The sequence below is a fragment of the Carya illinoinensis genome, chromosome 1, assembly GCF_018687715.1.
Source record: "Carya illinoinensis cultivar Pawnee chromosome 1, C.illinoinensisPawnee_v1, whole genome shotgun sequence".
Lineage (NCBI taxonomy): Eukaryota > Viridiplantae > Streptophyta > Magnoliopsida > Fagales > Juglandaceae > Carya > Carya illinoinensis.
The window spans coordinates 35,426,067-35,498,155 of NC_056752.1; the positions used below are offsets into that span (position 1 = coordinate 35,426,067).

General features: G+C 36.8%; 1 protein-coding gene across 3 annotated transcripts; it reads right to left on the minus strand.

Moving 5' to 3' along the window:
* Positions 1–11,065: 11,065 nt before the first annotated feature.
* LOC122316214 (transcriptional corepressor LEUNIG_HOMOLOG-like) lies at positions 11,066–35,321 on the minus strand. Of its 3 annotated transcripts, none has more exons than XM_043132759.1 (19): positions 35,164–35,321; positions 34,988–35,076; positions 34,790–34,847; positions 34,564–34,661; positions 34,236–34,345; positions 33,848–34,131; positions 33,701–33,755; positions 33,394–33,505; positions 18,774–18,823; positions 18,413–18,676; positions 16,370–16,441; positions 15,972–16,202; positions 15,217–15,358; positions 15,028–15,137; positions 12,967–13,116; positions 12,442–12,597; positions 12,221–12,337; positions 11,878–12,075; positions 11,066–11,639 (listed from the first exon to the last, which is right to left on the minus strand). In XM_043132759.1, the coding sequence occupies exons 3-19, from the start codon at positions 34,819–34,821 to the stop codon at positions 11,496–11,498; spliced, it is 2,325 nt and encodes a 774-aa protein (XP_042988693.1). In that variant the 5' UTR covers positions 34,822–34,847; positions 34,988–35,076; positions 35,164–35,321; the 3' UTR covers positions 11,066–11,495. The 3 variants fall into 3 exon arrangements, with proteins under 3 accessions (XP_042988693.1, XP_042988684.1, XP_042988687.1); XM_043132750.1 differs by having other exon boundaries at positions 33,680–33,755; XM_043132753.1 differs by lacking the exon at positions 35,164–35,321 and having other exon boundaries at positions 33,680–33,755; positions 34,988–35,146.
* Positions 35,322–72,089: the final 36,768 nt, after the last annotated feature.

The window sequence follows — 72,089 nt, forward strand, 5'->3', positions numbered from 1 at the left end:
TCAAACCTAATCTTTTACTTTTTGTATATGACAAAAGGAGCACACTTTACTTTTCAAAATTTTCAAACAAAATCATCTACCTTTTGTATAAGTCTAAAAAAGTATCAATCACTTTTGAAAATATTCAAATAAAACATGCACATGTGAAAGATGACAATCAATCATCTTTAATATTTTCAAAATTCAATCTTTTAATCAAGGTATGTACATGTAAAAGATGACAATCAATCATCTTTCAAAATTTTCAAATTTAATTTTCAAAAAAATTCATGCATATGTGGAAAATGTATTTTAATGCTTTATGATAAAATATTAATTTTAAGCATTAATCCTAATTTCGAATTTTGAAGAGATTTACAACATTACTCTATAACTTTAATGTGAACTTGTTCCCTTCTTCCTCATGCTTGTTTTCTTAATGTGCTTGACTCCATTGTGTAGACAACTTGAGCTTGAGACTTCTTTATTCTTTGAATTCATTTGTTATCATCAAAATTCATGTGTAGATATATAATTATACAAAGCTTGAAACCTTGGGTTCAACACTTGGTAATGCCTGATTGTTTGAAGGTCAGGGTCACCTCTTCCTAACCAAGGCCAACGCCATCTCCCCTAATGAAGCCTTCCTTTGAGTCTACTCAAAGGTTTCGCGGAATCGCTCTCCCCATACTACTATGGACATGCCTTCTCCTGCGGCGAAGAGGGGGGGCTATGGGCACAGGTGTTAGAGCCTCCCCTATGGCTAACCAACCTTAGGGTACCTCGCCTCCTACCCCCCAGTCGTTTGCCAACACACGTGTCTTTTCCAAGTCTTGACAATGTCGAGGGCTTGATGGGTCAAGCCCTTTTTGACTTGGCGACCACTTTTGATTTTGATCTTCTTTCTCAATAGCTTGATTCAACGTCTATCCCGACCTTCAAATTCCCCATATTCGAAGCTTTTGATTTGCCAAGGGAAAGTGGCGAGGTCAAAGTGGATGTGGACTCCACCTTTCCGTTGAGCCTTGCCTACCAGGCGGCCCACGAGGGAATTCAGGGCAGTGTGGTGTCTAGGGCGGCGATGCTTCTATTATAGAAGAAATTGAAGAAGAGAGTGAGGCAAAAAGTTCAACTCCCCACCCTTTGCCTACTACTATCTCGGGGAGAGAGACTCCTTAGCTTGACTTGGGGACTGGCGGCGACTAGGTTTCTATCCCCTCTCGTTTTCTCTCCTCATTTGGGAATGACATTGAATCCTCTCTCCTAGAGGAGGGTGTTTCTCTTGGTGGTCTCGCAAGTAAGGACATCAGTTTAGGGGATTTTGAACTTGCTTACACCGACGCTGTTTTCCTGATGGGAGATTGGAGTGGCATCTCTTGAGGCTTTCTCCGTTGGTCTCCAATATGATCTTGAGGCCAAGGATGATGGGGAGATGCTAGGAGGTGCTTCCACCTCATTTGGTCTTGCTAGGGATGAAGTTGTCAACAGCATGGCTAATCGGCTAAGGAATTTCCTCTCTAGGGTATCTTTGATTCTTCTTTTCTCTTATTCTTCTTCTTTTAAACTTTCTTTGGTTTTAACTTTGTAAGGTGTCGACAATTTGGTGGCTTGGATCATGGTGGATCACACTGACTTGGAGGATGAAGTTCTCTTTAGGCGTGTCTTTTCTTTCTATGCCAAAAGGGAATTTAAGAAATGGAAGGTTGAGAGGGAAAAGTTGGAGATCCTACTCAAGCAAGCAACTGGTTTCGTGCAATCACTAGTAGGCGACTTGGACATTCTTCGCGATGTGGTTTTCCACCTTCGAGATGAACTCCGTTACGCTAGGGAGGTGAAGGCCTGAGACAACTACTCATTGGGACTGCTGGAGTTAGAGAGTGACTTCGCTAGAGCTCAGCTTTCCCTTGCCCGAGGGGAGTTAGAGTCAGAGTGGGGTTGTGCTAATTCCATCTGCCAAGAGTTGTCTAGTTCCCAGTGACATTGCTATGAACTCGGGGAGGCGTTGACAGCTTCAGAGGAAAGCAAGCGGCAAGTTAACCTTGACCTTTTTAAGGTGCGCGATGCTTTATAGGAGCTGACCAAATGAAGCACTTCTTCACTAGGATACTCGACTGAAGGAAAAGACCCAACAGGTGAAGACGTTGGAGTCTTACTAGGCGACTATGAGGGAGTAACTTGTCCACCTTCAACCTCAGTTGGCGTCGGCACATGGTGTCAGGGATCGTGCTTTTGATTATAGACATGGGGGTGGCATGTTGCGGCTTAGATCATAGTTGTTGGCCAATCCCCGTACTGATTTGAGGCTTTTAGACTTGGAGATATTTAAATCTGATGCAGTCAGTTTGTTGACACCTTTGGTCGAGACACCATGTTCGATGCCTTTAACAGTCCTCGTCCACCTCCATTGTCTGGTGGTCCTATCACTTAGCCTTTTGTAATAGTTGTCTTCCACTGCTACACTTGTAATAGCTTTTTGTAAATAATATGAACACTTATGTACTTGTGCATGTTGGAAACACTTAGCCGGTTTTGACTTTTTATCATGTTACACTTTTCTTTGATTTCACGAGGCTCTTTCTTTTTACTATGTGAGTGTCTTGTTTTTGTACTTTTCATTGTTGTCTTCTATGCCCTTTCCTTTTGAACCATGAGTCTTTGTACTCGACGTTAGTATTTAAGGATCATGTGGTCTGTTGACCTCTGCACCATTTTTCCTTGGCACTATGAGTCTTTGTACTCGTTATTGGTGTTTAAGGGTCCTATGATCTGTTGACCTCCGCATCCTTTTTCCTTTGCATCGTGAGTATTTGGACTAGTCAATGGTGTTTAAGGGTCATGTGGCTTGTTGACCTTCATACCCTTTTTCCTTGGGTGAGTCGGCACTAGCCCAGAACGTAAGCTTTATTTACTACGAAACATAATCAAGAATTCAATAGTAAAGATCTAACAAATCAAGAAATTAACATAATCAAGGGTAAAACTTCTTCAGGTGTTCTGCATTCCATGGGTGTTGCAGTTCTTTGCCTTGGCTATCCTTCAAGCGGTACGACCCAGGCTTGTGTTCGGCCACTACCACATATGGTCCTTCCTATCAGGGTCTGAGTTTGCCCTCTTCTTTTGTGGTGACCCCACTTTCTCTTAGCACTAGGTCTCCTATCTTGAGTGTCTTGGGTTTGACTCTTTTGTTGAAATAATGTTATGCCTTTTTCTTGTCGAGTATCATTATGATTTTAGCCTCCTCTCTCTCTTCCTCTAGAAGGTCGAGTACTCTTCCATAGCTTCTTTATTCTTGGGTGCTGAAAAATGGCGGGTCGATAACTTGGTAAACCAACTTTAACGGGGGTACTGCTTCACTCCCGTATGCCAAGGTGAATGGGGTCTCTCTTGTAGGGGTCTTTACTATGGTCTTGTAGGCCCACAATACTCCTAGTAGCTCCTCTGCCCATTACCATTTCTTGTCTGTAAATTTTTTCTTTAGGATTCCTAACAATGCATTGTTCATAGCCTTTGCCTGTCCATTCACCTGTGGGTGTCCAAGGGATGAATATTTGACTTGTATCTTTAACTCGGCACGCTACTTCTTGTATCTTTACTGTGCTTCTTGCGGTGAGATGTATCGTAATGGGGGGCAACAAAACACCTCTTATAAAGGATCCCATCCACCTTTACAAATTTTGCTGACCTTCTTCTTACCTTTCTTGCCCCCTCTTTCCCCTTGGGGAGTTCACCTGCTTCCAGGTACTTGATGATGTTGCCAGCCCACTTGGGCCCATTGTCGCCTACCATGTAGACTTTTAGTCCTAGTACTGAGACTTCTATTACTCTTCTCTCGACTTCCTAAGGGAGGAGGGAGTCCTCCATCCCCAAGGCTGCAGGTGCCAGCCTATTTGTCACAATGTTGTTTTCTCTAGGCACTTGTGCTATGCTAAAATTGGAAAATAGGTTACACACCTCCTAGACTCGGCTAAGGTATTTCTTAATTTTTCTCCTTTTGTGGTATATGTTCCCAACACTTGGTTGACTATCAGTTGCGAGTCCGACTTCACTTTTACCTTAGTCAGCCCCAATGCTTCGGCCACTGAGAGTCCTGCTACAAGTGCCTCATATTCTGCTTCATTGTTGGTGGTTTTGAACGTAAGCTTTGCCATGTAGCGATGCTTCTGTCCTTCGTTGTTGATTATGTGGATTCCTACTCCTTCGCCAGCATGACAAGAGGAGCCATCCACAAAAAAGGATCCACAGTTTTCTTGTCGGGGTGGCGACCATTTCTGGTGGGACACCTGAGAATTCTGCAACAAAGTCCGCAAGTACTCGATGTCGAACTCCTTAAGCTCGATTGACCACTCGACTAATCTCCCCGAGTTGTCTGGTCTTTGCAATACCCTTGCTAGCCGGCTTTCTGTGAGTATTTTGATTGAGTGGGCCTGGAAATATGGGTACAACCTCCTGGCTGCTATCACCAAGGCAAATGCCAACATTTCTACTCATGAATATCTGACTTTTGCTCCCCTTAAAGCGCGAATTGTAATACATTGGTAGGTGCGCCACCCCTTCTTCCTTGACAAGGACAGCTAAAACAACATGGGGGGATATCGCTAGATATGTATAAAGCGTGTCTCCTTCTATAAGATGCCCCAAGAGTGACAGATTGGTCAAATGCTGCTTCAGTTTTTGAAAAGCTTCGTCACACTTTGCATTTCAAGGGTGCACACCTTCTATAATACCCTAAAGAAGGGGAAGCATTTGTCTTTAGATCTTGATACGAACATGTTCAAGGCTGCTACTCTTTCGGTCAGTCGTTGCGTGTCATTTAGATTTTTTGGTAGCTTCATTTTAATGATTGCTTCAATTTTTTCAGGAGAGGCTTCAATTCCTCCTTCCGATGATGCACCTAATGAACTTATCTGGTCCTACTCCAAACGCACACTTTGATGGGTTCTAGAGATGTAACCGGTTCGGTTCGATTCGATTTTTCTGGTATATTATATAATATATATATAAAATATATTATATTATATTATATAATAATATAGTGATAATATATTGTAGTATATTATAATTTTATTATAGTCCATAGTGATATATTATAATATATAATATAGTGATATATTATAGTATTTTATAATATATAGTGATATATGATTTTAAAATTTAATATTATATTTATTAATAATTTATCATATAATAAAAAATTATTTTATATATAATTATATATATTATATATAAAATGATATATAATATAAAAAATCATATAATGTCAATATAAAAAATTAATATATATATAAACCAGTTCGGTCCAGTGTTAGAAAAAGAAAAATTCAAATTGGGCCGATTTCAATTGGTTTTGAAAAAAATGAAACTAGTACCAGACCAAACCCACCGGTTCGGTTCGGCCTAGTCTAGTTTACTAGTTCACCCACTTTTTTCACCCTTATTGGGTTCAACTTCATTTTGTACTGCTAGTGCCATGAATGCGTCTCTTAGGTTGGCCAGATATTGGGTGGGATCTTTACTTTTGACTAATAGGTCATCCATATAAACTTCCATAATCTGTCCTATTTGGTTTTTAAACATCCGATTGACTAGTCTCTGAGGTTTCCTTTGCATTCTTCAGGCCAAATGGCATGATTTGGTAACAATACAACCCGCAGTCTATGATGAATGACGTTTTCTCTTTTTCTGCTGGGTGCTTCTAGATTTGGTTATAACTTGAATAGGCATCTATGAAACTCAACATCTTGTGTCCCGCAGTGGCGTCTATGATGACATGGTAAGGGGAAGCTATCTTTTGGGAAAGTTTTGTTTAAATCAGTGAAGTCCATGCATATTCTCCACTTTCTATTTGGTTTTTTTACTAGGACACGTTGGATAGCTATTTAGGATAATGAGCTTCCCTGATGAAACTTGAGGTGAGCAGGCATTTTACTTCCTTGGCAATGCCTATATATTTCTCTGTGCTAAATGATCTTCTCTTTCGACGTAGCTTCTTGTGCATGGTATCCATGCACAGTTGGTGTTCGATAATGTTGTTGTCCCTAAGTATATCTTTGTGATTCTATGCGAATACATCCTAGTGCTCTACTAATAGTTGCTTTAGGGCCTCTCAATTTTTTGGGGGCAATTTGAGTTCCAATCTGCATTGTTGCATTGGGGCGATCTAGGTATAATGTTAAGATCTACAAGGGCTCATTCGCCTTTACTTACTGTAAGTTTTGTTTATATCTTACCTTTGCGCCATTGTCCAAAAGGGTTGTAGGGGTGGGGGTAATGTAGCCTGGTCGTCCTCTTGGGTGGCTTCGTCATTGTCACCTGCGATAGTACATATTTCTCCCCCTTTACTCCTCAATTTTTGCACAAAAACATTTCTGTGCTAGGTCTTGCTTGTCTCATGCTTCTCCCACTCCTCCTTCTGTCCCACTCCTCCTTCAGTTGGGAACTTCATCTTAAGGTGGTATGTGGATATAACCGTCTTGAGATTGTTCAGTGTTGGTCACCCTAGTATAACATTATACAAGGAGGCCGCCTTCACGACCAAAACAATTGGTCATGGTAGTTGCAGTGTGCATCCCTTTTCTCACTGTGACTGGAAGGGTAATGGCGCCCACTGGTTGGATCAAATCTCTAAAGAAGCCCTTTAGTGATGTCGGAGATTCAGCTTAGTGGCATCTATACCCATCTTCATGAAAGCCTGTTAAAATGGTATGTCTGTTGAGCTCTCATTGTCGATGAGGATGCGATTGGTAGTGTAATTAACGATCATGAGGGTTACTACTAATGCATCATCATGAGGGTACAACACTCCTTCACAATCTTCTTCCCCCAAAAGAGATGGCTACTAAGGCGTCAAGTTTTTGGTGCTTGGGCGACCTGTTCACTACATAAATTTCTTCATATCTTGCCCTTCGGGCGTGTGCTCTCTTGCAAGACAAGGATGTGCTGCATCCAGCAAATTTGCCTACTATTATCTTGATTTCACCTGGGGGTTGCCCTATCCCTATCATTATTTTGAGGCGCTTTGTTCCTATCATTATTATGGGCATCTTCCCTCGATGGGCGTTGCCTATTTGGGTTGTTGCTTCTATGTAGGTTTTGTCCTCTCTCAAATTGTCGTTTGAACTTTGCTCACTCCATGACCATTCATTCAAACTCTCCAGTGCCCGCTAGTTCAGTGACCATTTTCTTCATGGTGGTGTAGTTCTCTGTCCAGTGAGTCCGTTTGATGATATTTGTAGTAGCGCCTACCGTTTCTGGTCTGGCAGTGCTCTCTTTCTGATTCTTCCTTTTCGTGTACATTCAAATTATTGTGGATGAGTCGGGTGTTAAGCTCTTTTCACCTTGCGCCCCTCCTATCTTGGTGATTCAGTACAACTTTCCTATCCCCCAAACTACTTTTGCGTTCCGCCTTTGGCTCCCATTTCCTTGGTTCTACAAGAGCCTGTAATGTATTTTCAATTTTTGATTAAGTCATCTTCCCGATCCATAAACTCTCTTAGGGTAGAGGGGGTCTTTCTAGCCAACTCAATCATTAATGGGTTGTGTGGCCAAATCCCGCCTAATAAGGTGGCTAGAGTAATCTTCTCGTCTTGATCATCTGTCATCAACTTCTCTTTATTAAAATGAGCGAGATATGTCTTCAAGCTCTCCTTTTCCCTTTGCTTGACGGTTAAGAGGTATGCTGCTGGGTGCCTACGCTTCTACTGGGCATAAATTATGTAAAGAACTGTCTGGCTAGTTCTTCAAAGCTATGGATGGATCTCAACTGGAGTGTTCCAAATCATTATTTCGCCATTCCCTTCAGGGTCAGGGGAAAAGATCTGTAGACAATTTCTCATGGAAAATCATGGAGTGTGTGATATGCACCTTGGAGTTCTCCAAGTGATTTATTAGGTCCTTGGACCCATCATATATCTCTATCTATGATATTTTAAACTTTGGCTGGAGTGACAAGGCCATTACTTCCATGCTATAAGGCAAATCCGTGCGACTTAGTAGTTGTTCCACCGAGTAAGATCTTCCCATCTTCTTTGCCATATCTTCGTATTTGTCGGTGACATTACGTAGCTTGTAATGCATCTTCTTCTTTTCCACATCCTCCGTGTTCACTCCCCCATTGCTATGTGCTTCTCCTTCTCCCTATTCGCTATGGTTGTGCATGATATTGCAGCACTTTAGTTCTTCGTTCTCTTTCCTTAGATTTTTCATGGTGTCTAACGCCATCTTCAGTTTTTCTTTCGTCACTACTAATTGTGTTTCCATGTTTGTGGGCATTGCTTCTGGTCCACGAGCCGCTTGAGAACGTATCATAGTTGGCATGAGGACACCACGTTGAAGTCCAATGAAAAATTGAAATCATAGATTACAGAATCCCACAGACGACGCCACTATAAAGGATGTGTCCCACCACCAGTTGCGATCGTTAGCTAGCAAATCGTTATATAGATGACATGGTGTATGGTATTCCTATGACATCTCTGATGCCTAAGTTAGCAATAGTTGAGGGATAATAATTAAAAAATGCTAAATCAGATGATTTGAGAGTTACTTATTGCCCTTATATATAGGCATGGAGAATATTGGATGAGTACCATAAATTGATTAGCTTTGCACAATGTTTAGCTATTAGAAGGATTATCCCTGATGTATCGAAATTATCTAATCACCACATTATCCATATCTCCGCTCTAATAAATAGGGTAGCTAGGTCCTGCATTAGACCATGCAACTTCTTTGAATAGTTATCCTGCATGTATGATGGGCCTTGGGCCCCTAGTTTGGGCTAGACCAATATTAACTCCTCCAATTGGAATTTTTGAAAGTGATGAAGCCATCAAAATTTGTAGTATTCTTTTGAGTAGAAGGGAGGCCTAGGATAAAGCAATATGGGGTTACACTAGAGAGGGAAAATTTGTTGTAAGAAGTGTTTATCATTTAGGGATTATTAAGGAAAAGGAAAAGTAGGGAGAATCATCCAATTCAATTACACATAAAGCTATTTGAGAGAAGATTTGGAAGTTAAATGTCACAGGTTCAACAAAACAGTTTATGTGGAGGTCTTTAAAGTTTACTCTTCCAATTGAGCAGAGTTTGTTCAAGAAGAAAATTGTGAAAGATGAGATATGTTCAATTTGTTGTAGGGATGAAGAAACAGTTCAACATGTTTTATTATCATGTCCTACCGCCAGTGATGTATAGATAGAAAAACAAAGTCCAATTCAAAAGTGGAGTAGTTGTGATATGGAGTCTATTGAATTGTGAGAGAGGCTGCGGAAAATTTTTCAAAAGGAGAAATTAGAGGAGTTAGCAGTTATATCAAAAGGTTTGTGAAATAAAAGGACCAAAGTCGTATTTGAGAACAAGTTTGAAAGTCCCAATAATGTAATCTAAGTTACAATTTCCAATCTAGAAGAATTTCGCGAGGCACAAAAGATGAATAATGGGGAAAATGAGAGTGAAGGAATGAACAGGAACAAAAAGGTTACTAAATGGCTTCCACCAAAAGATGCATTTACACAATTAATTTTGATGCAGCTTTAGATGTTGCAAATCAAAAACTAGGCATTGGACTAATTGCAAGAACTTGTAAGGGAGAGATTTTGTTTTCATTCTGAATAGGAAAAACATTTATGGGACAACCTATTCTTGTTTAATGTTATGCTCTTTGGAGGGTTATTGAATTATGTAGACATCTAGATGTTAAAGAAGTCATTTTGGAAGGTGATACAAAAGTCTGATCCATGCTAATAAAGATAGTATGCATGAATGGGGAAGCTGATGGAAGAAATAAAGTATAATGCATGAATGGGGAAGCTAATGGAGGATATGAAGTATAATTTCTCCTTGAGAGCAGACTAGCAAGCTCAATTCATATACCGGGAAGGAAATCATGTAGCTCATTGCCTAGCACATAAGGCTTTACATATGGATGGTGAGCAAATATGGGTAGAAGAAGTACCAAACGATATTTATTCTATTGTATCTCGAGACATGACATCTATGAACTGATTCTTTGATTACAGGTGAGTGAAATGAAGTTTTCTAAGCTCAAAAAAGAAAAGAAAAGAAAAGAAAAGAAAATTCTTAATTTTATAAATAATACATCTTAAATTATTAATATTATTCATCGTGATAGCAGCCTGGAGATTTTAAAATTATAAGAGAGTAATATCATTTTTGGTTTTGAATTTTGTAATCTATCAATTTTAATTAGGGAAATGCTAAGTGAACAGGAAAAGAATCGGTGCATTTCGTCTATTTTTTTTTTATTAATTTTTTAAAATAGATGGTTCATTTTCGTGAAAAGGTCCTTTTAATTGACACGTTGAATTTTCTTATAAATAATTGAGCTATAAAATTATTTAATATATATTCTATCAGTTAATATAATTAAAAAATATAAAATTAAGTATGAACAATACAATTTTACCACCTGCACATTAAATACATACGAGGTAACAAGATATATCATTTTTTTTTTTTCTTATATTGAAACTTAGGAGAAGTTTGGAAACATTTTTCATCCCATCCCACCCATTTCATTCCATCTTAATTTTTTTTTCAAATATCATTCAAACATAAACAACTTCAAACAAATCATTACAATTTTTTCAAATAATCATTACTTTCCTAACTTTTCAAATAAAAAATAAAAAAAAATCAAATTTTTTCAAATCCTAAAATAAAAATTATATTAAAAAGTTATATTCCAACAATATTTTAATTTTATAATATTTTTTATTAAATTTTTTCTCTCTTATTTCTCACAACCCAATAAATATTTATCATAAATTATTTCACTATTATTCATAAAATTTTCATATCTCATTGACCAATGCATGCCCATTACTTTTAATTGGATAGAAATGAAGTTAAAAAAATATAAAATAAAAGGAAAAGCTCCCTAAACCGATACACGCACGTGATGTGGATGTTTGCAGACTCACTGATCCCAATTATCCGAGCCAAATGCGTAATCACTTATGTCATCAAGCTATTGACTATGCCATGTGCAATTGTATGTACGTTGTGCCTAAGATGATTGGAATTTGGGGGATATAAATATTCATCCTGCCATCTAGAAGCTTACTCGTTAAACAGAACTACAGAAGTACATATTCTCAGAAATTTCACCTAAAATAAAATAATAGTAGCTCAAACCTATTGTTATAACAGCCACAAAGATCCCAAATCCTTGCATGATAAGAACTCTTAAATTTCCAGCATATTTTGTATGATATACATCTTTGGCTGTCAACAATTGGATTACGGCCAAACCAGCACGAGATCAAGGGAAAACTACACTCCCTTTATTATATTGAGAAAAAAAAGTGAAAAATGCAACCTAAATTAAAAGGAAAAATAACAAAATAAATACATGGGGTGGATTTACTTTCCTTTGCTTTTTTCTGTTTTTTTTTTTTTTTTAATATTTTATAAGTTGGGACTTCTGCTGCAGTTAAGAATGAGAGGGCCTAGTAGACTTGATGCTGGGAGATTTGTATACACACATGGCAATTACCTTATTTCCAAATCTTAACAGATTTGTCATGACTGGCGGATGCAACCATCCCTGTTACTGGTGACTGCGCCAAGGCTGATATCACACCCTCGTGAGCCTGAATTGTCATACATTTATTCACAGCCAAGTTCCAGAGCTCCAGAGACTGCAACCAACCCATATGTAATAACATTAGCAACATTTAATGAAAATCAGTTGAGTCTCATCTGTTGACAATTTAGCTTCAGAGAATTGCCAGGTTTTAAGAAACTTGAAACATTCAGTCGATTGATAACAAACAAATGATCATTTGTTTATTTTTATTATTTCATCCAAGCACTGGGGAGGAAAAGTAGAAGGCAATTGATAATACTGATATGAGACAATAACAAAGCAAATATCACCTGGTAGCCTCCAATGACCAAGAGAGTTGAGTAGCTTGGGTGGAAAACACAAGAATGGAACATGTTTCCACTGGAACTGAGCTCGTGAATGCACTCTCCAGATGCTAATGACCACACCCTAACAGACTCATGACTGACAGATGCCAAATAATCTCCAGTTGTGTCCCAACAAACGGAGTGCACTTCTGTTGAGTGCCCCTGAAGTTTGAAAGACAGGGCTTTATAAATAGTAATTGCAGATTAGATTGAGCGATACAATTCTAAAATGATTTTATTACACGTGGGAAAGAGGAGTTCCAATAGCTTCCTTCAACTTTTCCTGAATTGGACAGTGATATTATACCTGCAACGAGTGTGTCTGCCTATCAGCCTCAACATCAAAGATGGACACAACATTCTCTGCAGCTGCAGCCAGAAGCTGTCCAATTCTTGGCTGAAATCTCACCTGTGTCGAACCTCCCTGGTCATTTAACTACAGTGGATCAGAACACAATAAACAAAATCCAACAAAGCCTCAAAATTTAATGAAGAAAAGAAAAATAACAATTAAGTCCCAAAACTAGCCTTGGAAATATGGGTGGAAGGATACTGATTAATTTTCCAGAAACGAATTTCACTGTTGGCATCGCAAGAGCAGAATAGGTCATTCTTCTTAGGGTGGAAATCAAGGGATGTTACATGTGATGTGTGCCCTGCATAGGCCTGTAGGCAATAATTCGGCTGCAAGAAGAAACTAAATTAAGTGCTTATGGTAAATACACCAAAATGTTCATCAATAGTAAAATGATACAAGATGAATAAAGTCAATCAATTTGAACAGCAACAGTTATGTAACTATCCATCTGAGACGAAAGCGCAGAAGTACAAAATTTAAGAACCAAAAAACCCCGTGATCCATCATAAGCCCAGTTGATCCATGCAATTTACTGTGTAGAAGCTTAAAGCTGTCATGACTGCAAATAGAATTTGCTTTGGCTGAATGTATTTTACTTGTAGGTCGTAGTAATGATACTTGGTATTAACAACAACTAATTTTCCCAAATTCCCAAACAAGTGTTAAATGAAAAAGCAATGGATTGAGGAATTTACTTTTGCAGCATCCCAAAGTCGCACAGTTGTGTCAAATGAGGATGTTGCCAGCTGAGTCGAATTTGGTCTGAAGCGAACATCAGTAATTATCAAAGTGTGATCTTCTGTGGTGCTATCAGTCTGTAGCGTCTCCATGTTCCAGAGAACAACCTACTAAAAAGAAAAAATGATAAGCATACATCTCTCTCTCTCTCTCTCTCTCTCTGTGTTTTTGTTGGGGGTGGGGGTGAAATCATATAAAATCTTGTTGCCATAACATAAGTTCTGTGTGAGATCTCAGAAGACTCACAAACTAAAAATTAACATACACACTTGCCAGGAGGCAAATTGGCAAACTAAAAATTCATAAAGGATCACATTAAATTTCTGGTGCAGTTGCTGAAAACATAAAAAGCGAGATATCATGGAAATAATGTCAAATCAGATAAAATCCAGTACGCAAACACCCGAAGTTCTAAATACAGAGGTTTCGGCTTCAGGCACATCTATTAAAATATTCAAACCATGGTAGAGACGTTTCTAGATACAAAAGTTAAAAATTCAGTCTCGTTATCTTCTACAATACAATCAAGATAAAGGCTGTTAAGACTACTAAATAATAACAGAAAAAGGTTTTAGATAACTATGCCTCAGTTATAAAGGCACATCAAAACAAACTCCTAGTATTTCACCATATCTTATCAGGATGATGATACAGTGATGGCCCAAATATTCTAATTTATAATAGTTTAGCCTTTCATATATCAATCTTTTTTTGGTGATGGAGAATCCCAGAGACCATGCAAAACAAAATGTCTTTTACTCGGTTAAACCCCGGACCCGTGTAACGCACCCCCATCACATGGATCAGGTAAATCCTCCACTATTCACCGATGGGACATGGCTCCTAGAAATTGTTCGCACCCAAGAGTTTGAACCTTAGACCTAAAGAGAGCATAACACTAAAACCAAGGCTCTAATGACTTGAGCCAAACCCTAGGGCTTGCCTATCATATATCAATCTTTCTGGGCACTTTCACAAATGTTCTGCCTTTACCCCCATGCTTTTGAGCAATTACACGTGTGTAGGAGATTAAAACTTGTCCACAAAAATAAAACTTTAAATCATATCCAATTTACATGTAAATTGCTCTCTCACCTCCTAATTTTCTCTGGTTGGGCTATATATAATAAATAAAACAATGAAATTTATAGAGTCATACTTAAAATCCTTATAGACAACTAACACTGTCTCTGAGGCCAACAGCAAATAAGAGAAAAGTACAAAAAGTGTCCAATTAAACAAAAAATGTAAAACAAAAATGAAGAGAAGGGTAGAAGATGACTTGGATTCAGAGATGAGATGAAATGAGATGACATGGTTTGAGAGATGAAAGTTGAATAAAATATTGTTAAAATATTATTTTTTAATATTATTATTATTATTTTGGGATTTGAAAATGTTGAATTGTTTATTATATTTTGTGTGGGAATTTGGGAAAGTTATAATGATGAGATGAGATGAGTTGAGATGGTTTTCGAATCCAAATGATAGAGTGCTTTGTTCCCAATTGCAGCAATTTTCAACTGTTGTTTTTTTCTTTTACTTAAAGGTAAAATATTTGATCATCTTGTTGAAGCACCTTTTTTTTTTTTTTACTAACATTTAATTGGGATTTTTTCTTCAAAATACACAGTTTATGATATTACTTGATTCCAATTTAGGTGTCAATATGTTGAACTTCATCATGAATTTTCTCTGGTAACATTGCTCAATATGTGCATGATATTATTGAGGCATTGCTGAAGGGCGGTTAAATAAATTGAGGCGAGAAAAGACACTGACAAACACAGGGCACTAAATACAATGATACTGTGACGTCAACAAGAACCAGAACACTAGTCATAAGATTTTTTAGCTTTAATCAGTACTGTGGGAGTATTAATTGATCTACAATTACTATATTAAAAGATTGTAAACAAAATAATCAGCACATGTAGAAACAGTAATTAATATTTCCTCTAATTTGGTATCTTCAAAAACTCCAAATCTATTTCTTAGGCTGCTACAATGCATTATACCTTCTTGTCATGCCCAGCACTGGCCAATAACTTGCCGTCCGAAGAAAAATGACAGCAAACAACTTTGCTGTTGCTTTTACGTATAGAACTGACTTCATTGAAGGAAAAACCTAATATGGAGAGAACATATTGTCAGTTGCAGTCAATTTAAACACTCATCATTGCTCAAACCATTAGACCATAGTTTACCTTTTGAAGTTTCTGCAGCATGTTCAGAAGTGTTCTGTTTCAATGCACCAAACAAATCCCTTCCATCTCCATCATCAGGAGAGAGAAAGGATTCCACATTATCTTCTAAAGAGCCAACATCTCCAAAATGATCCATGTCTTCCTACAATTCAAGACAAAGTCATCAACGGGTCAAGACTTATCATGTGCTGTTTCTGGCTAAACACTGAACACAGGCAGATACTTCTGAACATAAACAAATAATGGGTGCAACATATACCCATGCAAGTGTAGAACCTTAAGCAGGGATCTTCAAGAGTCCTTTATATAAGACATGATTGATTTGACCAGCATGAATACATATGGAACAAGCTAGCAATGCAGTGCATTCTGGATGGATGCTATATTTTTCTTTCTTGGAATAGAGTATTTCACATTCTGAAATGTCATTCCAAACCACAGATCCTAGATGATTTATAAGCTTATCATTAGAATATGTCACTTTAGGGGAGTGCAAGATCCACCACAGAATGGGCCCCACCATAATCAAATAATTTGTGCCATTACATTTTAAAAATATTGCTGGCACTTAATCCTTGATATACAATCTCAAACTAGCCAACACATTATGGTAAGCTTAAATGGCTAAATCATCTCCCTGGAGTAAAATTTGATATCTGAGGTGGAACATATTAGCTTAACTTGAAAACAACGTGCGCATTAAAAAAAACTTCACATTAGATATGCAGGTTACAACATCTCAAAAGTTTATATACCAGCTGGTTTGTGGATGATGCAAGCCCACCTGCCCCATCTGCACCAAACATCATTAAGCCCTTTGACACACTACCAACATTCTGCAGATTACCAGCCATGGCAACTCCATCACCAGGAGTATGCGTAGATGGAGTTGATGGCTGAGAGTTTGGTGAAGGACCGAGTGTATTTCCTGTGCCAGTACTGTTAGCAGCTCCGGAAGATGAAGGCCCTTTCCTTTTGCGGGTGCTCTATTACAATAACAAACAACCAAGTTACCAACTTGCAATAAATAACCAAAAAATACCATTATGAAACGATTGTACCTCCAACTCAAATAAGTTTTTGAAGACAGCAAAATGATATAGGTAGCAGAAGAATAAAAGTCTTTATAGGATTATGTATTAGTGAGCAAAACCTGTTGCACTTGCTGTGGATGCAAAGGGTCCTGTTGTTGAGAAGAACTCTGCTGGATTTGTGGCATGTTTATCTGCTCAGAAACGCCAAAGGCTCAGATAAAGTTACAAGACAGCTCATTGGCTACCCTTAAACAACAATAAAAAAATTGAAAAATACGTATCATTTTTGGTCAGCCCAATTGTTTTAAGTTTCACAAATAGACTTAATAGTTCAAGCTCATCATATCCTAAATGAATTAGATTATTCACATAGGTAGGATGATTGGTGGAACTGGTACATAGAACAGCAATCTAGTATTGAAAAACTAGTTGGTGCATACTATGTGAACTCTTCAAACAGAAATCTCCTCAACAATCAGAAATCTGACACTGATGAGAATTGTTGGCATCATATTTTAGTCAGATTTAGAGCATCTATACACGTAAAACTCATATCATCCTGTGTCAACACACCAAGGAGGAGGGAAATGCAATTGATTGTGTTAAGATCAGAACTAAGAACTAAAATTTGTTCTTTCTATATATTTCTATCCTTGTTTATGGAGAGCATGTGGGGATGTGTGGCAGCAGCAACGGAGAAACTTAAACATTGCAATCCAATGCAGTATGGTCAACCTGAACTTCCACTCATAAGATTCAAGTCCCAAGGAATTTGGGACTAAGAAAAGAAAAATAACGGAGCATAAGAAATAGCTTGTTCTATTTTCAGGGCTACAGTGACGAATGAACTGGATAAAAATTGTATTGACTTGAGATGAATGAGCACGATGCAGAACTCAAAGAACCATCAAAAGTGCAAAACTAAAGAGGTGGTTATAAAACTGGTCTAATTTCAAGGCTGGGGTAAATTTAAAAACCTCAAGCCTTGATTTGGTGGTAAGATTCTAATGCGGGTCCTATATGAGAGTTAAATTAGCTTCTAGTTATCTTCTATTTAGTTGGATACCGATTAGTGGCGGGTTTGGGACCCTTTTATTTTTCTTCTATTTAAAAATAATGTTAATCAGATTAGTTTTTTTCAAAGGTCAAGGTTGTGTGTGGTTTAGACACATTTGATATGCAAAATACACCCCCGGAATGGCATAGTTATTCCACATATTCCTGTAGAACAACCATGCCATAGTTTGGTTGGGTTTTACGATGTTCCACAAAAATGAGAAATAACTATTCCTCTTAAAAGATGTTCCTCTTAAAATGTAATTTCCTTTTAAAAGAACCCACTATTTTCAAACTTTAAAATATATGTTTTTTAGATAGCTTGGAGGTTGACCACCCTAAAAAAAGGTGAGGGTGGAAAACACCACTCTGAAAGGCCATGGGGGTGATCGAACCACCCTGCAACCATTGGTTGTGATGCTTTCCACCCCTGTAGGCCATCTCCATTAGGATGTAAAACTCTACCCCCAATATCCATAATGGTTGGGTTGGTGGTCTGACCACCCCCACCCCTTTTTTGAGGGTGGCTGGCCACACAAAGTGACTTTTGAAAAAAAAAAAAAATACAGTTTTAAAAAAAAGAACGTTGACAAAACGGTAGTTTTGGGGGGAAAAGACCATGGATATTTTAGGATGTTACTCTAATACCAATGGGAAGCTTATGTCCTGCACCAAACAAATAAATAGGAATGTCCACTCAAATAGAATGGGGACGTCCATTCTGCATGCTAAACGCACCCTATGTGAATTTTGTAATGACTCATATCATTAATGGCTTTTTCAGAATCCTGCAGATGGTTTTGGTTTTCCCTCAAACCCTAGAAGTGTGGTGCTTTCTTTCACGAAGGATTAATTGCTAGGAAGCTACTAGTGCGATTCTAGGACTCGGCCTTTTATCACTAGTTTCTACTTTTCTCTGTGATTTCCAGCAAGTGAAACCAGATCTGAAGACCTAATTTGGATGACCAACATGCCTTTTCTTATTTATTAAACCCTAAACATAGTTTTCCTGGATCTAGTGAAAGACCAATGCTTGATATGAAACAGCAAGGACTATTTCTGCAGACAGTGAATGAGAAACACTTGTCCAACTGAACAAAATTTACCTTTGATGAAGTTGATTGCATTGGAGAACCTATGGACCCATCATTTGCAATTGATTGGCCATCTTTTGCATTCATAGAGCCCCTAGATAATCCTCTGAACCTTTGAGGATCCATATCTCCATAGATAGGCGAACTACCAAGGGTTCCTTGTGCTTGCACCTGTGATAAGAGTTGTTGCTGTGGCAAAAGCTGGAACTGATTGGCATTCTGTAGGAAAGGCTTTTGAACTTGTGCACCTAAACCTGGCCGAATTTGGTCAATGCCCTGAATATTTTGGCAAAAGCCTCAGTTAAGAACTTGGAACCAATGAGACATTTTTACATGAATATCTTGCACATTTGTAGTCCACTATAGAACTTACAGTTAAAGGCCACCCCTTCAATGGCAGGCTGCCAACTCCAGAGCTCAATCCTGACAAAAGCAAAGACAACAAAGAAATATAAGATTACTCAAAGCATGACCTATGCCTTGGGGGTGCTGACTTAGAGGCAGTGTGATGGAAAATTTAATTTGTCGTCAAATCCATTAGGAGATGCAGATCCTTAGTACACCACATTCATGCATTCACAATTCATGGGACATTATTGATAGTTCTGAAAGGAAATCTATTTGCTTGTAGCTCACATTTGATACTGCATAAAGAAAATCTTGGTTTTTGTTTCCTAGTGATAGAACTGCAAGAGTGGGGAGATGGCAAGTATCTAGATGGGATCATGTCTTTTTAGGGCTATTTTGTATGTATAATGCAACTTCGGAAGTTACCTTCCATTTCAGTTGGAAAACACAGCTAGATGTTTAGGTAGTATAAGTGATCAAGGTCATATGCAGGAAAACTTGCAATGGAGCCATACAATCGAAGTTTTGAATACTGTTTCAGTGGGCGTTTCGGTTAAGGTACTAGAACGAAATATTTCGGTACCGATATCGGTACCGTTTTGGGACAGTCTATATATAGATAAATTAATTAGATATATAAATTATATTTCAAAAAAATATCAATCAAAGTCTTAAAAAGTGAAAACACATATTTATAAAACTCAATAATACTTCTAAGTTCTCAATCCAACTATTTAAAAAAATAATCACTCATCTTCATCAGGAAAAGGGGAGTAAGGATTTGATTTTCAGTCCTCAAGAAAAGGGGATTAAAAAAAGTTGAGAAAATAGTCTTCAGATGTGAGAATTTGAGTGATAATTACAAAAAAGTCAGGATTTTTACATTAATTACAAAGATACATTAATTTCAGCCGGTACACTAAAAACCACTGAAATGCACCAGTACAGCCAATATTTGACCTGATACGAAACACATACCTCCCCTATGCCGGTCACTATTCCAGCACGGTATTTAAAACCTTGCATACAATTTCTCAGATATTATTTCTTAAAAAGATATAATTTTATTAAAAAAAACTAGTCTATGAAGTAGTTTGTCTCTGTTCAGGTCAGTACGATTGCAAACTTACCTGTCTGAGCATAACTTCTATCTGCTTTAACTCAGGTCAATAAGATATTACTATAAAAGAACCATCAGTTCTATATTACACAAATGAATACACACTAATGCTAACACCTTCCCTCATCAGCCCAAAAAGCTGCATGGATCCCACAAAGATTTAGGTGGAGATAAAACCGTATTGAAATTGAAATAAGGCAGCACTTTTGTTTTGCTGTAAAATGGGGAAAATAAGAAAGGATTTTCAGTTGTATATATTTTTTGAGAAACTGTGTTTTCCATTATTTGGTGCCAACAGAAAAAAGAGTTTGGAAAATATTATTGCAGTGTTTGGTTGGAACAAAGTTCATTTACCCACCATCACCACTCTTCACCCCCAAAACCACCAACCCCCCATTCTTGGTTCTGCAATATGGAGGATTTTTGCAAAGATTGGGTCCCATCAAACAACCTCAAACACCGCTGCTGCCGCCACTCAGATTTCCCCAAAAAAAAAGAAAAAAAGAAAACTGAAATAAATGTGAAACAATTAAAACACCACAACATGACAACAGCAAAGGGAAAAAAAAGTGAGAAAGGAAAGAAAACAACATCCATGTAGAAGTTGTTGAAAAAAGGCATTGCCATCCCCATGATTGGCGTGAGGAAGGGGAATCCTGCAAGGTGTGATTAAAGGGTGATGACTAGAAGCCGTTTGGCTATGAAAAAGGATATATTTTTTTATGAAGAACCCTGAAGACCATGTAAACACGTCTTTTACTTTGTCCCGTGTAACGCTCCTATGTCACTAGGATTAGGTAAATTATAAGTTTTTCACTGATAGGATGCCATCCCTAGAATTGTTTTGCACCTAGGGTTCGAACCTTAACTGGGAGGGAGCATGCCCCCCAAAAAGAAGACCCTTACCACTTGAGCCAGCCCCTAGGGATTTTTTGTGTTAAAAGAATATGTTAGGAGGTGCATTTGTTAGAGGAGTAGTTTGGTAATTTTACGATAATTGTATCCTAGACATATAATGATGGGAGAGGAAACATAAGTTTTAGCTTTCTCTTTCTTTCCATGCAAATCTCACAGCATGACATCAGAGCATATTAGGGTTTAACCTCTTCATGATCCTTTAAACCAAATAACATTATTTGCACACCTCATAATTCCAAGTTATTTTACCAGTAACAGAGTACATATGTCTTAGACGATCCCAAATATCCTTGGCAATAGGAAGGCATATAAATGTCACCCTCAGCAGTAAGCTCTTGTGCCTCCAAATCCTTAGCATCTTCAAATCTAGTGTTGGCTTTCATTTGACTGAAAGAAGCAACTATATTCTCAGCGATAAGAAGGTATACATTTGATTGAAAGAACCAAGTATATTGAGGTCGATTATCATATCATTTTCCTATACTCATTGGAGATAAACTTACAAGTTTGGGTTGTAAGTTCCATGCTATAACGAGCTTTTGGTTAAAAAAAAAAAAACCCTAACTACCATTTTGTACTGCAAAGTAGTCATGTCAAGTTACTGAATTTCAAAATGCCGTGATTCTTAAATAAAACTCCCCTATAAACACATACTACTAACCACATTAGTACTCCAACCACCCCTCGTAACTCCACACTTTGCGGCCAACACTTGTCCCTACAGATGATCCCATACCCTAGCAATTCTCCAAATTCACTCAACAAGCCTTGTTAAAACACTATGAGGTGCCTCACCTCAAGATTCAAGTAGAGAACATACTGCCCATTAATTGACTTAGCAATGCATGGATTTATCCCCCATTCCTCCCCAAAATAAAAACCTCAAAAGCACTTTTATAATGATCCAAGGAAGCCCAAGCCAAAATCTAGAACAGTTCTCCAAAAGAACTAGTCAATGTTAAAATTGGAGTCTCTAGGAATCATTATAAAGGGCTTATACTTCTCCCTCTCAAGCAATGTTGGATTCATTCACCACCTCTATACACAGTTATACCATTCAGGGTATTACAAATTTTCCTCCTTAAATCCTCTATGTCCTTGTCATGCCAAGCCCATCATAGGTGGCATGGTTAAAATCTCACACTTCTGGTTGAGATTGGCTCTGATACGGTTTGTAATGACTCAAGAAAAGCCCAAGCCACGTTTGGGCTCATACTCCAAAAGGATTGCTCAATGTTACAATTGAAGCCCATTGGAATCATTATAACGGACTCAAATTTCTCACACCCAATCAATGTAAGATTTCATTCACTCCCTTCCTATACACAATCATATAACTTTTCCACTAATTATGAAGCTATATGGTCACCAAAAAAAGCCCTTTGAGAAAACACCTAGTGAAGCTTCTCGAGGCACTTAACTCCAGAGGAAAGAGGAATAGTAAAATGTGAAATAAAATGACTAGGAAGCCTAGAAAGTGCTTTTTGATAAGTAATAAGTTATTTTATTGATATAAAGATAGGCATAGCCCAAGTACACTAGAAGTGTACATGTGAATACTGTCAATTTTGGTCTCAATACCTCTTTGCATAGATTTCTTTCATATATATAGAAGAGACTTACAGATTCCAGCGCCTAGTTGCTGCTGGTTTTACTGTACACATACATATTCACACGTTACATGCTGCTGGTTTTACTGTACACATACATATTTACACGTTACATGCTTACACGTTAAGTCTATCTAAATATAGAAAGTTACTACAAGTATCTGTGTAACCCAAAAAGTATCTTTGTAACATAACCCAAAATGTATCTCCGTAACATCCCCCCTCAAATTGATGCTGGTGGATCAAGAAGCATCAATTTGTCAACCAAGAACTGATGCCGGTGCCGAGAAAGAGCTTTAGTGAATATGTCGGCAGTTTGACATTCAGTGGAAATGTGAGGGAGAGTAATCATATATTTGTCAAAGGATTCACGTATGGAATGACAATCGACTTCGATATGTTTCGTACGCTCATGAAATACAGGATTAGCGGCAATCTGAATAGCACTGGTATTATCAGCATGAAGGGGAGTGGGATGCAGCTGAGGAAAGCCAAGTTCCCCCAATAACCCACAAAGCCATGTGATCTCAGAGCATGCGGAAGACATAGCACGATACTCAGACTCAGTAGAGGACTTGGAAACTCTATCTTGCTTCTTACTCTTCCAAGAAATGAGTGCATTGCCTAAGAACATGCACCAGCCAGTAACGGAGCGACGAGTATCCACACATCCAGCCCAATCAGCATCACTATACCCCATCAACTGTAAGGAAGATTCTTTAGGAAAGAACAAACCGCGGGTAGAGGTGCCCTTCAGATATCGGATAATGCGGCGGACAGCGGCTAAATGAAGATGTCGAGGAGCTTGCATAAATTGACTGACTTGCTGCACGGCAAACGAAATGTCAGGACGAGTAATCGTCAAATAGTTCAAACTCCCAACAAGCTGCCGATACAAGGATGGATTTGATAGAAGCTCCCCCTCTTCCTGACTGAGCTTAAGATTTACCTCCAAGGGAGTAAAAACAGAGTTACCCAATTGGAGACCACCCAATGAAATAACATCCTGCGTGTATTTGTGCTGGTGTAACAACATACCAGTTGGAGTAAGCTGCACCTCAAGACCAAGAAAGTACTGTAGGGGGCCAAGATCTTTCATGTGAAAAGAGGCCTTGAGATGCTGTTGTAATTGCTTAATTAACTCAGTATCAGAACCAGTAATCACAATGTCGTCGACATATACGAGAAGCAATATGATTCCTGCGGAAGTCTTGCGAAGAAAAAGAGAGGAATCAAACTGACTTTGAGTAAAATGAAAAGCAAGTAAGTTAGAGCGAAATTTGTCAAACCATGCACGCGGAGCCTGTTTCAGTCCATACAAGGATCGGCGTAACCGACAAACCTCTGAGGAATGTGTAGCAAACGTGCCGGGAGGTGGTGACATATAGATCTCTTCCTTCAAATCCCCATGTAGAAAGGCATTCTTCACATCCATCTGCCGAAGAGACCATCCTTGCGACGCAGCAAGTGCTAAGATAGTCCGCACAGTAGTCATTTTGGCAACAGGTGCAAATGTCTCTTCATAATCAATACCATACTCTTGTCAGTTCCCAAGAACCACGAGACGGGCCTTATATCTGTCCAGTGAGCCATCAGCTCTAAACTTGACTGAGTATACCCACTTACAGCCAATTGGTTTGACATCAGAGGGACAAATTATAAGGTCCCAAGTGTGATTGTCTTGAAGAGCTTGGATTTCCTCTTGCATGGCCTGTTGCCAACATGCTTGGGTGGATGCTTGGGTATAAGAGTGAGGAACAGAAATAGTGTCGAGTGTGGCAGTAAGTGAGATGTGAGGAAAACCATACCTATCTGGTGGATGTGTAACTCGGGTGGAGTGTCGAGGTATAGGAACCACAGAATCAGATGACGGATCAGTGTCTGGAAGGGGCGTTGAAGAAGGGGGAAGACGTCACTGATACACCATACCTGGTTGAAATCGCTTAATAGAGGAACTAACATCATCAAAAGCGGGAAGAAGAGTAATAGGAGGATCAGAAATAACCTGAGACTGAAAGAAATATTGATTTTCAAATAAGATCACATTCCGTGAGATGCGAGATTTATTTGCATGAGCATCATAGCAAATAAATCCTTTCTGAGTAGGACTATATCCCATAAAAGCACACATGACAGACTGTGCAGCAAGTTTGTGACGCTCAACAGGTGGCAAGTGAACAAAACAAACACACCCAAATGTATGAAATGATTGATACGCAGGAGATATGCCAAATAATCAAAGATAAGGAGAGTCATAATCTAGAGTGGTAGTAGGCAAGCAATTGATCAAATAGACAGCAGTAGATAAGGCTTCTACCCAGAACTTAGAGGGTACAGAGGAATCAATCAACAACGTACGAACGACATCTAAGAGATGACGATTTTTACGCTCAGCTACTCCATTTTGTTGAGGAGTATAAGGACAAGAACGTTGGGAAATTATCCCCTTCTGCTGAAGAAAATTTTGAAAAGAATGAGACATGTACTCCCCCCCTGAGTCGGAGCGTAAAGTTTTGATACAAGTACTGAACTGTGTCTCGATAACTGCAACAAATTTTTGAAAGACAGAAAATACGTCGGCTTTAGAACGGAGAAAATATATCCAGGTGAATCGACTATAATCATCAATAAACGTCACAAAATAACGATACTGACCATGAGAAATAACAGGACTCACACCCCAAACGTCAGTATGCACAATCTCAAAACAGTTAGAAGCACGACTACCATGCATTGGAAAAGGTAAAGTTTTACTTTTACCAAGACGACAAGTAGCACAATCAAAAGATGCAGGAGAAGAAGAAAACGAGTCTTTATTGCCCAAAAAACCATGTTTCATAAAATGAGTCAAGACAACAGAATTAGGATGACCTAATTTCTTATGCCAGACTTTATTAGTATTGGCAGTAGCCGTACAAGCAAGAGCAACAACATTAGGAATAGAAAATTGTAAGGGAAACAAACGTCCTACTTTAGGCCCCTTCGCGATCACCGTCCCCGACACCTGATCCTGCACAAGACAACCACCGCGAGAAAAGTGAACATCACAATTATTATCTACCAATTGTCCAACAGAAATTAAATTGGTAGATAAGCCAGGAGAGACAAAAACATTGTGAAATGAAGAGCCCAAATTACCAACAGCAGTAATAGGAAGAGTACTACCATCAGCGATCTGAATATTTTGTGTGCCTTTATACTTACGAACACCATGAAGACTTGTCATATTATCAGTCATATGATTAGAAGCGCCCGAATCAACAATCCAAGAAGTTGAGTTAGTACTTGTACCTTGCAGCCTAAGGCCGTAAAAGCAGACACAATCATCTGTTGGACCATTGCTGGTGTGAGAACAGATGAATCAGAGCTTACGGTAGGTGGCATAGAAGATGAAGCAGAAGACTGAACATCAGTTTGAAAAGCTTGGGATCGGCGATTTTGAGGCCGTATTCGACAGTCTTTGATGATATGACCCTCTTTCTTGCAATAGTTACAAACTTTTTTAGAACAATTGCGAGCAATATGACCAAATTCTTTGCAATTAAAACACTGCAACTTGTTCCTTCCTCTCCCTTGTGCTGCATAGGCTACATTCACAGTCTCGAAAAAGACATTTTCAGAAGTCATACTCATCTGAGTGGATAACCGTTGTTCTTCACGCAACAAATCTCCCAAACAAATGTCCAAAGAAGGAACCGGATCACGGTTCAATAAACTGGCTCGAGCGGGCTCAAATTCAGGTCGAAGTTTCATTAAAAACTGATCACATTGACTCTCCGCATGAACTGCTTGAAGGGCTGCGAGGGCCGCAGTGGGAACCTTCGCATGAGCAATGGCAGAATACTCGCTCCAAAGGTTAATAAAACCAGAATAAAATTGTGCAATAGGTAAATTGCCTTGGCTATAATTACTAATTTCCAACTCTAATTGGAACTTTCGAGCACTGTGATTTTGGTGGTAAATACGGTGAAGATAATCCCACATAGCCTGAGCCGTAGTAAAACAGCGAAGATTGGTCACAAGGTGAGACTCAATGCTTCCCAATAGCCAAGAGACTACCTTGGCATCCTTGACCTCCCATTGAGCAAATTCTTTTCCATCAGTGGGAACCTTAGCAGAATTATCAATGTGATTTGATAATTCTTTTCCTTTCAAAAACATCTTAAACTGAAATTCCCATGTGGGAAAATTCTTTCCAGTAAAGCGAATAATAGTATTTTCAATAGACATGATGAAAATATATTTAAAGGAAATAAGCCCAAGCAGCAAATCCAATAAAATAAATCACGGCAAAGAGAACAAACGGATGGCTCAAGTCTAAACAGCAATAAACCCAACCAAATAAATGGTCTAAGTGCAAAAGGAAATGCCCAAATAAAATCTAAGTCCCGAGAGACAAGTGGACTTATCTAAACGTGGGCTTATAAGAGGGAAGGCCTAAATAAAATCCAAGTTACGGCTATGAGAGGGCCCAAGTAATATGCAGAGAAATACCTTCCCAACAACAAATCACGGCAAGCCAAAACAATGCAAGACGTCGTCAACCACGCAAGCCAAAAAAAAATCCCAGCAAGCCAAAACAATCCTGCCGCTCACGCCAGAAGTGGTCGACCACCACACAGCCACCCACAGAGACTGCCGACAGTCACAAGGATGAGCAGCCACCACAAGAAAAGGCAGCACGATGAGTAGCCCACAACCAGAACAGCGTGCGCAGAGGGAACCCAGCCACCCAACGAGTTGCCGACTGCCACAGAAGATGCCGACGGGCACACAGCTACCCACCGAAAGCACTAACCACCAAGAAAACTCAAGAATAAAGACCCCGAAACAAAAAGGCAAAGCTCACAATCCCGACAGAGCTCCGACAGCCAACGAAATGGCAACTTCAGAAGGATGAGCACAACAGAGAGCTCCGACTCTCAACCAGGAACCAGAAAAACGTGCGGAAAAGAAAAGGAAAATTTCTCCCACCGAAAACTCACAATTTCTCACAAATAGTGATGGAAATCACATACCAAAGATTAAGACCGTAGAGGCTGAAAACAGAGTAAGGGCTCTGATACCATGTCAATTTTGGTCTCAATACCTCTTTGCATAGATTTCATTCATATATATAGAAGAGACTTACAGATTCCAGCGCCTAGTTGCTGCTGGTTTTACTGTACACATACATATTCACACGTTACATGCTGCTGGTTTTACTGTACACATACATATTTACACGTTACATGCTTACACGTTAAGTCTATCTAAATATAGAAAGTTAATACAAGTATCTGTGTAACCCAAAAAGTATCTTTGTAACATAACCCAAAATGTATCTCCGTAACAAATACACCTATTTAAGAACTAGATATAGTTACAAGGAAATCGTTGGAAGCTGAAGACCATTCAAATCTTGAGCAATAGCCCACAAAAACAAAGTCTTCCAGAAAAAACTCCCTAAACTCTTCTAAGAAGCGTTCATGATCATCAAATGTCTCTCGTTTCTTTCACTCCAAATACACCAAAGAATACATATAAGAGCCATCTTCCAGACGGCTGCAATTTGTGGTATCCTAGTGATCCCTCTCCAACTTGCTAATAGTTCAACCACCCTACCTGGTATCACCCATGCTATTACCATTTTGCTAAAAAAGTAATTCCAGATATCTCAAGCAAATTCACAATGTAAAAGTAGATGGTCCACCGTTTCACCACTATTTCTGCACAAACAACACTAGTCCATAATTATAAGGCCACGTCTTCTAAGATTATCAATGATCATAATCTTCCCTAGAGCTGCTGTCAAGACAAAGAATGCGGCCTTGGTGGGTGCTTTACTCCTCCATATGTTCTTACAAGGGAAATTGTGCCTTTGTTGCATAATAATAGTGTCATAAAACAAGCATACCGAGAATTTCCCTTTCCTAGAGGGTCTCCATTCCATCATATCTTCAGTTGTGGCAACAATAGAAGTGTTGTACAGAAAGTTAAGAAATTCCACTAGAACAATCACTTCCCAATCATGTGCATCCCAAGTAAGGCTGATGTTCCACTCTTGTGAACCTTGATTGATTACCCGCAAGTCAGCCACCATAGCTTCTTTTTCCCGTGCAATTCTGAAAATTGTGGGATAAGCATCCTTCAAGGCCGTGTCTCCCACCCAAACATCCTGCCAAAAGCTGATCCTACTACCATCCCCCAAACACAGTCGAGTATTACTAGCAAAAGAGCACCAGCCTTAACGTATATACTTCCATAGCCCCACTCCATATGTCCCCCTACCCTCTTTAGAACACCAACCCCTCCGTTCACTTCCATATTTCGTGTCAATCACCCCTTTTCATAAGGCTCCCCTCTCACAATTATAATGCTACAACCATTTACCTAATAATGACTTATTGAAAGCCCTCACATTCTGGACCCCCAAGCCACCATCTCTCAAAGGAGAACATACCTTATCACACCCCACTAAGTGAAATTTAAACTCATCTCCTATTCCCTTCACAAAAAATCATGTTGAAGTTTCTTTATTCTAGATGCAATGCTAGCGGGGAGGGGAAATAAAGATAAGTAGTATGTGGGAAGGATAAAGTACTCTTGATACGTGTGATCCACCCCACTTTAGATAAATACAACATTTTCCACTTGGCCAACCTATGCTCAAATTTTCCAGCACCACCTCCCAAATTGTCCTCCCAACAGAAGACCAAGGTAATTCAATGGCAATGAAGAAACCACACAACTCAAGATGTTAGCCAACCCTCTAATATTGCTTACATCACCAACCGTGACCATCTTCGTCTTAGCAAGATTAATCTTCAACCTAGATACCGCTTAAAAACAAAATAAGATGGCCTTCGAAGACTGGATATGTCCTGCATTTGCCTCACAAAACAGCAAGGTGTCATCTACAAACAAAAGGTGAGAAATAATGGTGGAGCCGTGGATATCTCCCACTGAGAAACCTGAAAAAATCCTCCCTTTACTGCAGCCAACACCATTCTACTTAGAGCCTCCATTACTAGGACAAATAAAAGGGGTGATAATGGATCATCTTGTCGTAGTTCCTGCGAACTATTAAAAAAACCCACGGGATCACCATTTACCAAAATCGAGAAGCGAGCCTTTGACACACAATGCCTCATCCACTTCCTCAATCTTCCCCCAAAACCACATCTACTCAGCATATATATAAGGAAATCCCAATTAATATGATCATATGCCTTCCCCATATCTAGTTTGCATAAAATACCTGGAACTCTCGACTTGATCTTGCTATCCAAGCATTCATTAGCTATAAGAACTGAGTCCAAAATTTGTCTCCCTCTCACAAAGGCATTTTGGGACTTAGAGAAAATCTTTTACATGACCGTGCTCATCCTATTAGCAAGAACTTAAAAGTATCTTATACACACTGCCCATAAGACTAATCGGCCCGAAATCTTTGTACCTCTATTGCACTAACCTTTTTAGGGACTAGTGCAATAAAAGTAGAATTTAACAGTTTCTCAAATTTTCCATAAGTGAAAAATTCCTGAAAAACCGGCATTACATCCTCTCTCACCACCTCCCAACAAGTTTGAAAAAAAGCTATAGTGAAACCATCAAGGCCTAGAGCTTTATCTTTTTTCATTTTCCTGATTACTTGTTGCATCTCTTCCTCTTCACATGGTCTCTCCAACCAAACCATACTATTTTGATCAATAGTCTCAAAAGCTAGTCCATCAACAGTAGGCCTCTAGGCATGAGGTTTCGACAACAAATGTTCGGAATGGCCAGCCACATGCTCCTTTATCACAACCTGATCTGAGGATGCACCTCCATTTATGTTCATGGACTCAATGGAATTAAACCTCCTATGTGCATTAGCAACTCGGTGAAAAAACTTTGTGCATTTATCCCCCTCCCGAAGCCACAAAGCCCATGACTTTTGCCTCCATGAAATCTCCTCCATTAGAGTCAATCTTTCTAGTTCAAAAACTACTTGATCTTTTCGGTTGTTCTCATCCCCTACACCCTCCAAGCTTTGTAACTCTTGAAACAGACTCTTCTTCTGTAAGGTTACATCACCAAATACCTATTCATTCCATGTCTTCAAATCTTTCTTCAAAGCTTTTTTGATTGCCCTCAAATAGATATCAAGTCCACAAACCCATCTAACCACATATTCTCAAACTTGAACGGCCTTCTACCCCCTTGAATACCACCACGGTCTAACATTACAGGGAAGTGATAAGAGCATATCCTCAGGAGCCTTTTTTGACTTAAATCTGCATATTGTAGCTCCCACGAGGGAGAAATGAGAACTCTATCCAGTCTTGACCAGGTTTGATTATTAGACCAAGTAGATTCACCTCCTATTAAAGGTATGTCCATAAGACCTAACTCGAATATGAAATCCGAAAAATCCACCATAGCTTGATTTTGTCGTCCCTCCCCTGATCTTTTGCTGGAAAATCTTGCCACTTTTAAATCTCCACTAATACACCATGGGACCTCCCACCAAGAACATAGGCCAACAAGCTCTTCCCAAAGCAGCTGTCACTCACTATCCAAATTAGGACCATATACCTCAACAAAGGCCTATAAAAAACCATCTTCGGAATTTTTTAAAAAACGCCCCACCGAGTATTCTCCCACAAACTCATTAATGTTCTCCGCCACCCTCTTATCCCATATAACCAAAACTCCACCCAAGGCCCCTTTCAAGGGTAAGTATGTCCAACCTACATATTGGCAACTCCATATGCTCCAAATAATTCTTCTAATGTTAAGCTTCAACTCTGTTTCCTATAAACAAATGATGTACATCTTCCATTGCCTTAATAAAGCTCTTATATGAAGGCATTTATTAATCTCGTTCAGCCCTCTAACATTCCAACTCAAAATTTTGGGCTTCATTTATCAACTGTTCTAGCCCTCCCCTTGTTTCTTCCATGACTTGCACTCCCCTCTTTTCCATCATAATTAACGGACCACATCAACCTCTTCAGCTCCCTATCTCTTTTTGACCCTACAACATGTTGTCTTGCCTCAATGGCTATAATTAGTGCCTTAAACTGCTTCATAGCCCTCACACAAAATCCCCATACAACTCTGAAGTTCCTCTACCTTTTTCAATACCCAATAAGAGGAAATAGTAGGAGGGATCATACTTATTGGGGTAGGATCCTCTCCTACTGACTCCTCTCCCTCTATTGAGTATTTACAGGGATCAAACAACATCAACAAACCTTCCCATCTATCTCCCCCTTATCCAACGTACTCCCACTCTCCAAAACAACTTAAGTGTCTTCTCGAGCTCCCTCATAAGGCTCACTGTGGGCCAAGTCTTCCCCCCATGACCTTATTTGTGCCTGGCCCGAGGATAGTGACAAGTTCAGAGGCGTCCCAAGGCTCACCGGAAAGTTCCATGGCAGCCCATAAGGTGGCGACCCTCCCTAAGAAACACGCGAGCATTCGTGGTCAGAGATACTCAAATCCAGGCCTTCGACTTCTACGATTTCCCCCACCTCCACTACCGGCAATTGTAGTGCCACAGCCGAACCACCAGCATACCCGAACTCCGGGATTTCAGGCCGTTTTCCTGCCAAACCCGACATGGGCTTTTACACGAGCCCAACCGAATAGCTGTCTTCATCCCCTTCAGGTTTGCATCTCCTACATGACCGAAGTTGATCTACTTCCCATGCTGAGGCCCATTTGACCGAGCTTGGCCCAATGCAACGAACCCACTTGACGCACCCTTCTTGTTTGCTTCACTTGGGCCACAACCCACTCCCAAACCCAAGCCCACCCATTTTTTCACCTCTACGCACCGTATCATCCAGTTAATATTAGCTTGTAGCAAATCAATCTGACACTTTATCTCTAGCAAAGCGCAAAGCTCCCTTTCCTCATACAGGCTGACAGTAACTCTGCCACCTTCCTCCTGTGCCTGGGCTCCTATAGAAGCAGCGGCACTCCTTTGCAGGCCTACCCCTCCTCTCAAGCACGCTGAGGTGTCAGAGTTAGGGCCACCCCTGACACTCCCTCTAGGTTGCAGTGCCTCCCGATACGACCGATAAGGTGGTTGTTGCGGTGGCAGGAACACAAAATCACCTGCACTACAAACCTCCCTCAGAACCTCCGCCAGCTTCCTCCACCCTGTTCCATCCCTATCCTCTGGAATGAATAAAAAGTTCCGATACCCACCCCCACCATACTCCATCAACACCAGAAACAGCCTCGAGAGTTAAGGCGTCACTGTGCAACAAAGCCCCTACCTCCTTCCCTATGCGTAGTATAGAACTCCTTCCTCCCAGCCTTCAAGCAATCCTCCAAGGCTTTGGCGAACCATCTTGCCGTGCCTAACCCTAGACTAATCTCTTTCACCATCTTCCAACCTTTCTCAATTATGAGTACAAACCTACCATCCCTTACTACCTCAAAAGCCTTAGATTCAATTACCACCAGTTTTGAGAGACACATAACTCACTCAAATCAAACACTAGCTCACAAGTACATGCATCAGAACATCACCAGAAGGAAAAGAGATAACTTTTCTTCATCAGAGTTTTAGTTGTACGGAGAGAAAATATTTGAGTGTACGGACAAAAATAAAGAATTAGGCAATTTCTTTTTTATGTGCACTCCTAATCAGCAGTTAAAATGTATCTTATATCTCATTCATCATTTTTAGAGGGATTTGACACTAGATATTTCCTATAATAAAAATGCAATTTTATAATCTTGTTTGAGAAACATTGTACAAACATTGCCCGCCATTGCCCTAGATATCATGTAAGCCATGCATGGCTTATCATGCTTGTTTTCTGTATTCAACACCAATTATTGGATCAATCACATGTTTCCCAACTTCGCTTGGTTAAAATATATGAATACGCGATGAAAAGAAGCTTCTAATAATGGAATGGTACCTCAGTAACATATTTATGCCATAAAATCAGGTGTGAACAAGAAAATAGTACCATCATGAATGCTTATTCCTCATAAACAAGTAATAGTACCCGTATTTCCTATCCCTGGTTTTGACTGCATGATTCCCTGTGCATACATTGGAGAAGGATCCATAGGCAAGGATCTCTGACCAGCAGACATGTTAACTTCACTTTTGATGTCCTAAGAGGCAAAAAAAAAAAAAAAAAAAAAAAAAAAAAATCCAATATTTCAGACATATTACAAAAGAAAAAGAAAGGAATAATACAGGACGGTAGAATCATGTTGTCCAAGTAATTACAGTGCTTTCTTTTTCTTTTTTCTTTTTTCTTTCTTTTTGATAAGTCAAGTAATTACAGTGTTCTGTTGACTTCGTGCCTGAATTTGCTGTAATGCAGCAGTCACACTTCCAGAGTTTCCTTGGACCAACTGACTGCCTCAGAAAGATAAGCTAGTAGATATTAAACTGCACACAAAAAGAATATCACATGAATCTAGTTCAAAAAAATCTACTGGTAAACCCACCCAGGATGATTAGTGGTTGTCTTAAGAAGGGCCATCCTAGCATCAAGAAGTGGTTGGGATGTCTCTGAATCCATTGGATGACTATGCTTCATGCGCTCCTCATACATTTTGGCTGCCAATGCACTAGCAGTAGACTGTCCAAGCATTCCTTCGGAATTTACAGCATTTACCGCACCACCAAGGGGAGGATGATTAGCATCCCTTCGTTGCAACTGAGCTTGACGCATTATTTGCAACTGTTGCATTTGCAGTTGCTGCTGCTCTTTTGCTTTAATTTGTTGAGACTGCATACCATGACCATACAGAGTGGAAAAATCAATAAGGAGACCAGCATCAGATGCAGAAGCAAGCTAACAATTACACATAGGCATAAAATTTAAAGAGACACATCAATGTAAGCTGCAGCAGGCTCCGAATGTTTTTCGTTTGTCCTAGCGATGAAAATGTCCCAGAAAACAGACCACCATTCAAAAAGAAACCCGCCAGGAGCATCAATTGCTGCATATACAAGAGAATAGTTACATATATTTGCTAATACCACCAGTGCAAATTATCCAAACCAATTTTAAATTCTACCCAATTGACAATAATGAGATTGAATCTTGTTCAAATTCACTCAGGTAGAGGTCTATCTTAAGAAAGTTCAATTTTGTACTTCGGAATTATATTTTACAAAATATAAAGCAAATTCCAGTATTTAGTAAGCTACACATTACCTACGGGATCCGGGGCAACCTTCCCTTCGGTCATGAAGGATTTTGCGGTGGCATGCAATTTTTTCTTCATCAGGTAATCATATATATAAACATCAAGCCTAGCAATATTTAGCACAAGTAACAAAAATTATATTTTTTGACAAAAATTATAAGGACCCATCATCAGAAACGTGACACCAGCAGCATACGCAACAACTAAAAGAATAGTTAGCAATCTAAAATGTACATTTTATCCGCTTCCCAATTACTCTGCGCCATTGTTTCCGGTCCGAACCAAACCTAAACTGCACAGAACCAAAGTGATCCAAATGCTCCTCAATTACTACCGCTCATTATCCCAGAACCAAAAATATAATCACATAAAATATGAATTTTGGGAGAGAAAAAAGGTAATTGGATTAAAAGTGCATTTTTGGGAACCAACCTTAAAGTCAACACAGAAACGGATCAGAGCCTATATTACCGGTCTTGGACTTGGCGCAGGGACGATCACCATTGACCAATCATTCATATCTCAATTTAAACAAAAATCAAGGAAATATTTAAAATTCACGAGAAAGATTCGACAATTAAAACAACTGTAACAATCGAATCTCAAACCTGAGAAAGTATCGAGGGTTCGGGATCAGAGGGCTACGAAGTTTGCCAGGGGAGTAAAATGGTTCGTAGTTTAACAAGGACGATAGTGTGATCTAGTGGAGTTTGGACTTTAGAGGCCTCGAAATGGTGAAATGGACGCCAGAGGAAGGAGTCCTAACGTCGTCGGCTACGACGGTGGGGCCCGGTACAACTAGTCCGGGTTTGCCACATCAGCTGGCCTTAAGAATAGCCACTCGTGCTATTTCAAATTTTCGTGTTGACGGAGGATTTGATTTGACAACCGTCTCTGCAGCCTCTGCTGAGGTGGCAGCCACTGAGCTGATATTATTTAAAAATAAATGAAAAAAAATGAAACAATATTCAGACGCAGGTTCGTGAGTTATCAGCTTCACAGGGAGTGGATGAAATGAAAGTATCTTTATGAAGTTCATGCCCCAGGTATATATTCGCTGTAAGAATGTTGTGTTATTGTTTAAATTTTTATTGAGAAATTTTATTTACAGTTTTTACTTGGGGAGTACATGTACAGGTTTTTTATTAAAAAAAATAATATAATTTTAAGAAGGATATTTTCGTAATTTTAAAAAATTTTAAAAATAAAATTTATGCATATATTACAATTCCCAATAGGAAGTCAGGGACTATACGTAGTATTGCTCATTTTTATTTCCACTGTCTTTTATTACTTCTAAAGTTTGTCAATAAAAAGCTATTAAATGCATTGTTGGAAATTTTAGCAAGCCAACCACCATTGTCTGTGCCAATACAATAGCAAACAAGGTGGTTTTTCCATTTAAATATTGATTTCTCAAGGGAACAGCCTCAATGATCTTAATTTTCAACTATTTAATGTAAGAATTCACCTGTGCTGTTATTCATTTTGTTAATACATGTACTCCTGGTTCTAATATAAGAAGTACTTTTTTCGTTAGAAACTTTTACATAGAGGGAGATGCATATTTGTTTTTGCTAGCTGTCTTGGTTAAGTGCTTGTACTGATACAATGATAGATTTAGGCAAGACTATTGAATTTGAGTTATCCTATATAATTTTATTTTTTTAAAATTTTTACTTCAAGAGGCACATCTTATATATTTTAAGCACACATACTATACTTATTGTTTTAAATTGCTTTATGAGAAGTTGTCCTCAAGCTTTAATTCTTCACAAGTATGTATATTTCATTTTTTTAACTTAACAAGATCTAGATTTTCATTGTGTTGGTTTCTAAATGTCTCTTACATCATAGAGGCGTTAATAGAACATATAGAATTAACTTCTTTCCAATGAACCATTTCCAAATTGATTTCTTGTAAAGAAGTTTTTATTGTGCCAATAACTATAGATTCATTCTGATAATTGTCATATATGAGTTTTCAATAATTTATAGATTATTATTTTGGCTCCTCAACCATATCATCATCATCCATTACCACATTTTGGTATAATTGATTGGTTTGTGTTATTTAGAAATAATAAATATAATAATGGGTTAAGTAGATGGCTAATAAATATATGTTATTTAGTAAATTAATAGAAATAAAAAATAATTACGTTATTTTAGAATACGAATAATATGATACTCTTATTCTATTGTAAAAGATATATTGACAATGCATTTGTCTTCCTCTCAACATGGGAAATGAGAAAGAACAGTCATCTACGCTAACACCAGACAGTTCAAACACCTAGTATGTGGTATATATCAATAACATTGGAATTTGTTGAGTTGATATTTATTTTCAAAATACATCAATAACTTTATCTAATAATATGTTAGGGCATACAATCAACTAGTCCAAACATCCCAAATTACATATCTGGTTACTATGGACCAATGCTTGCATGGTCACTGGCTTTTCTGCCATATCCAGTTGGCAACTAATACCCATTTCCACATGGCATGGAACCTCCGATTCCTCACATTGGTACAAGCTCCGCTACAAGCAACTACAAATGTTCAGAGGATAATAGACCCAATGGTGGGGAAATTAAAGCGCCATGTACATCTCATTGAGTTAAAGAAAGTATTAGGGATAGATCAAATCCACGAGAAACTGAGGAGGGTAGTGTCGAACATCTCAGAATATGGTAATGGATGATGATGATATGGTTGAGGAGCCAAAGTCAGGGATGGAGTTTAATTTCCTTGAAGATTTAATGAGTTATTATAAGCAATATGGTAAAAAATGCGGGTTTGGGATGATAACAAAAATGACTGAGAGGGGAGAAGATAAGGCTGCTAGATATGTCACCCTTGCTTGTGCCCAAGGTGGAAAGGTTCGGAATAGGGCTTTGAATATTGCCAACCCACGTCCAACAGGAAAGATGGAATGCAAGGCAAATATTAATGCCTTAAGATGTGATGGAAAGCTTTGGTTGATTACAGTACATAATATTCATAATCACGGCCTTAGTTCAAAAAAATCTCGCTTCTTTCTATGTAATAGAGAAGTGAGTGACTCGGTAAAAAGAATCCTAAATACAAATGACTTGGCTGGCATCCAAATGAATAAGAGTTACAGATCTCTTGTTGTTGTCACGGGTGGATTTGAGAACCTCCCATTTTTGGAAAAGGATTGTCGTAATTACATCGACAATACAAGACATCTATGACTTGGCGCAGATGATGCTGGAGCACTTAGAGAGTATTTTTTATGGATGCAGTACAAAAATCCTGAGTTCTTTGCATTGATGGATTTAGATGATGATGAGAGGTTAAAGAATGTCTTCTGGGCAGACCCCCGTAGTAGAGCAACCTACCAATATTTTGGTAATGTGGTCACATTCGACACCACTTACTTGACGAATAGATATGTGATGCCCTTTGCACTATTTGTGGGTGTAAACCACCATGAGCAATCAATTTTGTTGGGAGTAAGCTTGATTTCTAGTGAGGATATAGAGACTTTTGTGTGGTTATTCCAGACCTAGTTGATCAGGATAGAGCAATAAAAAATGCAATAGCTATTATTTTTCCAAAAACCCGACATAGATTTTACTTGTGGTATATACTAAAGAAAGTTCTCGAGAAACTTGGCTCATATGGTTTGTACAAATTTGGGATGAAAAATGCAGTGATGAAATTTGTGTATGAAACCTAAGGTATTGAGGAGTTTGAGAAATGTTAGGATCAGTTAATTACCACTTACAACTTGTAAGAAAATGCGTAGTTGAAAAGCCTATACAGTGACCTTGAGCATTGGGTACTAGCATTTTTCAAAGAGTCTTTTTGGGCTGGAATGAGTACAACGCAGCGGAGTGAGAGCATGAATGCATTTTTTGAAGCTTATGTTTATGCTAAGACAAACCTGAAAGAGTTTGTCAACCAGTTTGATAATGTGTTGAAAAAAAAATTGAGAATGAAAATGTCGCGGACCTTCGCTCATTTAGTGTCACAATTCCCTGCATATCCAGATCTCCAATTGAGAAGAGGTTCCAAGAGTTGTCAATGAATGCTAAATTCAAGGAAGTTCAGAAGCAAGTTATCGGCATGATCGATTTGAATCCAAAGTTACATAAGAGCATTGGTGTAGTAAATACCTATGTTATTCAGGATGAAGTTCATTTGGAAGAGTTCACTAAGCCGGTTACATATTCTGTGGACTTTAGTGAGGTAGATGTAGCTACAAAGTATTCTTGTGGATTATTTGAGATGAGGGAGATATTGTGTTAGCACATTTTCGCCATATTCAGATGTAATGAGATTAAAGTTTTGCCAAATAGGTACATTTTAGATCGATAGAGGAAGAATATTAAAAAGCGATACACGTTAATCCATAGTAGCTATGATGCAGGGGAACAACGGGTAGATTCTAATAAATATTTAAGTCTGTTAAATATCTGTTATCAATTGATTACTCGTGCAACGGGTTCGAGAGAGCATACTAAGGATGCGAAAAATAAGTTATATGCAATGATTGAATTGTATGATGCCAACGAAGAACCCCCATCAATGACCCAAACGGGTTCTAATGTTGGTGTTACGGCAAAGGACACAACTACAGTCAATGGTTTTGGGCAAATACGCAGTCCACATGTTGTGCGAATGATAGGCAGACTGTCATCTTTGTAGAGGGTATCCAAGATGGAGATAAAAATGCGGAAAGCTAAGGTGAAGACGAAAAAAGCACTAGCAAAGGGAAAACGTAAAGAGATGCAGATTTTTATCCTAACATTTTTATTTATATTTTATTCCCTGCAAACATGATTTAATGGGTTCTTATTTGTTACATGATTATTAGCGAGATGAAGGAGATACACTAGTCGTGGACCCCCGTAGGAATTTATTTGGCAATCCTGATATGGATATGCCCAATGTTAGACACGTACAGGTATATTAATACTTATGTATTTATATTTGAATTCCAATTTATTGGTTTGTTTATGCAAAAAGTATTTATCACCAAGGTGTGCCAGGAAGTGCAGCTTTTGCAAATTACTGGATCCCAAGTCCGAGAAACAATGATTCAGAGTCAAGAAAGTGTAAGTGGATTTAATGTTTTCCTAAGATTTTAATGTATTTATTGACACCAGGTTAATATTTGGGTTTTATGCTTTACAGATGCACTTTGGGTTGGATGGGTCACAACCGCTTGATTGATATGGATGGATTTAATGTATTTTTCCAGGGATTTAATATTTGAATGTAATCCAGCAAATACAAATTCTTGATTTAATGGATTTTAGTTGCTTGAATGTAATCCAGGAATTTTTGAATGTATTTACTGTATTTTAGAGGTTTGAATGTAATCCAAATTTTTTTTGTACTTGATTTAATGGATTTTAGTAGCTTGAATGTAGTGTAAGCATTTTTTTTGTGAATTTAATGTATATTTGTTTAAAGAATGTAATCCAGGAATTTTTTTGTGGATTTAATTTATTTTAGTGGCTTGAATATAATCCAGGTTTTTTTTTTTTGGCTTGATTTAATGGATTTTAGTGGCTTGAATGTACTCTAGGCTTTTTATTTTTTATTTTTTTTCGTGGGTTTAATGTATATTTGTTTAAAGAATGCAATCTAGGATTTTTTTTTTTTTTTGGTGAATTTAATTTATTTTTGTGGCTTGAATTTAATCCAGGTTTCATTTTGCTTGATTTAATGCATTTTTACTAGGTTGAATGTAACCCAGGCATTTTTTTTTTGTGGATTGGAGGTTAAATTTGTGGCTTGAATGTGTTCCGGGTATTTTTTTGGCTTGAATGTGATAGTAGGAATGGCAGCTTCATACTCCATCTGGTGTATGTGGAATGTACCCATATATGTTGTTTGGTGTGGGATCATTGAAGGATTGGTTTGGAGGTGAAGTTTGGCTTGGCGTGGTTACACATAAGTATAATTGAATTGCAAGAAAGTACAATCCATGAAAGAAATAAAATTCCTGACATTATGCATGAACTTTGTGAAATTTTTGGTACAATACGCATGAACAAATCAAAAGGCTTATTTGACCTATGAATGCAATGCATATTTGGGTACATTACGCATGAACAAATCATAATTCCTATTCAAGTGTCCATAAACTCTTGGTTAGCCGAAGAGAACAAATCAAAAGGCAACATGCAATCCTATGATTGCAGTGCATATCTAGGTACATTACTTTGAACAAATCAAAATTCACATTCAATTGACATGTCCTACGATTGTAAAACACATTTAGGGCATATATCCATCAGTTCAATCTAACACCAAAATCTGCTGAAGCCTTGCAAGCAACTCAAAATTCAAATGCAAATTGGTCAATGTCCAATGCAAGTTTAAGATTACAATTATGCACCAACTTTGGACAGAATCTAAGAACTTAATATATCTATATGGAGTCCAATACAAATCCAAACCTCCAATACAAAAACAAATAACTACTAACACTAGGTAGAAATTACTTAGATACTACCAGGTAACATTTAACTACAAATGAAAAAGCCCAATACACTCAGAGTAATGTGAGTGAACGCGACATTTTAGCTTCATGAAGCACAAGCACCAACTCCTTCTTTCGAACCTCCTCATTTATATTGGCTAGTAGCATCTCTCTTCTCGATCTTATTTGATCTCTTATGTAGCTCAACCTCCTTCTTTTCGACATACTCAAGTCTCTGCTCGAGTTCTTTCTCATTCCTTAACAAGTCATTGGTTCTTTCTCGAAGTTGGAGCTCATTTTCTTCATTACTATCTAGTCACTTGAAAAATTTGTAATATGGTAATCCCTGATCATTTCATACATATATAAGAAATGTTAGATGTATAACATATTAATCATTATATATAAAAAAATGTTTTATGTACAAATGATGTAGTCACCTCTATGTTGTAGTTTAGACGCCTTAAGAAGGGTCATCCTGGATTTCTTGTAGTGTTTGAGAATTTTAGTATGGCTCCGACCTTACAGAAGTAGAATGGTTGACCTAAAGTGCATTTAAGAAAGGATGAAGAAAACGTTGTTGATGATGATGATGACATTCTAAGATAAACCAAAATAACAACTAATTCAAATTGGAGAGAGATAGTATATACAAAACAGCTTTCATGAAACAAATTCATGTTTCACAATTTAATAAATACCAGGATCAATAGTAGTAAAGGCTCAATTTGGAGTAAGGATATAATAATTCTAAAGCCCCAATCAACTCAAAGTTTGAAATGCAAGTGAGTCAAATTAATTTCAAGTATCAAGCTTGTGTGAGTCCATACCTCAACAATTTGGTATCAAGAGCTATCAGTTATGCTGATGCCCCCATTTTCATTTGTACGGCATTCTAATACAACATATAAGAATATACATGTGACAGAAATAAATCCTTAATTGAAGCACCATAAAAAAATTCATAACAAAATTTAAAGAACAGTTAAAAAGCCAAATCCACCCGGGAAAATAAGATTGATTTCTACATATTAAAAAGATAGTTATTACGTGACAGATCTAATTCAGCACTTAAACAACCAAGAAAACCATATATCCAAGATAATACAACAACCCATTTTTGGTTGAATATAAAACAAATGAAAATAAAATAAAATCATATAACAATCATTAAAACATGGCTTGTTTCAATTTTATTCCAAATTATGGAGTACTTACCTCAAACCAATCCACTCCAAGGGTAGGATCGACCTTTAGCCTATCAAAATCTTGGTAGATTCCTAATTCACAAAAAATCCAAAAGACTTGAGATTCTTAAAACTTTTCAATACTTAAACTTTTCAGTATCAATCCCACAATTTCTAAGCTACCAAACAGAAAAGAACAAAACAGTATACACAATTCACAAAAAATCCAAAAGACTCGAAATTCTTAAAACTTTTTAACACTTAAACCTTTCAGTATCAATCCCACAATTTCTAAGCTACCAAACAGAAAAGAACAAAACATTAAACTCAATTCACAAAAAATCCAAAAGACTCAAAATTTTTAAAACTTTTCAGCACTTAAACTTTTCAGTATCAATCCCACAATTTCTAAGCTACCAAACAGGAAAAAAAAACATCAAACATATTTTTGAATTCGAGAATGCTAAGAAAGAAGTTTGGAGGCTGTGTGGTATAGGGTCTTACATCTAAGAGATTGAAAGTCATCAGGGGAGAGTGTCTGAGCGGAAGGTAATGCTACATAGAGGAAACACCTGGGTCGTGAGTGGATGACCACGCTAAAGTTACAATATTTAGGGTTTTGGGTTAGGGTTAGGGTTTCGGGCCTTTGTGTGTTTGTGTATTTTAGATCTGGATGGAGAAGAAGAAAGAAAGGGTTTCGCGGAGAAGAAGAAAGATGGGGCTTTGTGGGGAAGAAAAGATGAAGGGGGTGCAACAAAGAGAAGACCAGTGGCTTCGGTGGATTTTTGTGTGTGGCTTTGTGGCTTCATGGAGAAGATGAAGAGAAGACCAGTGGCTTCGTGGCTCTGTGAAGAAGACAAAGAGAGCATCTGTTTCGTGGCTTGGAGACTAGTGTTTTTGTGGCTCTGTGAAGAAGACAAAGAGTGCGCCTGTGGCTTGAAGAAGAAGAAAGGTAATCGTGGGGATGGAGAAAATAGGAAGAGAAGATAGAAAGTGTGAAATGGGGATGGAGACTAGAGCCCATTTTCTTCCAGTGCCAAAACAACAAAAAGACATCGTTAAATTGTTTTGCCACATAGGACGCGAGGACGTGGCAGGGACGCATGTCGGTTGTCCATATAATTTTTGTTTGATTTAAAATTTGAAATATTTGACCATTTTTGTTTTTCGATTATGTTTGTATTGTGTCAAGTTATAAATATTCGATTGTATAGATTAATTTGAATACAACCTGTTAAACTAAACGTGTCAAACGTTCAAACTATAACCCAATCCATTTCGATAACGGGCCGTGTTGTGTTATCCGTTTTGATCTGTTTAATAATTAATTAAAAATAGGTTAACACAACACGACTCATTTAAACTCGTTTCATGTAAATGGGTTGAACTAAAACGTATAAGTTAGTATTTGACCTGATTAACATAATTTCATATAAAAATTAAAATCTATATTTATTAATGTAACACCCGGGCCCAACACCAAGCCTACATTCTAAAACTTTTTTGAGTTTATAGGTATGAAAAGCCCACATAAGATTAACGAGTAATTTTTGGAATAGACTATAAGCCCAAATTTTATTTTGGTGGATATCAATTTTTTTTTTTTTTTTTGTTAGGCTTGCTAATGAAGTTAAAATCATTAAATACTTTTGGATTAGGTGGAATCTTTTATGGGCCGAGAAATTTGTGGGACAAGTTGTATTATTTTTAGAGTCTGAGGCCTATAACTCACGGAAAAAGCCCAAACTACGCTTAAAACCCAAGCTCGTGAAAGCCCAGGGACTAGTTTCCTTGCCATGCACAGTTCCCCCTCCTTTTTGTTCTCCTCTAGGGTTTTTCCTATCACCCCTATAAATACACGTGCGTATTTTTCTCCTACATATAAAAGTTGCCGCAACCTTGAGCTTCAGTAAAACCCCTCATTCACGTAACTATCGTCTCCTTCCCTCAGTCCATGTCGTACATAACAACAGCCTAGCAAGGGACAAGCAACTATCTCTCAAGACAACCCCCCCATGACGAATTAGCATCATCAAGCTACTGCTGTTGGAATCATTGACTACCACCATTGCATAGCCACCCCACACAAAAAGCCCCCTGCATGACCTAAGCCGAAATGGAAAATTGCAATACACCCAACTACCATGAAACCATCCTCCACACTATGAGCCCTCTTTCCACTCAAAAACCACCGAGTGATAACCCCACTACGCAACCCATGCGAAACAGATAGCCACCTGTATAGAGAACTGAAGTCATCTCTATTTTTTCTCCTCAAAATAGAGCACCTACTTCTTTACGAAGAGCCACTACAAACCACCATCAATGAGAGCCAAATATGTTAGAAACCCCACAGAAATCGTGGCCAAAAGCTTCCAATCACCCCAGACCGTCGCAAGCCTCCTCACTATCTCACGATGAGTTTCCTCTCTCCCTTGACGCCGTGCCCTCTTTCTCTCTCATCTCTCTCTCTCTTTGTGCTTAGCTGCCCAATTCGTCACATACCCACCTTAGCCACCTAGCACCACCCGAGTCTTTGCCGCATTTCTTTTGGTAAGCCCCTGTCGTAGCTTTCGTTCCTTTAAGTAAGAATGCCTCCTACATTCCAACTTAGAAATAAGTTTCCTAGTTTTAGTGGGTTTTCTGAAAGAAATTACGATGATGCCCTTATTATTTGCCAAATAGAATAGGTTTTCTTTTTAAAAATAATAACTTTTGTGAATTTATATTGGGCCTTTTTTATTTTGGTTGGGCTTGATTATAAGATCAACCTATCATTTACTTGGGCCTTTATCATTGGGCTAGACTTGACCTTTAATTGAAATTTATTTTGAGTTAGGATTATGTTAAGTGCATATTAAGTTGGAGACTATTTTACATGGCATAGTTTTCATTGAGTATAAATGTTAGCCATGCACTTTAATTTTCATAAATAATTTAGAGTTTAAATCGTGGGAGAAATTAAGGGAAAATCAATGAATTTGAGGAATGGTAATATTTTAGGATTACGAGAAGTTTAAATTTTTAGGAAAAATAGGTTATTTTAGTATTTCAGGTTTAAGTATCGAAATATGTATTTAATTGAAAATTTACGGACATTACGTGACAATCTTATAAGTGATGAGTAATATTCATTAATTCGGCACTGTTGTGGAAAAATTCTAAAAAGCTAAAAAGTCCATATAAGCGGGATTCATATGCTAGACTTTGCATAAAATAATTGGGCAGAGGTTGATTTTATGAAAAATGTGCATGTTTTGTTATGAAAAGAAAACTAGAATACAACCTAGGCCAAATTATATGCATTCGCATGAGATTCCGTTTAAGAAGAGAAAAATATTTTCTGTCATGATTGGTGTAGATATGAGCTTATTTTGACATTCTGTTTTAATAACTGTGAAAATGAGCGAATATAAAAATTTGTGCATAATTATATGACAATGATATGATTCTGTTGTGTTCTGAATTTGTTATGTACTTTAATATGATATGATACGATCTTTGAATACCTCAAGCATGACATTCTATTTCTGTTCTATTCTAACCTTACCATGGATATAAAATCGTGGCCTGTGTTCAGGTTGGTACATACTTTTCTTTTTTTGGTGCACTCACTTTGGAAGCAAAGTGATTTTTTGGGTGGTCTTTCCTATATGGACACTTGAGACTTCGAGAATGAATAAGGGGAAGATTTCACATTCTGTTTCTGCCCAGTTGGCCACCGGGATTTGCACAACCCTACCACGGGGGTTAAACATGGAATTCTATTCTGATATGATACTAAATTATGCTATACCAAAAGACTTTTGAACAGAACTATTTCTTCACATTCGCTCTAATATTTTTGATAATATGTTCTGGTTTAGAATTTTGGAAATGAAAATATTTTGTTTTGCATTCTGAAGTCTGTAAATGCTCATATTTACATACTAGTATATGTTATCTGCTTACTGAGTTGTTGATAACTCACCCCTTATCTTCACAATACTTTTCAAATAATTTTGATGGTTCAGATGGAAATCAATAGTAGGACGTATTAGCAAGATTTGATAATTGTAGAGGAATAAGTGTCAAAGTGTACAAGTATTTATTAGAGAGTCCTATTTAGTTGATTTATTATTTTATGTTATTTTGATACTTTGAGTCATGGATATTTTAATTTATTTTATTGAGGTATATATTTGGGGTCCATGTAGAGGAATACAGATATTTGTGTTGAACAAATAAGTTAATATTTTTATGGAGTCACTAGAGTATATATAATTGTGTTATTGGAGATTATTTTAGGTAGCATGAGCTAACTCTTCGGGCCTTCAGCATTGGGGCTTTACAGTTGGTAACCATAATATCTTAAAAATAAAAGACTACCTAATAACAAAAAAAAAAAATGCTAACTGCAAGCGGGAGGGGTAGTTGCCAAGCAGTCAGATCCTACGTGTCCTTAATGAAACGGTGCGTATTGTGCAAAATCTTCTTCCTCCTTTCGTTTCCCCTCTCATCTTCTCCATCTTCTTCCTTCATCTTCGCCCAAACTATAACCCTAACATTACTTCCTTCATCTTCTTCCTCCTCTTTTATTTTATGGTGGTTCTCCTTCCTTAATGCAAATTGTTTCCCTTTCTCTATAGTGGTTCTCCTTCCCTGCGTGCGAAATTTTTTCCCCTCCTTAGTTTCTCTTTCTCAAGTCTGCAAAATTTGGTTCTCCTTCTCCTTCCCTGCATGTGAAATCTGGTCCTCATCGAAACACACCATTTATTATTGTGCCCCTTCCTCTGAGTTTTTTCCTTCCTCATTCCCTCCCTTTGCGATTCCATCCCTATGTCGAAGATGACGATTCCATCCCTCGAAGTGCCTCCATTGAAGACGGCATGTCCCTTCCCCTTTAAACTTGAAGGAAAGCATTTCTAAGAACTCCTGCAATATATATATATATATTTTTAATTTAAGGACTTATACAGTTTTATATATTAATTTTGCATATGCAATTTCACCTCAATTAGCTTTGGATTTGGTGTCTCGTTGTGTTACTGTTCGGATATTGATTGTACTTTTGGTGTGTTTTTGACAATGGAGGAGTTAGATATAATCTATTGGAACTCTTTCATAATCTGAGAGAGCAACACGACGATGACTTTTGACCAGAGCACCACGCAAGCTCCATGGAAGCTGTCTAAAAAATCAGAGCACCAAACCAAAGCGGGAGAACTTGTTGTGCAAGAATAACTCTGGGCAAATTTTGTGCAAGCTTGAATCAAGGAATGGTTTTGTAAATCTCATAGTATTATATGTTGTAACTTTCCTTAGCTTACTCTGTTTTTGTATATAATCCGAGTATGTGTATAGCAATGAAGTGTGTGCAAAATTCAAAACAAAAGTAGTGTTCTTTCTTTATACTGGGTTGGGCAAGAAAACGGAATGAATTTCGTATGAATAATATTTTGGTTCTATTACTTTTCTGTAACTTTCCCTAGATGGGATTGTAGCAACAATAACGTTTTAATGTTTTTGAACATTTCTTTCTTATAACTTAACTTTTGTTGGACTGCCATGTTCGAGATGATTAAGAAAAAAAAAACTGGGAGAAGAAGAAAGCAACAGTGCATGAGTTGTGAATTGAAAAGCTGAATCGAGATACCAAAACTAAAAACACAGAAATTAAGAAAATAAAATTGAGAGTAGAAGAAAGAGGGAGGGAAATGGAAAAAAGAAGAAAGAGAGAGAAGAAAGAAGAAGGATCTAAACCAGTACGCTCGTTTCTTTTTATTTTTAATTTTTTTAATGTAAAAAATGAAGTGGCATGTCGACTGCTTCCCGTTTGCACAGGCCGACTGTCCCTAGCAGAGCTGATAACAAAAAATATCAATATTTTTTAAGTTTTAACATATAATAAAACCAATATTACAAACTTTACAATAACAAATATGAGCATAGGTCCAACAATAAAAACATAAAATAGTATTGGGAAATACCTATATTATAATTCAACAATAATAAAATTGTGGTTTTGAAATAAAAGCTAAATAGGTCAAAATGGTTGATTTTGGGTTAAGCGGGTTGACCTATTATTAATCTGTTTATAAATCATATCTTAATGGGTTGTTTTGACTCGAACCCATTAACATTAAATCTAAAAAAACTAATTTCGTATCATATTCATGTTGGGTTCACTGGTCATTTGATATATTGTCACCCATAATATCACGAGTTGCTATTCTTTAAAAAAGGATGAGGGGCAAATCTCATTTAAAACAAAACATAAAGGGTTGTTGACAAAGTTTTCTATTAATTATCTCAAAAATTAAAAAATAATGTGGATACGAAACCAACCATCGAGATCTTTGCATGCACATTTGTCATAATAGTTAGAATAATGATAGGTTTACCACTATTTTATCACTCTTTTACCACTTTTTTTAATTTTTTAATTTTTTTAATTTTTTTTTACTTAATGATTAAGCAAGTGACTATTACTAAAATTATATATTTTTAAAATTTTTTCTTAATGGCTAAGGATGTTAAAAAAATACTTAAAAGAAAATGATAAAAAAATAAATACACTACAAGTGGTAAAATAGTGGTAAAATAGTGGTAAGTGTATCATTACCCTAATAGTTATTATATTCTCAAGTCGGTACATAAAACATATAATTTATATAATTTAAATGGTAAGATTTGATTTATAAGATTCAAATTTTAAAATTTATCTCTTAAATCATATTATGTCATGTAAACATATATAATGTATGTTTTATATATCAACATGAGAGAAGACTTTTGATCACTTGATTGATCGTTATTACGGTTGCACTACAACAAATTAGGCCTTTTCCCATAAATTTTTTCTTCGAAGCATACCATGGTAGAAAATATAGGGCATTACAAAAATGATGTCTGTAATATGAATTAAGCTGTTGCAACGAGATCACATCCGACAATCAAAACTTTGCCAATAAAAATAACTTTTTGCAGTGACTTTTTTGTCGCTGCAAATAAGTCCTCCAGAAAAGAACAAAGTCCAAACTTTATTAGATGTTGCGGCGAGAATGTGTAACACCCAAGCTCAATATGAAGCCCACTTTCTAAAATTTTTTAGGATAATATGTTCAAGAAGACCACTGAAAAATTTATTTCGGCAGAATATAGATTTTTATTGGGCTTGATATTTAGGTTAAAATTTTTAATGGACCCAGTGGAAAATAGGCCGAAAACCTTATGGGAAAAGCGAGATTATTTTTAGAGGTTGAGTCATGGCCTATAACAGTATAACTAGCAGAAGGCCAAACCACAAACGTACAAAAACCCAAGCCGTGACAACCAATTTCAGAATCCACGCCCATGCACGTCTCCATGTCATACACGTTTCTTCCTTCCCTTCCCTTCCCTCTAGGATTTTAGTTTTCTATATTTATACACACGCTTAATACACAAGTTACAAACCAACTGATCCCATTCATGAATTGCCGCAACCTTCCTACACGTTCAGAGAATAAAAAACTGCAAGCTGCAGCAACCTCCCACGCCAAACCTCATTCACTTCACAGCAACCATACTGCCGTCCAAAGCCACCGCACGTGAATCCCTTCAAGCACGGTAACTCCAACCACCTCGCAAGGCACTGCCTCACTTTGGAAGCACCATGAAAATTGCCCAGCCCCACGTTCGTTGACCCATACTCCTCTAGCCGCGCACCACCATGTCACACGGGCCAAACCAAGACACACGGGCCAAACCAAGAGCCACCCACTTCCAAGGCTCCTTCACTTTGCCGCCACTATTACACCGTAGACCCATGTCGATGGAGACACGACTCTAGCTCACGGGGAAAGGACCACTTTCGGCACAGCCTCCATGGACAACCCAGTACCATCCGTCTCTGTTCACTGCCCGACCATCGGTTAGCCACCTTGCCGCTCCTGCCACCGAGACAAGATAGGCCTGTTTTCTTACATCCAAAACAGAGCATTTTTCTCCGTCGACCACCATTACATTGCAGAGCCCTTCCGCTGCTTCCAGTGGTGCCGTCGTTGAGTTGCACCGCGCGTAGCCTCTTGGTAAGCTCCACCATCACACGGTTTTGGATCTCTCTTCGTCTCTCTTTCTCTCAATTTATCTCTCTCGCTCATCACTCTCTCTCTCTCTCTCTCTCTCTCTGTGCTCAGCCGCCAGCTCCGCCTGAGTGCTCCGTCGCATGCACCACCCTCATCCAGCTTCCGCTGTGTCTCTCTGCTCCGTGCCCAGCTTCAACTTCAACTGAGTGCTCAGCCGCACAAAGCCTTTGGTTCTGGTTTCTTGTTTGTGTAGGTACAGCCGCACAACAATCAAGCTTTTTATTGGTTTAAAATATCTAGGTCCTCCAATATACATTCATATCTTCGGTATTTACAAGTTTGCCATCACAGCCCACGGGCTTAACTCACGTTGGGCTTATTTTTGGTTAAGGCTTGGTTTACTTCAAAGCTTGTCAATGTTTTAAGGTGTTGTGGGCTTAACTTTTAAGTTGGATTTATTTTATCATGAGCTTAGTTTACATTAGAAAGCGAATGTATTTTTAGAGTTAGGTAAATTTTTAGGTTTTTGAGAAATTATAATAGATATTTTAGGTATAGATATGAGGTAACTATTCAAGTGGAGTTTTATTCAAGTTATATGATTTTTTGTAGGTAATGATTGATTATTCGCTTGGCCCTGTTGTGAGGAATTTTTGAAAGACTTAGAAGTTCAGGTAAGCAGAGTTCTTATGCTAGGTTTTACACAAGTTATTGAGACTGAGGTTGACTTTATAAAAATTTTACATGTTTTTTGTTCTGAAATGAGAACTTGAGAAAAATAACATCGGTCGTTTAATTGCATTACTCATGAAATCTGTATGAAAAATGAAAAATGTTTTCTTATGTGCATTGTGTAGACATGAGCTATATTTTGTTATGTTGTTTCTGAAATGTGAAAAAAGAGTGATATTGAAATTCTGAAAGAAGATCTGACTTTTGTTTTCAGTATGTGAGAATGATCTGAATATGTTTTGGTACTTTGTTTTCTTTTGATATGGCATATGAAAAACTTTTTGGCATAGTGTACTAGTTTTATATCTGATTCTGATCTATGCTATGTTTGGGTTGGTACCAACTCCTCTATCTCTGAGTGCACCCACTTTGGAAGCAAAGTGGCTTTTGTGGTCTTTTTTGTTTGCATATTCGGGACTTCGAGAATAATAAGGGAAAGATTCACCTTTGTCTCTGCTCGGTTTGGCCACTGGGGATAGCATAATCCTACCATGAGAGTTAAATATAGTCTTTGCTTTATGAGATGCTCTGTTTTGATGTGATGATGATACTTAGGTTATGTTATATCAAAATACTATGGGTTTTATGTGTCTTAAAACCATCGTTCTGTTATGTTTGAACACATTTTTATTCTGCATGATAACCTTGGAAAATATTTTGTTCTGCATACTATAATTTATAAATGCTTATGTTTGCATGCTAATATATGTCTTCTGCTTATTGAGTTGTTGATAACTCACTCTTTATCTCCACAACAATTTTTAGAAAATTTGGATGCCTTGGTTGTAAGTAAAGAGTAGGGAGGGTTAACAAGGTGTGATGATCGTAGATGAATAAATGCCAAAGGGTACAAGTATTCTATTAGTAGATTTATTATTTTACTTTATTTTGGTGTTTTGAGTTATGGATATGTCCGAGTCTGTAGAGATTTTAGTTTATTTTATTGAGGTATTTCTATAATGGTCTGATGGAGGAACATATATATTTGGTTTGAATAAATGAATTTATATATTTTGTGGGAGTTTTGGAGTATATAATTATGTTATAAGAGATGGTTATGGGTTACAAGAGCTAACTCTTTGGACCTTTGAGACCGGGGCATTACAGAATGAATCGTATCAAATACTTTGAAGATAAACTATTTTCTTTCTTTCCCAGCCTCCTATGTGTTTGAAGATAAAATATTAAATTGAGCCAAGTGTTTAAAATCTTCTAAATTATTTTAAATTGGGTATTTTTAGTATTATTGGACCAAGTCTAATTTTCAAGTCAACCTCATTAATTGTGGAGCCCCGAAAATAATATAGTTTTAGAAAATCATTTTATTTAAATGATTTAAGAGTATTATTTAATATTCATTATTTTATTTTATGTTAACAACTCTATTTATTTAGATTTATTTATTTCTCTTGGAAATATTTATTAAAACTCATTATTTTATTTTATGATGGAAATCTTTGTTTTTGGATTGAGAATAAAAAGTTTGGTTTTAACACTTAGTTTATTTCCTTTCCCTTCCATTTGCTTTCTACTCTTTATTTTCTATTAATCCTCTTTTATTTATCTTGAGTTTATTTCCACCATTAGATTTAAGTTAGAGCTTAGATTAGTGCCCAAAACCCTAATTCTCCCTCTTTCCTCTCTTCTCTTTCTTTCTTCCCCTCCTATGCCGTTCCCCAATCTATCACCTTGCCTACACCATCTCCCTCCCTTCTCTAGAACCGACCACCAATAGCAACCGTAAAGTAGCCATGAACAACACCACTACAAGGCTCAAGCACGGTTGACCACCCTCCATGTAGTCACCATCGAACATCACCCAATGCCTTTCTCTCATCCTCTCTGTTTTCTCATTTCTTGGCCGCCACCCATGATGTTCCACCACCACGCTAGTAAGTCTCTCTCTAGATCTCTCTCTTCAAAGACCTCCCTCCCTTCCCCTCTCGGCATCTCACTCTATTTCTCTCTTTCTCTCTCTTGGTAGCCCTAGCGATGTCATGCGCTGCCTCTAGCCACTGCAAGTTACCAAAACACCACGAGCATTGCACTGTTTAGCCCTTGCCACCACTTGTTTGAGCCACTACTATCTGTTGAGAAACAAACCTCCCCTGTTATACACTTATCACGTGCCACTGTCCACATCCTATGTAGTTCACCATAACTCCACCAAAAACCACCTAGTGTGCCTTAGCCATGCCCAGCCACAAAGCCATGGCCCAACTTTGAGCCACATAATTAGTGGTGTAAAAACAATCCAGACCCGCCCTAACCGGTTTAGAATTTGTTTCCGGAATTGAAAAATTGGCCGGAATAGGTTTGGTTTCGGTTTTGGACATTTTTTGACAAGGTCGGACTGGACAAGTTCTATTTAATATATATTTTAAATTATTTTTTTAATATTATATATAATATATTTGATATTATATATAAAAATTATATATAATATATAATAATATAAATTATAATTATATATAAGATAATGTTATTATAATTTATAAAATAAAAGTCTAATTTTAAATTATGAAAATTTAATTGATCATATGCTTTAAACATATACTATATATATTAATAACATTTTATCATAAGAAGTAAGAACAACAAAAGAAAGAAAATCACTCAAATATTATTACTAAATTTTGATGGCCTAATAAATTCTCAATATTAGTATATAATTTATATTAATTTCAATTTACATTTTATGACCTAATACTATTGGTAATATACTTTAAGTCTATGTATAAATTAGTATATAAATCAATGTACTAAATAATCACATATAAAATAATGATATAGTAATACCAATACTAAATTACTATACTAATACTATCACTACAGCCTATTAATAATATAGTTATAATAAATTAAACTGACTATAACAATTAAAAAATACTAATATATAGTTATTCTAATCACTATAATTAATACTAATATTTATAATGATACTATAATCTAATACTATAATACTATTGGTAATATACTTTAAGTCTACGTATAAATTAGTATATAAATTACTGAACTAAATAATCACATATAAAATAATGATATAGTAATACTAATATTAAATTATTATACTAATACTATCACTATAGTCTATCAATAATATAGTTAATAATAAACTAAACTCACTATAACAGTTAACAAATACTAATATATAGTTATTATAATCATTATAATTAATACTAATATTTATAATAATATTAATAATCTAATACTATATTACTATTGGTAATATACTTTAAGTCTATGTATAAATTAGTGTGATGACCCGCTTTTAAGTGTATTTTCGCTTAGATGGTTGTTTTTATTTTAATTAATATATTAGTTTATTATTTTAATTTATTTGCGTTTTAAAATTGGTTTTTAATTTAATTTAATTTATTTGATGTTGTGTTTTATTTTTTTTAGTTGTTTTGTGGTTTTTAATCTCTTTTTGGCGGTTTAGTTTTGTTTTCCGGATGAGGATTAGATCTCCTCTTTTCCCTACATCTCTTTTCTTTTTTTTTTTCATTTCTTTTTCTTTTTCCTCTTTCTTTTTTCCTTCTTCTTTTCTTTTTCCTTTCTTTTTCTTTTTTTTTCTTTTTCTTTTTTCTCTCTTCTCTCTCCCCGATCGGTCCCCCCCCCGAGTTCTCTCTCTCTCCTCCCTCTCCCTCACGCGGAACCCCTTCTCTCTACCGGCCCACCGCCGTCCGGCCACCACTCGGCCCCCCACCGGTCCCATTCTCTTCCCCTCCCTCCAGCGCACCACCCCTCCAAAGCCCACCCCCAACCGGCCGGCCGTTTGGCCGGAAAAGCTCCAAGAAGGGCGCACGGATTTTACTCTGATCCGCCGCCGTTGCTCCACCTCCGGCCACCACTTCATCACCGACTCATTGCCATCCTAACCCACCCATTTCCGGCCTCCAACGACCACCGGAACAGCTCCTACGAGCTTAGTTTCCGATTTGGGTTTTTCGGCCATTTTTCGGCGATTCCGTCGCCACCCACGGCCGTTTATCACTTCCAATAGCTTCACAACCATCCCTAGACCATACCCTATCAATCTCGTGTCCTAGTTTGTTCCCGTTCAAAAGTGGGTTTTTCAAACCCACGGCCACAGTGAATTTTCACTGTGACGTTGCTGTTTTTCCGCCGTTTGCAACGCCGTTTGTTTTCTAAAATTTCCATATAGCGCTGTAAGTATTTTCCAAACCCTATTTTCAGATTTTAATATATATTGCTCATTCAATTATTTATTGTTGTCGGTTGTTGATTCCGGACTGAGTCCGAGGAGTTTCGGGGGTCGGATGGATGGAGGACGGAGTTGCCTGTTTATTTGATTTATGATTGTTGGATTATTTTGTTATGCATTGTTATGGCATTACATGGTGCATGCACGTGTGTTTGTGGATTTATGTGAAAAGCCTGTGTATTGGCGTAGGTGTATTGCAGGTGCGTGTGTGTCACGAGCTCAAGCCGGGATGGGTTATTATCTCGGTGGAGCTCCTCTGGTCACTCGGGAGCGGAATAAACTGAGTGATGTCCCCTGAGTTGTCGAGAGCGATGACGGGAGCGGGGCTAGGGGTTGCTTGGCTACGAACGCGCTCGGTGCGGAACCGGGCATCGCCCTACGCACTGACTCCGTGGCCCTTCGCTGGTGAGGGCCAGAGGATGTTTGGCTACGCACGCGCGGGGTGCGGAACTGGGCATCGCTTGTTAGGTGTCACACGCGCGGTGGTACTCTGCGGTGTGGCACTGAAGCCAGGGTGTGCGGATGATCCCTAGGGGAGGTCATGGTGCACGCGGTTAATTGGATAATGGTTTGAGAGGCCAAATGGGACTTTTGGCGTGGTATTGGGCCAAATGGACTTTTGGCGAGATATTGGGCCAAATGTGACTTTTGGCGTGTTAGTTAGAAAGGTTGTGTGTTTTTGGGCCAAATGGGTTTTTTTGGCGTGTGTGGAAAACTTGTGTTTTATGGGCTTTGTGCATTGGGCATGTTTCATGCATCTTGTTTGAGTTTTATGTGTTTTTATCTGGTAGTGTTTGGGTTTTACTTACCTGCGATACCATTTTTGGTTCCGTAGCTTTTGGTGCAGAGTTAGAGGACGAAGAGGAGGAGGCTGAGCCCGAGGATGCGGTTCCGCCGGGCTGCTGATGCTGTGTTTTATATTTGTTTAAAACTGTATTTGTGTTTTGTAATATTTTATCTATATACGTTTTAAACAGCTTGTATTACGTTAAGAAAAAATTCTGGTACTTAGTTATGATATTCGTTATCCGCTGCGTGTTCTTTCGTGCACATTTGTTGCCTTTGCACACACTTGGCACCCGTCGATGGGATGGTGACCCGGGTTGTCACCATCCGGACGTCTCGATTTCCCCGTGTTCGGGCGTGGGGATTTGGGGGCGTCACAATTAGTATATAAATTACTATACTAAATAATCACATATAAAATAATGATATAGTTAGGGCTATGCATAAATGGCCTTGGGCCGATCCGTCCGCAAGATCTAAAGTGGCCCACCCGAAAAAAGCCGGGTTCATCAGATCAAGTTGCATAACGGGTTGGCTTACTCTAATACCCGTCGAAACCGATAACCAAGTAATCTCATGTTTTGAATCTTCTTCTCCTCCTCAAACCCTAGCCACCTCTCCATTCGTCGTCACTGTTCTTCATCGCTGTTCATCGTCACAGTTTGTGGTCGCCTTGGGTTGTCACAGCTTGTGGTCGCCGTTCTTCATCACAGGTTTCTCTCTTAATTTCTCTCTCTAGCTGATTTCGATCTCTGTTGGATCTCTCTATGCCCTCTCTCTGTTTTGTCTGTTGGGTTTGCTGGAAGATGATCTGCATGCCCCTTTAGCATAATACGAAATGATATTTTGATAATCGAACAACAACTCAAAACTAAACAAATGATTCTTTGTGAAAAAGAAGAAAAATCACGCCAACGGTGAGATTAACGTCATTGTCTTTACTCTTTATAAGGAGAGAGAATAGAATATAGATCAATCTCCATTTGCAAGGGTTGATGAAACCCGAAGAAAGTAAATAGAGTGATAAGAGAGGAACTTGCTTAGTGGTGGTCACTAGCCCTTGATCTACGAATGAATGGCCAGGATTTGTCTAATTTAGGGCTTTGTAATTGCTAGGAATTGCCCAAGTTGTGCCCAAGTTGAAGGCTGCAAGGATTCTATCTGGAGTTATTAGGCACGAGTTAACCATATGGAAAAGTCATCCGTGACTGTCCCCATGAATATAGCCAGGCAGTTGCTCACTAGCTCAAACAAGTTCTTCAACTTGGCCGCCAGCTGATACTTGACTGACCCTCTCAACTCCACGAACCCCTCCAAGCACGTTTCCTGGTTCGTCAGTGCCGCCCTCAACCACGTCATCACGTCTTGGGTGGATGCAGTGGGGGCACTGGAGTGCGAGATTGAGACGAGGGACCTCGAGAGCACGTCAATGGAGTCGTCCAGGAGCTCGAGGCAATCTTCATAGGTAGACCGTACGCATGGCTCCATCTGGAGGTAGGAGAGCCCAACAGAGATGTAGAGTGCCTTGCTCATGTGCTGTAGATAGAGTGGGTGCAGAAATTAACTCACCTGAAAAAGGAAAAAAAAAAAAAAACTCGATCCGTTTGCACAGACCCGCATGTAAGGATGGGTCGGGTCGAATTGATGCGTTTTGGGTAACCGGGTCGGGTCAGACCATGCACAGAACCAACTTGGACTCACGAGTTGCAGGCCTAGATATAGTAATACTAATACTAAATTACTATAATAATACTATCACTATAGTCTATCAATAATATAGTTATAATAAACTAAACTCACTCTAATAATTAACAAATACTAATATATAATTTTTATAATTTATATATATTATAATATATATACTAAAAAAATGATCTCGTTTTAGTGCATTTACTTTTGGGGTAAAACTAAAAGCATGTAGCCCGCCCCTCTCCTCTCTTAGATTCTCAATTTTTGCCACCTCCCCTCCCATGTAGCCCCTCCCCTGCACTCAAGCCGCAACCCTCTCTCATTCTTAGACGCTCATCGCTCATCTCTATACATTTATGATATACTGGTTTATAAAGCATCCCCTCCCCTACACGTAAGGTCCAATTTATGGTATACTGGTTTCTGTTTTTAACTTTTGAAAACATATGGATGTTCTCCTGTTTCAACTTTAGGAAAACAAACAATTGAAATGTGTTACGAGTTTTACATGTTTTTATTTATTAGAAATCCATGAAATCTCAAGGGCTGTGTGATTAGAGATACCCTCTCGGTTTATATTAGTGTGTAGGTTTTAGGGTATTGTAGGATTTTTTTTTTAGGAACATCTAACTTCTAACAGTAGGCACATCTTCATTGCTGGCATATATATATATATATATTTTGTGAAGTCCTTTTGACTTTTTTGTTAATGATGATTTGATAGTAAATATCATATAGGCAAAACCCATTTGAGATTTAGTAAATCATTTAATTATTTTGTTATTATAAATGGATCCATCAAATGAAACAGAAACAGCCGGCAATGTTCAACCTTCAATGGAAAGGACCATGGAATCAACAACGACTAATGATCCGTCCCAAATCTAATATAAGTAAGCCATCTATTGGTCTTGGGAGCGGTAAGAAAAGATATGTAGTTTGTGACTATTTTACAAAGATTAAAACTGGGGATAATTTGAGACCTAAGACTGTATGTAATTTTTGGGGGACTACTTATGCTTGTGATCCTAATATAAATGGCACAAAATCAATATTGCAGCACTTAGAAAAAACATGTAAGAAGTCTCCACTTAGGAAAGTGGATAGAAACCAATCTGTATTAGGTTTCCAGTCTGGAGAAAGTAATGGGGGACTTGTACCTATTGCTTTTAGTATTGAGACTTGTAGAGAAGTCTTAACAGAAATGTTAGTTGTTGATGAGCTTCCTTTTAGATTTATGCAAAGGGAGGGGTTTAATAAATTTATGCTTGTTGTGCAACCTAGATGGAATGATTCCATCTACGTGTAATGGTTGCAAAATATATTTTTAAACTTTATTTGAGAGAGAAATATAAGTTGAAAAGTGCTTTTAAGGGACATCACATTTGTCTAACCATGGATACATGGACATCCGTATAAAATTTTAACTGCACGTGTCTCACCATACATTTTATTGATGAAGATTGGAAAATGCACAAAAGAATTATTACTTTTTGTAAGGTGGAAAACCATAAAGGTGAGACACTAGGTAAAAAAATTAAAATATGTTTGCTTAAATGAGGGAGGCCCAAAAAATTTACAATTACACTCGATAATGCAAGTTCAAATGATGGAGCAGTTTTGTATGTTAAAAGAAAGACAATGAATAGAAATGATACAACTTTGGAACGTGAGTTCTTGCATATTAGATGTTGTGTTCATATCTTGAACTTTGATTATTCGGGATGAGTTGAAAAAATATAATAAATCAATTGCATGAATTAGAGGGGCTGTAAAGTATGTGAAATCATCTCCACAAAGGTAGAACACATTTAATCAATGTTGTGATAGCGACAATATTACTTGTAAAAGTAGTGTATACTTAGATGTAGCAACTCATTGGAACTCCACTTATATGATATTAGATAGGGCTGAAAAGTTTCAGAAAGCATTTCAACGGCTAGAAGATGAGGACTCAGGATATGTTAAGAGCGTTAGAGAGGATGATAGTGAGGATAATGATGGTGTTAGTGAGTTACGTAAAGGAGGGGCATCCAAGTTAGGGCCTCCAACCATGAATGATTAGGATAAGAGTAGGTTGTTTGTAAAATTTCTAAGACTTTTTTACAATGCAACCTTGCATTTCTCGAGAGCCAATTATGTCACTTGAAACTGTTTTATATTTGAGCTAGCGACAATTCAAACTGCAATTAATTTGGAGTGTGTGAAAGGGCCTCATAATTTGAGGACAATGGCATTTAGTATGAAATCTAAATGTGAGAAGTATGGGGGAAATCTTTAAAAAATGAATCTTTTATTGTATATTGCGTTGGCTCTTGATTCTTGATATAAATGCATTGTCTAGCATTTGTTTTTAAAGGAATATATGAGGATAATAGTTTAAAAGTTCTTATGTTGGTGGATCGGGTTAAAGATACCTTGACTCCTTTATACAATATTTATTGTGAAAATGATGGAAGTGATGTTGGGACACAAAATCAAACTATGAGCCAATCAAGCGAGGGAGGGGTTAGTACTACAAGTTCAACTGCTGGGGTAGGTCAAGGTGATTTCAGATCATTTATCCATATAAAAATTAAGAAGCGTTTGGATTCGGAGAACTATTTGGAGAGTAAATATGAAGTGGAGAGGTATTTATTTGAAAAATGTGAAGAAGATGATGTGAAATACGACTTGTTGAATTGGTGAAAGGTTAACTCCATTAGATACTGCGTGCTTTCAAGAGTTGCTCGGGATGTTCTTGTAATTCCGATATCTGAGTCAGCTTTTAGCATAACAGGTTGAGTACTTGATCACTTTCTCAGTAGCCTATCTCCACTTATGGTAAAAGCCCTTATTTATACACAAAAGTGGCTCCATTATTCTTCTGCTTCGATTAACATTCGCACTTTAATGGATGATGTTAAGGAGTTTGAAAAATTTGATACAGGTATGTAGTATCATTCACATTTTCTTTAATTGTCTCTAAAGTGTATATCATATTAGTAATTTTTTTTTTAATTATTATGCTTATTTTTTTCCTTTTTTGTAGAGCTCATGGAAGACCTAAGGAGTTCTTCAAAACCTACTTCTTTTATTGGAGATGACTAAATTTAAGGTAAGTCAACTTGTATAACATTTGTCCTTATGTTTTTTTTTTCATTTAATGTAATTACTAACTTTTTATTGGAATTAACTGCTTGATTTATTTTCATACAATTGCAAGGTTTGTTGAATGGACTATTAGAGTTGATGTTTTGGTGCATAGCTATTTGTTTTAGTTGTAAAGTTTTTTATTGGATGTTCTTGTAATTTGGACTTCTAATTTGGATTTGTAATTTGGACTTTTAAGGGTTAATTACACTTTACCCTCTCGAACTTTCACTCAATTTATAATGTGCCTCCGAAATTAATAATTGCATCAAAATAGACCCGCTTACTTTCAAAACGTATCAACCCCCTTTTTGTCTACCAACAATGTCAAATGTAACAGAAAGTGTCTCCATGTGCTGCTGACATGCATAATATTCACTGCAAAGATAAAAGTACCATTGATTGCATCAAAATTATTAGTTTGGAGGGCACATTATGAATTGCATGAAAGTTCGAGGGGGTAAAGTGAAATTAACCCTAATTAATAAGTTTAACATAAAAAAAAAATATCAATTTGCTGCAAAATAAATTAAGAGAAATATATGGTTTAAAGTATGTAGGTTAAATATATATAGATTTCTATTAATGTGAAAGAAATGATTGTGCTTCAATGACTTTTTTTTTTTTTTTAATAACTTCAAACAATTTTACTAAGAGTTTTGCTGTACACAGTCATTTTTGCGTATTTTTTGCGTACTCTACTGATGTGATTGACCAAAACAGTTATTTTATATTAAAAAAAGTGACACAACTAATTATATTACTGGAGTGTACAAAAAGACTCAAAAATACTTGCAAATAGGATTTTTGTTAATTAACTCATTTTTAACAATAATAGAAAACATCAACTGCAAACAATTTTATTAATATTTTAAGAAATATTTATAAATAAAAAATGAGTGACGTGTATTCTATTGATTTGTTATTATTAGACTCACCAAGAATATATTTGAATAAAATAATACAATTTAAATAAAATTATGTTAGATTTATTTTTTTTCCATTCAAATAATATAGATAAATTTATGCATAATAGTATATTCAAGTCTATTTTTGAATAGTATAAAATTTTTTAAAATGCACAGTTAATTTTACTTTGCTACCATGAACTTTCTCGCAATATAGAAGTGTTTTTGTCTTTGCAGTGAATTAGGGGTGGCAAATCGTGTGAATGTGTCGTGTTCGTATTGTGTCAAGACATATACATTACACTTAATGAGTCAACACGAACACGACCTATTAAGGGTTTCGTGTCAAAATCTTAAACCTAACATGATCCATTAAGATAACCGGTTTAACACGACATGACCCGTTAATTAATCCTACGAAATAGATTAACACGATATGGCCCGTTAACTCGTTTGACCTGATTAATTTTATATAAATATTAAAATAAAAAAATATAGAACTAACTACAAGTCTTAAATTACAATCTCAACAGCATCAAATATGATATACACATTGTAATAATATTAATGTTACAATTTCAAATATGATGATACACACAAATCTAAACATATTTAGAACTTGAACAAGGAAGTGTCACGTCCTCTTTGCTTTTGTTGTTCTCCAAGATTTGAAGGATTGGACAAAAGCTCTTTGTAGCAACTTAATGCCTTGAAAGTAGTCATGCTCCCCTGCAATGAACGTGCGAAAAATGAAGATGAAATAGCCATTCCAGTTTATAGAGTCAAGAACTTTGGAACCCTGTAATTACAAACAACAACAATATTAAAGTAGAACATAGAAAAAAAATTACAATAACACAATATGATTTGAAGCCTTCCTTATCAAATATGTATGACTCTTTGAAGAAATTTATCAAACATCTTCCTTGCATGACTTTCCTTTCATTATAGAGCATTCCATTTACATTTCGCTGGTTTTCTTATTACAATACAATATACTACATCTACATCAACCATTACAAGCAGTTTCATAACAAAGTAAAACTCGTTAGATAAAGAGAGAAATAGAGAGAGGAACAGAACACGACAGAGATAGAGTGGACAGAGATAGGTGGGCAAGAGTAACCTTACCAGCCCGACAGTTTGATCATGGCAAAGATGCGATGGGGCTATGCAATATAGCATCCCGTTGTAGATGGGGGGTTGGTGTGGCTAGGATATAAAGATGAGATAGCGAGCGATAGAGGGAGGAAACAATATGAGAGATTGAGAGAATGCCAAAGAGAGAGAGAGCAAACACAAACGAAGATTTACCTATGGAGGGGTGCTGCAATAGACAATGGAGGGGACCTCATGAAGAATATCGAAGAAGACCTTAGATCTGAAAATGTAGCCCCAAAATCTCAGATTTGAAAATCTAGCCACAAAATCTCAGATCTAAAAATATAGATTCAACATTGAAGTGCCTTAACATTTGGGCTTGAATGCTTGTGCGAGAGGCGAAGTGAGAAAGATTTGTCGAGGAGAGGAGAGTCAGTGTGTGAAGAGTAAGAATATAAGATAGAAGTTTCTGAGATGTGAATTTGTAAGGATGAGAGACAAGACTGAGTGTGGTTGATGTAGTAACTTCATTTTTTAGTTTTTTGGTTAAGGCTAAAAAGCAAATTTTAAATTTCTTAACGGGTTATAACAGGTTGACCCGTTAGTAACCCGTTAAGTAATCGTGTCTTAATGGGTTAACCCGTTTTGACCTGAACCCGTTAAGACTAAACCTAAACCCGTTTTTATCGTGTCGTGTTCGTATTGGATTAACGGATCGTGTCACATATTGACACCCTACAATAAATGTTATGTACGTGAGCAGCCCGTGAAGGCACTTTCCGTTACATTTGATGCTGCTGGAAGACGGAAAGGGGGATTGATAAGTTTTGGAAGTAAGCGGGTCTACTTTGATGCAATTATTACTTTCAGAGGTATATTGTAAATTGAGTAAAAGTTTGAGGGGGCAAAGTGTGATTAACCCGACTTTTAATTTGGATTTGTAATTTAGACTTTTGGTATTTGAATTTGTAATTTGTTAGACTTTTAGACTTGTAATTTAGACTTTTAAAAATTATACTTATAATTTCTTGGACTTTCGGACTTGTAATTTAGATTTTTAGACTTATTTTGTTTCACAGCAACATTTTCTTTTTATTGCATATTTTTTGTTTTAAGCTTTTGTAACAGTTTTATTTATAGGCTTTTATAGCAGATTTTTTTTTACAGTAAGTTTCTTGTTTAGTTTTTATTTTATAGCAGTTTTTTATAGTAGCATTTTTTTTACATAACAGATTTTTTTTTATAAAACAGATTTTTTATAGCAAAATTTTTTTACGTAGTAAATTTTTTTTATAAAGAATATTTTTGTAAATAGTAATAGATTTGTAATTAAACCGATTTTTTAAAGTAGTTTTTTTTTTTTTTTATAAACAAATTTTTTTATGAGAAATTTACATTTTATTAAAACCTGAAAAATAGGACTGAAAACCCGAATATCGATTTAGAAGGGTAACTAGTACGTAATTAGTTTTGAAAAATACAAAATTGGTGTAGACCAATTTGGTCCTAAATTTTGTCCAAAATTGGACCGGACTGGACTGATTACATCCATACGCATCGTGAAGCTCTCTTTTATCTCTCGGTATAGCTCTCTTTCTCTCTTCCTTTTATGGGCTATTAGATTTATTTGGTTATTTGGTATTGGAATGATGTACATGGACAGTATACATGATTAGTAGGTTTTATAATTTAGGTAAGAGGGAGTGTGAAGTGAAGTGTTGTGAATGAGTGCTAAGTATTGAAACACACAATTCCTTGTCATGATATTCTTTTCTTGGGAAAATGTTGCTTCAAAGTCTTGTGTGATTACATAGATTTTGCAGTTTGTGAATGCCTTTGGAGATGTCCCGTCCATCAAGAAGGCCGATTATCAAATGCCAAGCTTTTCCTACCTAACTAAAATACCTCAAAGTTGAAAAAGCGCCATGCAGAGGATTATCCATCATCAGATTAAGGCAAAATTATTTTTCTTGTGACTCTTGGGTTCTCATTAGGATATTTTCTTGCAAACATGTTAGGACAATTTTATATGTTTTTTTGAAATTATTAAAAGTGTGAATTTGGATCTCCGAAGTTCATATATAGTTATTTTAGCCTATATTAGACCATTTCCTATGATTATTTTTGGTTCAATCTCATTCTTTTGATTTTCTAACTTTTTTTCCTGAAATTTTTTAGCATTTGCTGTGAATATAACTCGGGCAAATATTTTTTATTTTTGTCGAAATTGATTATTTCTTGCATCGTAAATAGAAATTTCCGATGAATTAGTTTGCCAGAAATAACATTTGCAACAAATTTATTTTGTAGGAAATATTTTTTTTCCCACGATTTATTGTCAAAGGCCATCATATTTTCCACTGTGAAATTGGAGAGTTTGTATTTGAAGAAATTATTCACCATTAACCATTTGTATTCGAAGCAACAGTTGTACACTCTCTGAATGAAGGAAGATACTCCTATGTTCAATCATTTAGATGAATTTAACAAAGTCATTATGGATGTAAAGAACATTGATATTAAACTTGGTGAGGAAGGTCAAGCTTTAATTCTATTGTGTTCGTTGCCTATGTCGTTTGATAACTCTGTGAACTCAATGTTGTATGGTAGGGTAACCATCTCCTTGGCAGGTGTAAAATTTGCTTCAAATTCTAAAGAGTTGAGAAAAAAAATTGGGTGTACAAGATATGGATAATCAAGCGATGGTTTGTTGTAAAATATTCCTTTGGTGCTACATTTGGTGGAAGAGGTTCGGATCAAGCTGTGAGTAATACCAATGGTAGTTCTAGATTTAGAGGGTTAAATGTCACTATTGTCACAAATTTGGTCAATATAGGAATGAGTGTCCGAGATTGAATAACAATGAGGAAGGTGCAAGTTCCTCTAATGTTGTTAATGTTGTTAAGAATACTATTACCTCTGATGTTGTCCTAGCAGTCAATGGCATTAGCATTCGTTTTGAAGAATAATTCTATATCTTTAAGTACTCTTGACTCTTTTGATTATTTGTATACAGTTGAAGGTGGAGTTATTTGAGTCTACAAGGGCTCTTCGATTGTAATTTAAGAAAATAAGATTGATGGTGATCTTTATTTTCTATTTGGTAAGACATTGAATGGTGCAACTACAAGATTATCTTCAGACGTTCCAGATTTAGATATCACTCATTTATGGCACATGTAATTGGGCCATATGGGTGAACAAGTATGGTGATTTGTGAGTATACAACTTTTGATTTTGTGTAATCAGAAGACAGGGAAGCTTGATTTTCTTTTTCTTAGCATTGTATCTTTGTGAAGCAATGCAACATCAAGTTTATTGTAGTTTATTTGTTCTTATCTTTGGGATACATCCTGTGCAAGGTAGTGCCCTGTTCTTACACATGTTGTTTGGTGACCATTTTGAGAAAAGATTGGACTTATTTTTTTGAATTAGTGAGTGACGTGTTTGATGAGTTCAAATACTTGGGAAGACTTTGAGGTTTGATAGGTAAGAAGGTAGAGTGATTTTAGATACCGTACAGTTGGGTCTACTTCACAAAAATTGGGTAGCTAAACAAAATGAATTTGACTCTTGTGTGAGAGCTCGTAGTATACTTTTGGTATGCCAGGCTTGTCTAAAGACTAGGTGAAGCGGTTAACACAACTTGTTATTGGGTGAACCTTTCTCCTTCTATAGCTTTTGAATTGCTATTTCCACAGAAAAGGAGATTAGGGTTATGGCAAGAAGGTGAAGTTGTTGTGAGAACTTCACAAAAGGAGTACAAGTGGAACTCAAGATCATGCTATTGGAAATGAGCATGATTCCAATTGTGGCATTGGTGTATAGTGAGAGCAAGTTTATAATTTTGTTTGGTAGATAAAGGATGCAGCTTGGTTACTTTCGGAATATGCTTATGCAGACTTTGTGGTGTACTTACTTTGATAAAAAATAAAATATTTGTTATTAGTCTTCTACAGGCGTGTATCCAGAAGTTGTTGTTCAAGTAAGCAATCTGTATAGTGGTGCATTGCTTTTGTGTGAAGAGGATGGAGACCTTTGGGTGGAAATGAGTTTCAAGAGATAGGCGTTGTGGGTCCCGTTTGGGATTTGTGGAGGATTTTTTCTTTTGTAGGCATCTTTAATGTCTTTGTTGTCAAATGATGAAATTCAATTTGGTGGAATTCATTTTGTTCTAGTTTGATGGAATTCAAGCCAAGGTGGAGATTTGATGAAATGATGGCTTGATTTTATGTTGAAAATGACATTCCAGAAACTTGGCTTGATTGTGGCTTGACTCTAGCTCAAGCAAACCTTAGACAAATTTTTTGACATTTGCTTGAGTGAACTTCAAACATATTGTTTGCTTCAGATCCGCATGAGCAAAAGTTCAAAAAACCTAGTTCTCATGTCGTTTTATATATAGACGTATTTTTCGTAAAGTGAGAGCTACGACCAGTATACAGAAAAGAGAGAAAAATTCTTTTGTGAGATTCTTGAAATCTCATTGGGTGTATTGGAACTTTGGAATTCAGAACTTTTATGATTACTCTCTTGTACTTCATCTTTGTAATAGTGAATTCCTTGATATTGACTCCGCCAGTGGAGGTAAGCTATTGTTCAATTTAGGGCTAAGCACCGCCCAAACTTGAGTTAGTATGTAAAACTACCAACTCCGACTTCGACTCCGACTCCAATTCTGAGATATGAATCCTTTGCTCTGACTCTGATTCCAACTCCAATTATGAGATATACATCCTTTGCTCGGATTCTGACTCCAAATTGTCAGAGTGGAGTCAAATTTTGGGTTTTTAGGCTTTTTTTAACTTCATATTTGGCCCACTTTTTAAAAAAGAATTTTTTGGTTGGATCTCAAATATCAATTTTTTCAAAAATTACAATCTAAAAATAAATAATTCAGTAATTAGTAATTCATAATATATAATACATGCATTCTAGCTATCAAAAAATTATAATCTAAAAATAAATAATATCCCCATCATCTACACCCAAAATAATTCATATCCAAATCATCTATCATAATAATGTTTCATTCCAACTACTATTACATAATAATACTCTCAAAATCATCCATCCACATCCATTATCCATCATAATAATACTTCATTCCAACTACTATAATAACAAAAAAAAAAAAAAACTGAACATAAGAAAACCACCAACAATGACAAAACAAATTGATTGTGCCAACCAAATTAAATGTTTCCAACAACAAAAACAACAAATGTTGCCAACAAGTAAACCAAAATAAATAAAATGTTCCAACTTCCAAGTTGTGCCTATAAAAAAAGATTGACAAAATTACCACCTAAAAACCATAATAACTCTCAAAACAGGCATTAACAAATATGATTAAAACACCAACTATTAAATCATTTTTCCTATTTCTATTGTAGATCACAATTCTCATTATTACAACATCAACCATTAAATCCTAACATTCTCACAATTGGGTCAATGGGAACTAGACTCAATGGGAATATGGAATTGCCGGTGCGCGTAGTTGGTGTTGTACATGGGTAGTGTTACCACTATTTTATTACTCCTTCACTACTTTAGTGTATTTAAAAAAAAAAATTTGTTATTTTCTTTTAAGTATTTTTTTAATATCCTTAATCACTAAGAAAAATTAAAAAAAATAAACAAATTCACTAATATTCATTTCCTTAACCATTAAGTAAAAATAAAAATTAAGGAAAAAATAAAAAAATAAAAAGAGTAGTAAAAATGTGGTATGAGAGTAGTAAACCTATCATTATTCAACATTGTGTATATATTTTGCATGAGAAATTAGAACCGTTAGGGAGAATCTCTTCTAGGTGATCCTCACCTAATTAATTACTTATCATTGCCTTCCATTTTTGTATTGTAGAGAATCATGAACTCTTGATCGATCATGTACATTTACATAGATTTCACGTTACAATATGATCCGATCAATTATAAACAAGAAATATAACAATAAAAATATGAAGCACAAGCGATTTTGTTACTTGCAAACATGTTGTTATGTCGAGGTACTACTTATTATGAGACCCATAAAAAAATTTCATTTTCTTCTTTAAACGTTAGCCTAATTAGTTCAAGTTTTGCATGTAGACAACCCAAGCAAGTATATTCAATTATAATTCAAATAACCCAAGTTTTGACACAAATAAATCTAATAGTATTATTGTCAAGTAAGTAACTCAAACCTCAATCTTCTTCATGAAGTAAGCTCGCCATATTGGTGATTAATTCTACGTTAAGATGTTAAAGTAAAGGAGATTAATTAGTATCACAAAATGACAAAATCAAGATATATAACAAAAACTAAATAAAAAATCTCTAAATACATTACTTGAGTCTAATTTATAGTTGTCCATATCATCAATTATATTCGAACAATTTTCACTCAAGCATATAGGAGTGGACTTCAATCAGTTTTGTGCACACACAAGACTCTCTCCCATATAGGAGAATAGTTTTGCGCAACCAACTCCCTCCCAATCGTTACCGCCTTGTGATCACTAATCCGGGTAAATAAAATGATCCGCTTATGCAACTTCCAATTATTATCAATAAAGTGAGCGGTGACACACATGTAATTAATGTTTTCGATAAGAGTCCAAGTGTCAGTGGTCAAACACACTCTTTGTTTGGTTGTCAAAAGCATTTTCTTCAACCTATCATTCTCTCTCAAGAATAGTCTCATACAATCCCTCATTATTGTAATTGAATAGGAAACTTATGATCAAGGGATTTAGTGTAGTCCTGAAAACCTTGGCCCTCAACAACCCTAAAGGTAACTCATCTATTATCACCATCCTAGGAAGGGCAGCCCTGGTCTTTTTCTCATTATACTTGATCATCCCTAGATTCTTCTTCCCTTCACCTCCCTCAATTCTTGCCTCTAGGACCAAGAATTGTTTTTACCCTTGTCCAACTTACTTTTATGATTTTTAGGGCAAAGGTTGATGTGTGCTCTCATGGCCAAAGTGCCTTACATTTTAGAATGATATTTCCATTGCCTCCAACAATGTTTATAAGTAGCTATAGGTTCTTCAGGACCACAATCAGACACTCTTATGAAGTAATTTCATACCTCAGACCTAATCTTAGATGTTCTACTACTAGGTGGAGGGCGGGGGTTAAAATGGAAGGTAGTAGGAGTGCCTTTCGAAGAGTCTAATTGTCCACTAGACTCTTTGATTATAGGAGCCTTGATAGGCTGTTGTGGTATAGGTCCTTTTGGACAAGATGTAGAGGTTGATGTAGGAGTACTTGTACCTTCTATATTCATGATTTAAGAACAGAATGCAACACACAAACAAAATAGTATGGTTAAGACAACCCTAAAAGTACAATACCAGAAACCACAACAAATTAACAAAAATAGTCCCAAGCCACAACACATTAACAAAAGCAATCCCAAAAGCTTTTAGGTTGGGACTATTTCAGTGATTTAATTTTAGGTTAATCATTCAATACAACCTCAACTTTTGCATCATATTTATATATAAACGGTCCCAAACCACAACATACAAACAAAAATAGCTTAGAAAACAAATATAATCTCAATTTAATCATTCACTATTAACTCAAATTAAAATAGCCTAAATATTAACTCAAATTTAAACAGTTCCTATATAATCACAATATTAACTCATCCTATTTTAGTAGTTACACAGATTTTACACAAACTCATCATAACAAAATTAGTATGATTTTACACAACCATATCATCATAACATTACATAGATTTTACACAACCTTATCAATTATCATCACAACATTACATAGATTTTACACAAAAATATCATCACAAAACTATACATATTCACATTTTCCATTTTCCATTTCCATTGCACAGATTTTACACAAGCATATCATCACAACATTACACATATTTTACACAATCATATCAATTATCATAAAAAAATAATACATATTTTACACAACAATATCTTCACAAAATTACATAGATTCACACTTTCTATTTTCCATTTCCATTTCCACTACTAAATCAAATCAACAAAAAGTAAGAAATTTACAAAAAGCTCAACTTGATGGCTAATATTGTGATGGCACAATTCGAGTTTTTCAATGTTGGAGAAATTTGACAAAGCTTTGTTAGCCTCAAGATCGATCTTTAAAAAATATAAGAGAGTGAAATATATATTAACAGAAAATACTCAAAGAGTGATAGACAAAGAACTGAAGAAGATGGGAGAAAAGAGAGAGAAGATGAAGGAAGAAGAGAGAAAGGCTTACCGTGTGATGAGTCTCTAGAAGAGGGAGAGATGACGTATTGACTACAACTTTTCGGGGTGGCTAGGGAAGCCGTGCAGCGTGCTGCTAGCGCTAGGGTTAGATTCGGAGGGTTTGAGAAATAGAGAGACAAAGAGACTCGCAGGGAGAGAGAGATGATTGGGGGGAATTGAAAGTGGAAACTAGGGAATTAGGGATTAAACTCCAAATAATGTAAAATGATGTTGTTTAACCCTATAAAAATGACGTCGTTTTACATGGTGCGAGTTGGGCTGCCACTCTAATGATGCAAAACGATGCTGTTTAATCCTATAGAAACGACGCCGGTTTACATGGTGTGGGCTGGGATGCCGTTTTAGTCCTTTTGGGTTGGGCTTTTGGGCTGTTTTTTTTCTAAACCCTAACTTAAAATTTGTTAAATTAAATTTTTGAGTATTTATGATTTTTATAGTCCTTTATCACTAAATTAATTGTTAGTATTTATTATTCTAAAGTATGTATTACATGCTTATATTATATTTATATATACACTTGAATTACATGTTATTTTAAATTTATAGATTAGTATTATTACATTTTAATATGCATTAGTGTTTATACATTAGTATTAAATGTTATTAGTATATGTTAGTGATTATATATTACCATTACATGTTATTATCCATTAGTAATTATAAATTAGTATTACATGTTATTATAAATTTATACATTAGTGTTTATATATACACTTGTCACTACAACATATACTAGCTTTTTCCATGAGGGACTTTGGTCGAAATAAGGGGGGATTAGTGTTGATATGCATTAGTGTTTATACATTAGTATTAATATTATTAGTATACATTGGTTATTATATATTACTATTACATGTTATTATACTTTAGTTATTATAAATTAGTATTACATGTTATTATAAATTTATATATTAGTGTTATTAGACATTAGTATTACAAGTTAATATGCATTAGTGTTTATACACTACTAATTAGTATTAAATGTTAGTA

Coding starts and splice junctions, on each gene's coding strand:
- LOC122316214 (XM_043132750.1), bottom strand. CDS start 34,821: ATGGCGCAGAGTAATTGGGAAGCGGATAAAAT. Junction 34,346..34,563: donor GGTTGCCCCGGATCCCGTAG/GTAATGTGTAGC, acceptor TTGTATATGCAG/CAATTGATGCTCCTGGCGGG. Junction 33,756..33,847: donor ACAACCACTAATCATCCTGG/GTGGGTTTACCA, acceptor TTTCTGAGGCAG/TCAGTTGGTCCAAGGAAACT.